General features: G+C 41.4%; 6 protein-coding genes across 11 annotated transcripts in view; 5 read left to right on the top strand and 1 right to left on the bottom strand.

The window, feature by feature from the left end:
* The window catches only part of rnf38 (ring finger protein 38), a 24,181-nt gene extending 10,573 nt beyond the window's left edge, over window positions 1-13,608 (bottom strand). For 2 of the 3 annotated variants that reach the window (XM_019889248.1, XM_019889250.1), the window contains exons 1-3: window positions 13,482-13,608; window positions 12,032-12,662; window positions 16-74 (exon numbers count right to left, since the gene is read on the bottom strand). In XM_019889248.1, the coding sequence (XP_019744807.1) occupies window positions 16-74; window positions 12,032-12,602 (630 nt within the window). In that variant the 5' untranslated portion in view covers window positions 12,603-12,662; window positions 13,482-13,608. Of the gene's footprint in view, window positions 1-15; window positions 75-12,031; window positions 12,663-12,950; window positions 13,327-13,481 lie in introns of those variants that run through there. The other variant, XM_019889249.1, reaches the window with a different exon arrangement.
* A 7,478-nt stretch (window positions 13,609-21,086) lies between these two features.
* LOC109527405 (cysteine-rich protein 2) lies at window positions 21,087-23,214 on the top strand. Of its 2 annotated transcripts, none has more exons than XM_019889327.1 (4): window positions 21,087-21,256; window positions 22,658-22,752; window positions 22,837-22,891; window positions 22,971-23,214. In XM_019889327.1, exons 1-4 carry the CDS (start codon window positions 21,214-21,216, stop codon window positions 23,006-23,008), a joined length of 231 nt encoding a protein of 76 aa, XP_019744886.1. In that variant the 5' UTR covers window positions 21,087-21,213; the 3' UTR covers window positions 23,009-23,214. The 2 variants fall into 2 exon arrangements, with proteins under 2 accessions (XP_019744886.1, XP_019744887.1); XM_019889328.1 differs by having other exon boundaries at window positions 21,089-21,256; window positions 23,005-23,214.
* Window positions 23,215-24,622: 1,408 nt separating this feature from the next.
* Window positions 24,623-34,015, top strand: pi4k2b (phosphatidylinositol 4-kinase type 2 beta). The gene is made up of 11 exons (XM_019889285.1): window positions 24,623-25,163; window positions 27,583-27,734; window positions 28,115-28,195; window positions 28,294-28,413; window positions 28,519-28,650; window positions 29,406-29,559; window positions 30,398-30,459; window positions 31,334-31,436; window positions 31,727-31,860; window positions 31,997-32,056; window positions 32,929-34,015. Exons 1-11 carry the CDS (start codon window positions 24,818-24,820, stop codon window positions 33,100-33,102), a joined length of 1,518 nt encoding a protein of 505 aa, XP_019744844.1. The 5' UTR covers window positions 24,623-24,817; the 3' UTR covers window positions 33,103-34,015.
* A 242-nt stretch (window positions 34,016-34,257) lies between these two features.
* Window positions 34,258-44,074, top strand: htra3a (HtrA serine peptidase 3a). Of its 2 annotated transcripts, none has more exons than XM_019889298.1 (8): window positions 34,258-35,571; window positions 36,936-37,026; window positions 37,982-38,204; window positions 38,965-39,159; window positions 39,266-39,298; window positions 40,447-40,591; window positions 40,679-40,729; window positions 43,618-44,074. In XM_019889298.1, the coding sequence occupies exons 1-8, from the start codon at window positions 35,073-35,075 to the stop codon at window positions 43,680-43,682; spliced, it is 1,302 nt and encodes a 433-aa protein (XP_019744857.1). In that variant the 5' UTR covers window positions 34,258-35,072; the 3' UTR covers window positions 43,683-44,074. The 2 variants fall into 2 exon arrangements, with proteins under 2 accessions (XP_019744857.1, XP_019744858.1); XM_019889299.1 differs by lacking the exon at window positions 43,618-44,074 and adding an exon at window positions 40,800-41,805.
* A 379-nt stretch (window positions 44,075-44,453) lies between these two features.
* Window positions 44,454-52,568, top strand: gpr78a (G protein-coupled receptor 78a). Its single transcript, XM_019889309.1, has 3 exons — window positions 44,454-49,995; window positions 50,145-50,258; window positions 51,687-52,568. Exons 1-3 carry the CDS (start codon window positions 49,178-49,180, stop codon window positions 51,925-51,927), a joined length of 1,173 nt encoding a protein of 390 aa, XP_019744868.1. The 5' UTR covers window positions 44,454-49,177; the 3' UTR covers window positions 51,928-52,568.
* Window positions 52,569-53,825: 1,257 nt separating this feature from the next.
* Window positions 53,826-63,082, top strand: cpz (carboxypeptidase Z). 2 transcript variants are annotated; one of them, XM_019889256.1, is made up of 13 exons: window positions 53,826-54,149; window positions 54,523-54,555; window positions 55,252-55,303; window positions 56,670-56,992; window positions 57,068-57,283; window positions 58,464-58,660; window positions 60,848-61,009; window positions 61,200-61,358; window positions 61,439-61,574; window positions 61,839-61,978; window positions 62,171-62,270; window positions 62,378-62,523; window positions 62,608-63,082. In XM_019889256.1, the coding sequence occupies exons 1-13, from the start codon at window positions 54,056-54,058 to the stop codon at window positions 62,809-62,811; spliced, it is 1,962 nt and encodes a 653-aa protein (XP_019744815.1). In that variant the 5' UTR covers window positions 53,826-54,055; the 3' UTR covers window positions 62,812-63,082. The 2 variants fall into 2 exon arrangements, with proteins under 2 accessions (XP_019744815.1, XP_019744814.1); XM_019889255.1 differs by having other exon boundaries at window positions 58,464-58,699.
* Window positions 63,083-70,541: the final 7,459 nt, after the last annotated feature.

Here is a 70,541-nt window from a genome sequence, read left to right as displayed (position 1 = left end):
AAAATAACAGCTTACCTTGTCACTCTCCCCATATGCATTCGCTTGGTGGCAATGGTAAGACCCATCTGAGGCTCCTACACAAAGGAAAAATAATTCAACACATTGGAAGATGAAGCTACAGTACGTCTGTAAATATCTGGTGCTTACTAAATTGTGTTCACACATTCATGTGAAAGGCCATCATCGTTCAATAAAGAGGACCAGTCGTTATTCAGAAGATGCATTGGGAAGAAAAAAAAAAAACATGTTGACGCCATTTCTGGAAAAGAATAATACAGTATAATCACAACCCATCACTCACTCTGTTCTTTATCTCCAGCTACAGTTGTTTTTTGTTGTTTTTCTCGGGCATGGGAGAATCAAACATCACAGGAAAAAAAAAAAACTTGTTTGTGCCACACAAAAGTGACCAAAACACATATGGTACAGTCTTGTCTCGGATTAGAGACAGTACAGATGCGCACACGCATGCAGACACATGCAAAATCAACAGAGTAATCCTAGATTAGAGGAGCTTTCAGATGATACCGCCAGTTGCATCGCGGCTAAGACTTTTACTCGTTTGTTTTTCCACGATCCTTTCATCTTTTTATCGTCTTGTCTATTTATTCAGTCTGGCTTTTGTTTTTGCCTTTGTATTGAGCGCGTCTTTAGCTGGGAACGTCCTCACCACAGATGGTGGCATTAGTATACAGTCCAAGGGTAAGCACTCCCAAGGGCACGCCACGCAAGGCTCCCTTTACTATTGAGATTGAGAATATTAAACCAAAAGGGAGAACATACAAAAACAGATTTTAAAATGCTAAATGGCAGTTTGTTTGCAGAGGTCTTCCTGCTCTAGCACTCCCCTTTGAAAAAAAAAAAAATCCATGATTGACAAGAAAGAGGCAGGCAGACAGGTTTGAACCACTGAATTCTTCAGTCCTGAAGAGAGCCTTTCCATTCCAACTCCACTAACCGGGGCAAAAAAAGGTAAACGAATGAAAAAGGTTGAGGTAAGTAAAGCTAACATTAGTGAAGAGGAAACCAGTTAAAAGGGTATTCACATTTGGATGATCTGGGCCAGATGACTGGTGAAGTAGTCATGGGATTCAGTGGCTGCATGTGCAGAACACTCATTCACCACTCACAATGGGCAAAAAACCTGCTCTCTCCCTGAATAGGCGCTCACTTGCACATTGTCAGAGTCCAGTAAATTGAGTCAGAGGCCAGCCATTCAGTCACAGTCACCCTTGGGAGCACGACACAGAAGTTCGAGAACAGGTTTCAAATGTTTAGATGACATCATGTCCCCTGTTGGATGAACAGAGACTGTATACACCACACACTTCAGTTTCTCTGCAAAGGGGAGCATAGAATAGGAGGAATCTACTAAGAATTGGACAGTGGACGTTTACCCCCTCCCCCGCAAAACAAAATAATTAACGAAATGACATTGTAGATTGAACATGAAATGTTACATTTCCATTACGTATCTAGGGTCTTGATGCTGTTTTTACACTGCAAACTTGTCTCCAGTATTCTCGAGCATGAATCTCCAGGTGAGAAACAAATAGCAATGCGCTCCAATTGAGAAACACAGACATCGTTCTGGCAGATCCCAGCACAAACTCAGTTTAGCCAGTGTTGAGCATGTGTGTGAAACAAAGTGCACACTGGCAAGAGAATTTGTTGAGCTATCTACGGAGTGGAGCTATTTACAATTGAAGAACAAGCAATGTTTTCAAAAAGACTGTCTAATCACACGACATCCCTGGAAGTTGATATGCACAATCTATTTTGTGCTCCAAGTGTAAAGGGACACATCTGAATTTTCAAATGTTAATTTTTACAGGTTATGGGAATGACACTCGTGAGAGCCTTGTACAGTGGAAGGGAAGAAGAAGGTTGAAAATGCACGTGAAAATGTGATGTATGGGGAGGAAAAGTCAGAAGAGGGGGAGATCAAGTTGAGGGAGTTAAAAAACAAAACAAAACAGGACGGAGTGAGGTGAGAGAAGAGAGCAGGGGCACCGGATGGGGGCTGTGGCTTCCCCTCTTTACTGCTATTGATTTTCTGTATGCCTCAGAGTGCATCAGCTATTTCTATCCATTTCCTTCACCTCTCCTCCCTTTTTCACTCTCCCTCTGCTCTTCCCTCAGACACCCTCATCACTTCATCACCCCCCCTCTTTCTGCCATCCTGTCTCTCTCTCCCATGCACCCCTGCTGCTTCATCTCACAGCATCCACATTTCTATGCTTAGCACTACCACATCATCTGTGTCCACCTCTCTTAGTTTTTCCCCCATCTATCTGCCCCTTTCTTTAAGGTCAGTGACAACCAGCAGATATTTGGTGGTCAAATGCACTCAACATCCACATCATTAGGTACACAGGCACAATCAAATGTAAGAGATGCATCAAAACGTTCACTTTTGAAAAGATAACTGGGATGGCTTTTAGTACAGTGCAGACCTCAGCCAAGGCTGAACAATTCCAGTGTTCATGCTCCCCACATCGTAATGGTGAGTTGAAATACGGTTTGGCGAGGTGAATGTTTCCCATGCCCACCACGCTGGCGAAAGCTAATTTGGTTGATCAAAATCACCCCGTGTTGAAAGCCCTGACGTCAAAGCAGAAGTGTCCGTGTGTAAGTGTATGCAAATCAAATAATGGTACAATTCTCCATGCGGGCAGTGACGCATACGGATTTGTTACAGTACAATCACAACATTGCTCAGGCGCGCCGCATCCTGGGATTTCATGTCCTGTCAGAATCTAGCTTAATGGTGATAACGCAAATAAAATCAAATAAACATACTGCACAGTCACAATAAAATAACAATCTGCTTCACAAAAATGTGTATTTTGTATGATTTTTTTTTTTGCTTTGTTTTAATAGATTCATTCATTGATAATTTCGTATTAACATACTGTGTGCCTAATGGTCCGTAATTTGGTTTTTGTCCCCCATATATATTGATTAAAATGACTGATTATTGGTTTGGTCCCTACAATCAGAAAATTGGAACATTGTTGCTCATAGTTTTTCAAAGTAAAAACAAATTTAGAAAATGTCTTATTTTGTTCAAATACAATCAATCTGTTTTCATGGACTACAAAAATCTGAGAATATTTACTCTTTAAAGGCTAAAATTTGAGGATGTGGAATATTTTAAGTTAAACAATGACCCTAAAAAATTCCAGACAGACACACAAATCTTTTTTTCCCTCCCCCATTTCCCTCTACACCCCTCCCGATTGACTTGGTAACCAGTCCGCGAGATACTGGTTGATCGTGATCGACATATTGGGCATCCCTGGTTTAGCCATATTGGGCAAGATGTTTCACAACCCAGAGCCAACTCTGAATTTAAATTGGGATCACCAGTACCTAACCAAGATGGACTCAAATTTTGTCATTTTCATATTCACTGAAATAAAAGAAAGGGAAAATGAAAAAACAGTAGACCCCTCTCGTGGTATCAGATTTTTTAAAAAAGGGATATTTGACAAACATCACTCTCAGTGGTTATCATTGGATTGCGTACCTAAGGTGTACATAATGAAGTGTCTTGTAAGCATTGCTCATTATCTGAGTCATTATAACTTGGACAAAAAGTCCCATGCCATATTTAAATACTGGTATCTAATCTATGGAAAGTGAAGAGGTGATTGAGTGAAAATATGAGAAGCACAAGTGCATACCCACACACATCACACTCCCTCCTGAACACATGTCAAGGCACACTTCACACCTTGGCACAAGAGAGAATCGAGTAACAAGTTGGTGTCCACGCTCAAAATAGGCAGCTAAGTAACATCTGCCCAGCCTTACCTGCCGTGAACCTCGCCTTCTGCTGCTCTCCTGCTTCATTGCCCACTATTTGTTCATCTTCCCTCCATTTTTTGTGTTTTGTCTTACAACCTCAATTTAGTAGAGAATTACGAAACCTGCTATGCATCCCAGACTATGAGCTAAACACAGAAATACTCTTTTTTGCAATCGTTTACGCTTGTGTAAAAGGCATTAGGCTGTCGAATGTCGCCACCCAACCCACTTCCTGGATGAAGCAGCAATAGCCTGCTTGTTGTTTATTACTGCAAAACTTGATGCTTATGAAGAAATGTCACCTAATTGAAAAGCCCATATGACTACAGCTACCAGTCTGAGTATACTGCGAGTCCCGCTATCTAAAAATTCTATTAGTTGATTTAATTTTTTGACTGACGTGTCCCTTTGGTATGTCATCCATCATCGTTCTCTTACTTCACCTTCCATCAAGTTGTTGACTAACGTGCACAGACAGAACATTTTCTGCAGTTATATAATTTCATACGCAAGTGTGTTTCTGGGGGCAGAATTCAACCACGCAATAGGCAAATGGTGGAATGAACACAATCACACAGAAAGTAAAGGCCTACCAAGAGAACACATTCATAAGCAACTCATTAGTTCCGTCTTAAACTGAACGTAACTCTTAATTGATACAGTATAAATAAAACCCACTGATGATTACCTACTAATAGCTTTACTCATACAATTGCAGGGCTGATAGCGACATAGACATGTTGCTCTCAGCACAAAATTATTGTACCGTATTTGAACAGCAGGAAAAAGATATCATACCTTTAGCCACCAACGCTTAAGTGAAGTGGATCTAAAATATCTATACACCTGTGAAAAACACCTGAAAAAAATGCCCCATGATTAAGAAAATTTTGCCACACAAGCTTCAGGCAGCTTGTTGAAGATGAAGAGCAATTTGATGGTACAGCATGACAATTAAAGAATAGTTCTGTAATTACCACAAGGGCAGATTTAAATCCAACTGAACATGTTGAGAGTGACATAAAGAGTGATGCATATAGTTCACTTTTATCCCATCACTGTTACAATGAAATGAAAACATAACAATTACACTAATTTACAGGTCACACTATACCTATTTATTTGAATACTATGTGAAAATCAGACACTGTACGGTTGGTAAATTTGGTACACTGAATTGGAATTTTCCCAATTGCTCTAACGTGGGGCAGCGTGGAGGTCAACTGGTTAGCATCTCCGCCTCAAAGTACAGAGATCCAGGGTTCTATTCCGTGCTCCGGCCTTCCTGTGTGGAGTTGTGCATGTTCTCCTCAAGCCTGCGTGGGTTTTCTCTAGGCACTCCGGGGTCCTTCCACATTCCAAAGACATGCATGGCAAGTTAATGGAACACTCCAAATTGTCCCTAGGTGTGAGTGTGAGTGTGTGTTTGAATGGTTGTTCGTCTATGTGTGCCCTGCGATTGGCACGCAACCAGTTCAAGGTGTACCCTGCCTACACACCGATGACAGCAGGGATAGGTTCCAGCACGCCCGCGACCCTCGTGAGTATGAACGGTTCAGATAATGGATGGATGTTGTAATATGAGGAAATCACAACTCATATTTTCACACACTCAACATTTGTCTATGCCTTTCATTACAATGACCAACTTCCTGTTTCTGGTCTCTATCCATCAGTGGTATTCCTCCTTGTATATTTGCTTCAAGCCAATTATTTTCAACTCTCTCCAACCACAGCATCTGAACGGCTTCGAGCGACATCCTCCACTATTCTCAAGGAGAGACCCTCCTCTCTTCTTGGTGATGGTTATTGGCTGCAATAATGCAATTTTGTGTGCACATTTAACCTATGTCTATGTCTCCTTTTCATTCTTATCTTTGGCACATCTGTCACAGCCGCCTTTCCTGAACCCATGGACTGCTCCTGCAGTTCCCCCCCCCCCCGCCATTCTTTGACCTCTTTCTATCTCCCCCTTTGCTTAAGGCTTTTTGGCATTTCCTCTGCCAGTCTGTCTAACAGTGTTATTTTCCCAAACCAGATCAGAGTCCATACCTTGGACCGGGGGCTAATTTGAGGTCATTCGCATCATCTCCCATGATGCTCTTTTTAGTGACCAACGCGATTGCTTTGTTGTTTATTTGGAGTGATGACGGGAACTCCAGCTACTTGGTCAACCAAAGCAAAAGAGATTTTCTTTTTCAAACCAGAGTGGGTTGCCTGGGTGACAAGACAAAGGAAAGTACAAAACAGAGTACATGTTTCCACTTCTGTAACAGACAGAAGGATGGAGAGGACAGACAACGAGTGGTGGAATAAAGGTAGAGAGTGGCACAAGGGTCGGTCCCTATGCTGCTGCAGGCAGTCCATTAAAACGATCTATCCATTAGGCAAATGTGCACGAGGAGGCCAGCAAAAATAGACCACAGGGGCACAGAAAGGGTTGCTTGATCCAAAGGCAACTAAGACATGAATGTGACAGTAAAAAGAAATGCTGGGTGAGAATCAGACCAGTGGCCAGCTTGGAAAAATTACAGTATGTTCTTATGCAGTTGGACCAATCAAGCAGCCTCTGTTCCACTTCATATCTAATCTTTCCAACACAGAGGCATAGCCAACTTTATTAGGACCCAGGTATGCATTTACCAGTTTTTATTCAAAAGTAATAATTTCTCCATAAAAGAAAGCTTTAAGCGGCTGCTCTTCATGCTCACTATATTTTCCACTTTTGAAAATATGCATTCACATGGCCCTGAAGATGCTGTATTTGCAAGCCACTTCCCGCAAACCTTGTTTGGCGGGATAAAATCAAAACCATCCAAAACTTTTTGAACGCAACTGAATAAGGAAATGAGATGAGATCATTATTTCACTATTCATTCAATGTTATTATTTTTAATTGGTGGTTGGCTGTGAGATTTTTCGTATGTAAAATAGGTACTGTGGCTCCACAAAGGTTGGAAAATACTGATATAAGTATTCTTCTCCAACATAATTGTTTTTTTTAAATCTTTGGTACGAAGATTATTATGTAAATTCTAATGGAGTTTTTTTTTTGTTGCTATTTTTGTGATACAAAATTTTATTATTGATCATGCTGTACTGTATCGTATGATTTGTTTTGTGATTGCCTGGGACCCAGGAAGAATAGTCGACTGTGGTGTAGACTAATGGGGATCCTTAATAAACTAAACTTTTGGGACAAAAAATTGTGTCTGAAAACAAGAAATCCCGATCTATCAAGTAAATATGCGAATAATGCGCTCCATCTTCGAGTGTGGGTACTAGCAAATCCGGCGGCCATATAATATATGAGTGCAGAGGGGGGAAAAATGCTTTTGAAGGGTGATTGTTGAGGTGCCTGGAATATTTGATTATTATCCACGAGAAATTACAGGATGTTTATGTTTGGTTTACTTTCACAACTTACCAATGAAGCGGAGCAGAAAAGGGTGACTTATTTGCTGTTGTCACACATATTTCCCCCATGTTTGAACAAGTAAATATGCTCACAGCTGATCACTGTAATCAACCTGAAATATACTGTTACCCACTAATTATGAACACATAAAAACCTCAGCCTACGCTTAATCCATTCATTCAGTTTCTACGCTACTTATCCTGTTGAGGACGGTGCGGTGCTGCTGTCTATCCCAGCCGAATTCAGCCCAACAGCCAGGCTACACCCGGAACTGGTTGCCAGTCAGTCACAGGGCACATACAGAGACAGAAAACCATTCTGACTCACATTCACACCGTCACTGAGGGGGAACTGAAATGACGCTGCCCGCACAGGCAAATACAGTATACTCCTACTCCATCTTTGACTGAACTGTTAATAGGACAGCATATCAACAATGATAAAGAAAACATACTTTCACGTTATATGAAAATACATTTTAGCCTAAGAAAGTCACTAAGAAGTCACTGAAGAAGAGAGGGACAAACTGAGAGTATTGTACAGGACAGCATTAGGTTTCATGCCTCATGCAGGTGACTAGCACTTGAAGAATGGACTTGAAATGTCAACTTCCTTTCCCACCTTCCACACAAGCATGGCTCATTCTGGGAGTGGGGAGAGACTGGAATAAAAAGTGACAACCAGCCCACTGCCACAATGCTACAAGAGAGTATTCTATACACTAAAATATCCTCCAAAAAGAAACACTTTTTTTAAGAACGTGTGCCGTGAAAGTGATTTATGTTTTGCAAGCCTTTAAATATTGGCTAACAGCATAATGGCTAATGACAAGCATACAAATGAAGAAGCGTATTTACATGTTGAAAATGTTCTCATATTAATAAGAAAACCTCACATTCAAAATCATAGTTATTTCTTACAAACAACAATAAACAACTTTGTGCCATACGGAACCGTGTTTGGCCACTGTCCATGTTTCCCGTCTGTACGTTTGTTATAGACTACCACGTGTGGTGTATTAATTTTGCAAATAGCACTGTGTCTTAGTGCAGCTCACAATGTGGTACTTTTTCAGTAACCTAGCACTGAATAATCTAAACTCTCATCACAGTACATCGCATCACTACTTTACTGGAGCCTTTCCTCTTCGAGTAAATCATCATACCCGGTTTAACTTGTTGTTGCCCAAGTTGCCAGGTAACTTAGCTTAGCATAGCTCGCGCCCTGCAGACAAAGCGAGTCTCTTATCAACAGTCCCTAAGCATTCATGGCGTGTGACTGTAAATTAATGTGAGAATTGTGTGAAATGTGTACGAAAAACAGATAAAGAGCAGGAGAGCATGACAGCCAAGACTGGATCATTTTTGAATCCTTGTCCTCCTCACGACCAATGCCAGTGGGCCATTGGAACAGCCGTTAAAGCCTCTATCTCACTGAACGGCGAAGAATTGCTAGTATTTGCAAGGGCAGCGAATATTGCGTTCTCATCAGGGTTTGTTCACAGTCACAAACGGTCACCATACTTTCACCTGTACTTTTCTTGTCGCAAAGGAATTTTGAATGTTCAAAATCTACTTGTGACAAGAAAAAAAAAGACTGCAACGACTGGCAAATGTTCAAAATCTACTTGCGACAAGAAAAAAAAAAAAAAGACTGCAACTACTGGCAAACGTCTGCCGACCTTAAACGAACCCTGACAAACTCTTGATGTGAACGCAAAATTCGCTGCCTTCGAAAAACACTTGCAGTTTTTTGCCGCTCAGTGGGTTCGGGGCTTAAAGGCTGTGAGGGGGTCTTGAGCTGACAAGAGACCACAGCACCATACCCTGGCTTATATTAAAATCTTTACTTTCAAGTGAGTTCAATCTTAATATATATCAACTTTAGCGAAATTAAGTGCTATTAAGAGCTGTGTTTTATCAATATCAGACATTTTCCCAAAAGGGGGGGAAAAAATTGCGAATATTCGATGGAATAGTCGATAGATGTTTTCCAAAAAGATTTGTTACTGACAGCCATAATATGAATGTATAAAGTAAAATATATCTTTCATTGCTTGGATGAAATGGAAATCCAACTTCTTTTGCAGAGGTAAAAGTTGACACGGAATAGTCGTTTTTAAAATACAATTTCAGATGAGATTGCTGCCGTTTGCTGAAATAGAAAGCATTGAAACAATTACTGGAACCGATCAGCAAGTTCACAAAATGGAGTAACATGTCGATCAAAATAACTCATTTATTTTACTATAAATGCTTGTGTTCAGTTTACTGAGCATCAACAGAAGTATTCTGAAGCATTTTTGCCAATGTTTAGGAGTGGTTCTCAGAAACATGGTCCAGGAGAGGCCAAAAAGTTAACTTGTTCAAAACCAAGGAGTGTGATTCACAAACAAATGGGCACAACACAATTACACTATAAAAATTCATTATGTATTCTGAGTTACTGTATTTGCAATATCACATCAAAAGAGGAGTTATGGGTGTCGATGAGCAGACTCACACTTGCATCACACAAAGAGCTAAGCAACTTCTCTGTGCAGCAAAAGGAAGTTAATACATTACAGACTGACAGGTAGTGCCAAAATCTTTAACTAGCTGCCAAAATTAATTTGTGGTGGCATACCGCGTGTAAATGTTTACGTGAGAAACAAGTGGCTGCAAAGTTTTACTTCACGGAGCTGGTCAAATTTATGGCTGATCAGAAAAAGTGCATGAAATATAAATATAATAAATATAATATAATAGTGGCTGATCCGATCAGAGGTGAAAAGTCGAAAGACGTGGTTTCATTTTTCAGAGATGTACATTTGTCTACATTGTGGTGTCCAAAAGTAAAAAATTTAAACAGCCCTAGTCTCAACTTTAATTTAAATACAACCATCAAATATATTTCCCACCCCATAGGTTTAAGATAAACTTAGCTAAGTCAAGCATTATCCAAAATCTCGAGAAACCTTCCCTCTGTTTCCCTGAATGTGAATCTCTGACAGTACAGCATGTAGCCTACTCTAAATCTTACACCAAGGACTGCACACTTGATAGGTTTTTCATAGCAGTCTCGTCCAAAATCGACCAAAGTACAAATATCTAATAACTGCAGTATCATCCACAGTATGACCATCCAAGACAGCATGGTTGGTGTTGTTCATAAAAATCCACGACCAATTGATGGAATGCAACAGGACATCATATTTTGTGAATTAGGTCATATAAAAAATAATAATAATAATAATCATAAAAAATAAATAAGTTGAGTACTTGCTGTCTGATTTGTAGTTCTTTTTTTTTTAAAAAGGACTGAATGTTGAATTGTACATAATGTAAATTTTGGTACTTTTCATTGCCAGGACTGACAGTTTAGTCTTTCACAAGGTGTCACAGTGGGTTTAAAATTGTTCAATAAAATCCCATTTTAACAGGGCATGTTACCTAGTTTTTGTACCACTGACTCCAAACGACATTTCCTAGATACATGGATGGATAGATGGATAGATGCATAGATGGATAGATAGATGGGGTGCTTTCACTGATTTTCATGATTATTTATTTCACTTAAATGTCTGCTATAACTCCATTATAACAGATATCAGCACATTTTGAGCTACAGTAAGTACTGGTCTACAACTCTCAACTGCTACAGCATTCAGAATGAGTAAAATTGTTTAAAGAGATTTCTGTTGAACATTTCGGACAGTTTATTTCATCTAGTTTCTCCATGAAACATATCAGATAAGGTTGATGTGTTGTATGCAAAGATTTCCATTTCAGTCTACTACAACAGTCGGAATGAAAAAAAAAATCCTTGATTTGATATATGGTGATTTGTGGGACTTATGTCACCCTGGAATATGTAATTTGTGGATGTCCTTAACAGAGACGATAAGAGAAATACAGCTGTTCTCGCCGTAATTGCATATACACTTGAAGTGACAAATATGGAGCAATGATCTTTTGACAGATAGTTTCCAAAGTGATCCTTATTAAAAATGTGATTCAGTCGCACATGTCATGCTGATGTGGAGTAAAAATCGACCGTTAAGCTAATAATGAACATCCAGCAAACTTTTACCAGCTTGCGTCAAGTAATGTACGTTAATGAGGCGTTATGTCTAACCAATCTTAACTTGCTTCATCATGGTACAATGTCTGTTTGTTCAACTCGGCGAGGGTTTCAGCTTTACTTATCTTTTGTTTAGTGTTAGTCTTGTTTGTGAGGTCATTATAATCTTTCATATAGTTTGTGGTTGAACTGAAGAGTTAGCGAATTGGTTTTACGGCGACCATTTATCAGAACATCTTACAATTTTTTGCCTTTTTTTTTTGATTGACGTTAGTCTTGTCAACTCCGAATTACTTTACTTGCAGACTTATGGGTAACTCCTCCATTTCCACAATTTGAAACAAGGTCATCTTGCGCCCGACTGGCCCCATTGAGTCACATGACTGAAGTCTGCCCACTGATTCCCAGAATTAAGACTTATCACTTCCTCCTCCTTTGCCGTTTATGCATGCTGATTCGCCAAATGAGGACTTTCATCACTTCCATCTACTTTGCAACCATTCAATGGACCCGTTCGGGTTTTCTTTTGAGACAGTATTAATACTCGATAATGTAATATTGCCCATCGTGAAAGGAACAGTGAGAATAAAATCAATGACAATCTACTGTATGTCATCCACCCCCAATTTTTCACCCCTGCACTGTAAGTACACCCATACTTAAGTGAACGGAATAATGTCATTTTATGTATAAGGTAATGTACGTTTATATCTTCGTAAGCACATAATAACAACGTACCTTCGGTTCGGATGCGGAGAGCTCCAGGAACAGGGAGAAGCCTCTGGATGCCTGGGGAGGCATTACTTCCCAGGGTTCGATGCTGGTTCTCTGCTTGGCTGCTGTGAGCCCCTGAGGGTGAGCAACCACCGGCACTGTGCTGCTGCTGCTGCAACAACTGGGGATTCTGCTGGTTAGTTCCTATTATTCCGCTGCCAGTAATTCCATTCCCACCAGTATACTGCTGGTAATATCCAGACCGGGAACGCGATCGAGTCCTGGGGGGCTCCATTGCCATTTGGTGGCCGTGGAAGGGGTGGAATAGGAAAGAGGAGGACGCGGCTGGGGACTGCGGCGGAGAGCTGTTCGTGGATGCTGGCTGTAAGCTCTGACTGCCTCTGTGGCTGTAACTATAGCCCCCAAAGCCTCTGGCCCCCTCCGCGCCCCCGTACTCTGTTCGCTCTGCCGACTCCGCCGCCCCCGCCTCTTCGAATAAATCAGCCCCTTTAGGGACCGGTTCTGGGGTGGAAGGCAGCCGGGGGCACACTCTGGGCTCTTGAGTTGTTGGCTGGCCAGTGGCTGCGATTGGCATTTCCTTTTGGGGGATTTCCTCGGTTTCCTCTTTTCGACTGGTTTGCAGTCACATAGGAATCTTGTCGGAGTTGAGGCACAGTTTGAAAAACAACAACAAAAAGTCGCACAGTTAACATCACAGCGCTATAACACACTGTCAAAAGACCATTTACTACTTTACCAAAGGCGTTAGGATACGGTTGGTGTGAATAACTAAACACATTTGCTCACTAGCACGGTTGTACAGTATCTATCATTAATCAAAGTTTACTGTGGGTTGAGGTCGACTAAAACTATCACCCAGCGCCCCACAAACGTGAAAATACACGCTGAACAACTCTAAGCAAATAAACATGAGATAGAGTACCGCTCGCTAGCTCCTATAAGGCTGTGATGTTGTTGGAGGTAGGCTAACGTTCAGTGCGCGTAACGTACTGCGTTCTAAATACATTCCATACTATTACGCAGTTGCTTTTCTCAACCTGGCTGATCCCCGAACTGACTTTCTGACAACTTTGACCACTTTAGCAACATATTAAACTTGTTCAGAGTGCCTGCGTAGTGCCGCTCGTTAGCTTGGAAAAGATAACGCAACCCCCTCCTCCTACAGCGACCAACACCGAGGAAAAAATTCAGTTGCTTGCCACCCACGCCTAGAACACCCTTAAACTGCGTGGTTATAAGCGAAAAGCAAAAATAAGGATAAAAAAAACTTTTGAGTCTGCCGAACCAGCCACAATCGCCGGCCATGTTACTTAACGAAACAGAGGCAAAGCTATAAAAGATGGAAATCAAAAACTTACCAACCAGAAACAACAAAGAAATAACGAACGCTATTTACAGGCTGGCATTATCATATAATTTTCGCCAATCTGTGCGCGTTTTCCTGATGACCAACCTGCAAAGTGATCTCGCGGACTCGTACTCTTGCCTCCAATCTGTCGATATTACGGCGTGTGTCTGAGCTCTGAGTGTTCGCTTGGTGTCAGCGTGAAATGTGACAGACAGTCAACGCTCAAGTCGGATTGTACCAGACCAAAGTAATAGATTGCCGCTTCATCCATCCCCTATACTGGATTACATTTCCTGATACATTCTCCCCCGTTGTGAAGGAACATGGAAATACTACTTCAGCGTGCACAATAGGGTGACATATTGCATTCAAAATAACGAACGTACGAGACCAAATGACTGGGCACTTAGGTCAATGTTCGATTAACAGTGTCTGTGAAATCAGAAACTGGATGGCAAAGAGGCAGGCTAAAAGGGGATTTAAATTATTTATTTACAAATACCAAGCCTGCGGATTGCAGCTGTTTCACCCAGTGCTGAAAGTTTGCCGTGGATGTTCGCTATACTCGCAAAAGTTTCGTGCAATTTCTTGTTTCTGGATAATAACACGAAGATACTTAAAACGAAACACGTAAGAATAGATCACGTGTAGTTTTTGCCACGTTTTACCTGAATACAATAGTTTGACATACATGTGGAATCTGAGTGTAAATATTTTCCCAATCAAAACATTTTATGTCAAATGTCAACTACGTACTGTAGCTTGTAGTTTAGTACATCGGCTACGTGCGCCTCCGTGTGTGTAATTTTGTGTACGTACACTTAACCCCGAGCAGTCCATTTTAACTCTCAACATTATTCTCTTGGTTTAGCTCCCTAATTTCACACTCATCAGCGCCACTCCTAATACACACATCCAAAGACATTCTCTCCTCATTACGCTCCCTTTTCCGACTTTGATGATATGCAAATAACCCTCCACCCTGTCGCCTTCCTCCTCCTCCTGTTCCCTCCTTCCTCCTCCCTCCTATTTCTCTGCCTCAAGCAATAACACACACATGCACACACTCACACATCACGCACAGGCTAATGCGCTGTGGCAGTGGCCACAGACAGGCGGGGAGGATCAATTTCTTACCCAGTGTGCTACCGATATTCACAAGATAAGGCCATGGAGAGGGAGGTGGAGGAAGGAGGGGGATGCTGCAGAGATGGGAGTAAGGAAAATGGCGAGTGGGTATAATGGAGGGGAGGGAGCTGGAAGAAAGTGTGTCCAGGAAAAAGGAATGAGTAGGAAGAAAAGGGAATTGTGAGTTTACACGGGTGAGAAAGTGGTGGATGTGGAGGAAATCTCGCGGGTGCGCGGATGGGTGGGTGCAGGATGAGTAAGTGGGTTAGGGTAGTCGGGAAGGGGGATGGGGTGTAGAGAGGACTCTGGGGGATGGGGTAGGGAATGGATGGGGTGGTAAGGGAAAACGAGAGATATGTGTGTGCGTATGGGGGGGGGCATTTTGCTGACGTACTTTCGTATTGGCTTGTTCAAAAGCTTGGGGAGGGGCAGCCACAAAGCATACTCTCCCCAGCTGTATAGGAAGTGCTGAGGAACAAAGAGTGTGTGTGTGTGTGTGTGTGTGTGTGTGTGTGTGTGTGTGTGTGTGTGTGTGTGTGGTGGGGGGGTTAATGTTGATATTCTGGTCTAATTAAATTCTGTAATGAATTGTGCTTATCAGATACAAGTCGTGTAGAGACAAAGGCTCATGCTTTTGTTTGAGTGGGAGAATTCTGCACACACATGAGTTCTTGATCTATTTTTCACATGTATTTGAGAGACAGAAAGGCACAAATTGCCAACACTGTTTCATAATTTGTAATCTGCTGCAACATTAGGTGCACTTGGAAAATGTCATGAGCTTCAATACAAGATCTGTACACAAATATGCCTTTATAAATAGAGATCTTTATTCAGTGGTGGCAAATTTATATGAGGGCCCATTTGTAGTTATGTTTCCTTCGGAGGGCCGCTATGACTATTATCCCAAATAAATATCTGATCGCCTCATATTACACCGGCTGTAGACAAGAAATTGATGAATAACTAGTTTTGATAGTGATAGTTTGTTCCAATATTTTTTAAGGCAGATTGGTGACAAAAAATGCTTGCAATATCTCAATGTTCGTAGTTTTGTTATTTTAGAAAGAAATATGTTAAGTCATGCACGTATTTTGTTTCCGTGGGCCACATAAAAAGATGTGGCAGGCCTGATCTGGCCCCCGGGTTTTGAGTTTGATGCCTGTGTGTTAATTGAACAACATATGTCAATTGTTATGGTTGTAGTGTGCAGTACTATTAAACTGCACTGCATCACTCTCACAAGTGACCCTCTAATGTGGCTTCATCAGGTAACCAAAATCCCGCATGTGATTCCACTCTGTACTAGTGACCGACAACACCGCTAATAATAAACATGGTCTTAAATATGATCTTTTCATAGTGCATTTCATTTGATCGTGCAGGTTTACCACTCAAACCACTATTGATGACCTATACAGTAGACAGCAGGAATCGATCCTATCGTAGCTGCCTGAAAGTCTGCTATATGCACCACCACACTACAAGTGACCTTACGTATGTCTCCCAACATGTTGAATAAAATTCTTTTTGGAATTTTGAAATGTAAAAATATTCAGTACAGTGTCTCAGATGTCTGCATCAACATACAGTACCACCTTATGACAACGTATTTAGCCATATGAATATAATGTAATTAAATGTAAACACACTTCTCGAAGTGTACTAAAAAGATAAATACCATTTCCACACACAGCAGAAGGCAGATTGGAAGCTATGTGTTTGTGGAGGTCAGCTGAACTCTGCCGGCTAAACCAGTCTGTTGACTCTGAATGAGTGACAGGCATGGAAAATAGACATAGTGTAGCATGTGTGTTCATTGCTGAAGAGAAAGAGAGCAAATTGATTAAAAAAATTAAGACACTGGAGTACATTAAGCAATGCATTAAAAAATATACTGATAGACATACATACAGACACAAGCAATAGAACAGATGCCATCATACAAGAGAAGAATCCGGGCTCTCCGTGGCTTAGCTAGAATAAAGTAGAGGGACATGGTAAGATGTGGAACCTTGGCTTCCCTATTAAAGCAGGTGGAAGAGGAAAAAAAAACCCAAAACAGATCACATACAAAAAAAAGGAGGGGGGAGGGGGCAAATAGCTGGCAAGAATGCACAGGCATAAAGCAACATATTACTCACCTTCTGCCTCTGTTTGTTGGTTTGAGCAACTCTGCATACTGCATTGCAAATTTGATTTGGTGTAATCACACTCATTTAAATCATTATTCATTCATTTTAAGTATGATGAATAGTTGTAAAGCCTTGATTCAAACCCACAACCTCTGCACTGTGAATAATATAGTTTTAATGTTGAGCACTAACCCCATCCTTAAAGGCCAGGGGTGTCAAACTAATTTTTGTTGCCGACCGCATTGTAATTATGGTTTCTGTCAGAAGCCCATTAATGACATACAACTGAGCAAAAATATGAACTCACACTCCCATTTTTTGGGAGCTGGATTCAAAGAACAAAAACCTTTTCTACATACTCAAAAGGCCCAGTAATTCAATCACCATAATTTTTCAGAAAAAACATTACCTGGATGAAACCTTTTTTCACCAATGGAATACAGTGTGTTGTTGTCATCGGTGTCAATTGCCTGATCAGGGATGTACCATGGGTGTCCTGCAAGATTCCATTGTAGGACTAGTTCTTTTTTCTCTTAACATTAATTACTTTCCAAACGCATGCAAAAACATCTACATACAAATGTATGCAGACGATGCAGTAATATCCTTACAACTGAATTGGCCCAGGTTCAAGATTGCCTCACAAAATCATGTTTACAAAGCAACACCTTTTAAATTTTAAAATGACTGCTGCCTGCATGATGTTTTCCAATTACACAACCCCCCCCCCCCTGCAAATTCCAAAGTATTTACCGGAGGCAAGGAACTCAAACTGGCACAAAACTTCAAGTACCTTCGACTGTTCCTGGATTCCGCTCTCACTTTCAAAAGTCCATCCATCCATCCATTACTGCATGCTGGAGCTTACCTCAACTGTCTTTGGGCAATAGGTGGAGTACACTCTGAACTGGTTGCCAGCCACCGTGTCATAAAAACATTCTGTAACAATCAAACTCACCCTTCTCAATTTCAAATATATTCAATCATCTTTGACACTTATGGCAGTGAGGAAGTTTTTGCATGCTATGGTGTTTTCATGTATTGAGTATTGTTTTACAAAATGGTCTCTCAAACATGAAACCACATTCAAACAAATAGAACCATTATATAAACGAGCAATAAAAATATTGGCCAGAAAACTAATTTTGTACTGTGACTGTAATATTCTGGAGATGTACAGTCTTCTGAGTTTTGATAATTTTAGATATTTTAAATTGGCTTGTAATATATATAAAATACACCATTGACAGGCACCACAACTACTAAGGGAATTTGCAAAGCTGAAAACTACCAACGGCAGCGCCACTAGGCCTGTGGTCAGAGGAGACTGTGATGTCCCCTACAGACGATCAATTTTTGGACAGCCTCTGTAACATCCGGAACACTGTTTCGACTTTGTCGGTTTCGCGTTTTCAAAATAAACGTCTGCATTTTGGGGATCCAGAACATTATTCGGTCCTTTCTCGACCCTGATATGGATAAATTTCAAGCCCAAAATGTTCACTGGATGCTATCTTAAGTCTATCAATGGAGCAATGGATTTTCACTTAATTAACAAATATAATTTGATTGTTTAAAATGAGTTAGTATTAGTTTTATGTAATCTGCATATTACAAACAATACTCAAACACATTTGCATTAGGTTTCTTATTCAAATTGACTACAGAAGGGAAAGATGTAGTGGGGGAGATGTTGATTTACACTCATTTGCTGCATGTACAGTATTTTGATGCCATTTTTACTTGTTTTTTGTATTTAATGTAACTGATGTAAGATGACCAACGCTTCATAAAACAATTCTGCACAAATTAAAGTCTCTTTCAGATCAAAAAATCCATACACACAGTTGGAGTATTGTGATTTGGCAAACAGATTCTGTAATACAATCAAATTGACCTATCTACTCACATATACAATCATGGTCTCAGTTCCAAAATAACCATTCACTCTATAGAGGAATCAAGGGATTTATAGGCGTTGCCAGATTAAAACAGAAAAACAAGGATTTATTTTCCCAACTTTTCCATCCACTGACAGCCACATTAGAGGCTTATAGTCTTTAGACTGTCACAGAGGGGGATATGGTGAAAAACACCCCATTTTGTTGTGGATGCTACTTGTATAATACAATGAACTAGTATGGTCGAGCATCAGTGTATTTGTAATAGTAAATGCTCCGTTTTTCAAAACAGAAAGCCTTATTAAATCTGACAAATTGTTACATATTCATGAACAGAAAAAAATGTATTAAATTGATATACAGCGCTGTAAACTAAACAGAAGTGATTTACAGTGTAGTGTTTTATTGTTTTATTAGCTGATTATATTTTAAATGTGTTTTTAACTTGTTTTCTGTGTGTTTTCATACACATGCAAGAGTGGTTAAAAGCAAGCAACAGAGAGGCAAAGCCATGCCATATACTGAGATCAGAACAGTGACAAGGGTTCGAAAACCTAAAACCTGCTGATGAATGGGTGTGACCGGCTGAAAGAGGAGGCTTTCCAAGGTTTTAGTATGGGTGAATGTACTTCGATGGTGTACGCACACTAAAAGTGCATTTATGTGTGGGCAGGAGGAATTGCCCAACCCCCATTCTCAAAGCCAGCACTGGTGGGTTCGGCATTGGCAAGTTTCAAGTCAACAGAGGAGATGAACCGGAGCGCCATTTTCTCCCTTTTTCTACAAGGCCTTTCTAGTGGCTAACGGCATTCATTCAATGTTACGACAAATCCTGCTCACACACAGAATATTCCGACATCCCTCCATCCAGTGTGCTGGTGTACCTCATATGACTTGGCAGAAGTGAACCTCACATTCGTGTGTGCCAGAGCAGGAATGTGTTTGTCAAGAGTTTTGGCAGTTTTTTCAAGGCAGCCTGACCAAAATATCCACTGGGAAATGTGGTTTTAACGCCCCCTCGCATACCTCCTCCTGTGTCCTTTCATTTGGTGCTTTCACAATTAGATTGCTTCCGTTTCTGTGTGCCATGCTATCTCTTTCTTTGTAAATTCTCAGCCAGCGGGAATCCTCACTGATTTGTTCCTTTGGATCAAATAACACCAGTTCCCCGTTTTGTTTTGACTGCATATTCACTCTCTGTTTCCTGTATTGAAATCCTGATAATTCCATTTATATCAAAACACGTGGACGATGAGATATTGCCGCACACACGAATGCTAATGGAGAAACATGATAGTGGGTATCTTGTGGGGTCAGATGAGATACAGAAGCTACTTGGTATTCCAACATCTCCAAATCATGACACACGGGAGAGGGCGCTTGGAAAATACAGTATGCAAATGATGACATACCTCATATTTAATGATCTTCTGAAATTCATTAGCTGTTGAAATGATGAACAGACTGTGATGTGTCAGACAAAGGACAGCATATTGTAAATGGACAGTCTTGTCCATGTAAATCAATATTTGGGATCTACATTTGTTGACCAAAAGCAAGAAATACAAAGGCCCTCCACAAAGTACTTTTCCCTCAATGAGGAATAGTCTACCTCAGTAAAATTAGTTGGAGTCCATCCATTACTCACTCATCCCCCCTCACAAATGTCCTTCCTGAGGTCCACTTCCAACAGCTATCTTGAGGAAATAACCGCCTCCACACTGACTCAAGAGTCTGCTGCTCTCTGTGTGACTCTTTTTCGTTCTCCCAACTTGGTCTCACACTGCCTCTCCTCCTGCTTTTTGGCTGCGACCTCTTGTGATGTCACTGAAGGAAAATGGTCCGTGCATGAGTGAAGTTGTGAGTGCTCGCTTGGTGCATGCGCATGAGTGTCGATTGAGTGAGAACAAGAGACCCGGAGGAAAAGAAAGGCACAAGTATCTGATTTCCCTTCTAAATTCAGTGCCTTGCCTCCTTCTTTTTAGTCTGAAGAAAATGTGTGCAGGAGTAAAAAAAAGACGGCTGTGTTTAAGTTCCTGGGAGTCTTTTTTATCAAGATGTGAGTCAACTGTAGACTTTATGTTTCAATTTAAGGGGTTCTACAAAATAGGGCGTGCTGTATAGCCTATACCACTGGACTTATAGCCATTTTGTGCTGACTGTTTGAATAAGAAAGTATGGACTTTTGATTTATCTCTCCATTCATCCATTTATCAGGTTCAAGGTTGTTGATGTGCTTGAGCCGAAACCAGCTGACCTAGGGTGAGAGGTGGGGCACATTGGACTGGTCATCAGACAAACTACAGCCAAGGCGTAAATGAGATTTTCACAATATCAAGACTGAAGGCAGGAACATGCACAAACAAGCAGCAACTAAAGGAGCCCCCCTGCCACCCCAAAAAATTACCCTTGTCCAAATGCTTCTGCTTTGGATATAAAATTTACCTTAATAATGTTGACTGCTTGCTCTTTGCTTTTCTTTGCTTTTCTTCATGAAACTCACAGTTCTCTTTTCCTGTGATGTTTCACAAACCACATCCTGGCTGCGGCTTCAAACGGTATACTGGCTAACGGTGTGAAAACACACACACACATATCGCCCTTTGATAGAGCATATTCTTTCATTCTCATTACAACAGTCACATACGCTAGCCATTCAATAATTACACAGTCATGGTAAGCTACTGTCCAATCTGTGGGAAGCCTGTCTATTTTGGTGAGTATATGACCTTTTACCTTTCTATGCCAGATGAGTGTCTTTCTGACATTTTCTCTCTCACCAGCTCTTTTAGTTTTGTGGTTTAACAGAAGGAAAACATTTTGAAGAAGTCATACAGTGCTGCATAATTTTGATACTGTATATTTTAACATATAAGACAAGTATAAAAGTGTCATTCTTATAATGGATGTTTTTACAGGGAAAGGTTAAACTTCAAAGTACAGTATAGGCCTATTAATACAAATGGGCTACATTCTATTCTGCTTGATTGATCTTGTTGGCTCAACCCATGAAGAACAATGCGTTTTGCTCTTTTCAAATAATAGCTTGAAGTACATGTCTTAAAAGATAGCTTCGGTAGACATTTTATATGTGCTGAAAAGGTTTGCAGAGACTAATTTGTGGCATTCACATCTCCCTGTTCTTTGCTATCTTGCGATAGAAAAAAGATATTTCATATTCTTCTCTTATAAGCAAGCACTCTCTCATTTCCATAATGACAACAGGATGTGGGTGTAGTGTAGTCAAACAAGTTTGCATAACAGTCAGTTTTCTTATTTCTCTAACTTCTCACGAGTAAATTACTTTTAACCAGTCAATTATACAATGAAGAAAACAGAACAATATTTGGTTGGGAAAAAAAAAACTAGTAGTAAGTAATTGGAGTGTCTTTTTGTAATAAACAAATACTATGCAAAAACTTTCCTTGTAAAATTTACATTAAAAAACTTTACTGTAGGGATATTAGAGTATATACTGTATGGATATATGTCACTCCAATTATTTCAGTGTGTTCAGTATGTTTGTCTCTTAAGCATAAAGCAATTAAGTTAAAATTGTCTGACACAATCACCCTAGGGTGGCCCAGTGATCCAGTGGTTAGCGCATCGACCTCACAGTGCAGAGGTCGTGGGTTCGATCCGGCTCCTGTGTGGAGTTTGCATGTTCTCCTGCGTGGGTTTTCTCGGGGTACTCCAGTTTCCTCCCACATTCCATAAACATGCATGTCAGGCTGATTGAACACTCTAAATTGTCCCTAAGTGTGAGTGTGAGCGTGGTTGGTTGATTGTCTCTGTGTGCCCTGCAATTGTCTGGCAACCGGTTCAGGGTGTCCCCCGCCTACCGCCTGAAGACAGCTGGGATAGGCTACAACATCCCCCGCGACCCTTGTGAGGATAAAGCGGATCGGAAAATGGATGGATGGATGGACAATCACCCTACTTTCTGCCTTAGCAATCATCGAAGTAGAATCACAAATACAAATACAAGAAACATATTTTAAAAGAAACACTGCATTTTGACTGCATGAACTACAGTATTATGTTCATTTAACATTCATTACAGTGGACAACACATCCTCCTCTTTCTCAGCAAAACCATTCCTCTTTGTTGGTTCAGGTGAGAAGAAGAGGTCTTTAGGAAGAGATTACCATCCACTATGTCTGAAATGTCAAAGGTGTAAAAGACAGCTCACACCTGGACAACATGCTGAGGTAACTAAATTGGGAATTTGTAACACATAAAGCAAATAGGTGGACGATGAAGAAAAAAAAATCCTCTTGTTGATTGTGTTTCAGTATGATGAGAAGCCATATTGTTCATACTGCTACATGAAGATGTTTGGTCCAAGAGGTAGTTTCTAACCACTCACATTCAAACTTAAACGCAAGGTTATATATCCAGTTGCTGGATTTAATCACCTCCTCCCCAGACCTCCACCCCACAATATCGCTTTCTCTCAACAGGTAACAGGTGATCCACAGGGAGTCTCAAACCAACTGGGATGACTGAACTGATCTACCATCATTGACTGACAAGGAGAGGAGAGCACATAAGAATGATGGACTAGATATTATCAGTGTTCCTGTATTTGATTTAAGAAATGAAAGAATGTGTGTGACTTGGTCATTCAGACACTAATAATAAATGCATTTTAACATTTCCTAACACCAAAACTGATTTTAAGCTTTGATTAAAAACAAACCAGGTGGGGTTACGTTAATCTTATTTACAAAGCAACAGCTTCCTCTAGAAATGAGTTGAACTGTGGATTAATAGGTACTCCATTAATCTTCAAAGGCAAGGATGGGCAAGATAACTACTGGTAGATCTTGTACCAAAATAGTCTGAAGTGCACCAAAATTAATGCATGTGGTGTGTCATCTGATGGTTTTAGTTGACACATAAATAGAGTGATATGATGAGCTTCTCTGCAGTATCATGTGTTCCACAATTTAGACTTACCTGGCTTGTACAAATACAAAAGTCAACACATCTCAGCAAGTAAGGAGAAATCTAATGGACAAAGCAAAAGTGGAGATGCACACACTCACACATCACGCACAGGCTAAAATGTAATGGACAAAGCAAAAGTGGAGTCAATTGAATGATGCTTTGTGTGTATAATGCCTTTGAATGTGACTGTCTCCCTCTCATCCACCAAGATACCTCATTCATCCTCCCTTTGCTCAACCCCAAGCACTCCATCCCCGCTCGTTCCCTCCCCAACCCGGCTCCTTCACCCTCTAACCTCCTACCTTGATAAATCACATTACTGCTGTGAAACCAGCTGGTTGACTGCTCATTTGCATGTTCCAAATACAGTGCTTTATTAGAGAGAGAGGTGGTGGTGAAGGGACAGGGGGATATATGTGGAGAGGAGCCAGGGGTTAGCAAGAAGCTGTGGTGAGTGTAGGCTCATTATTGAAGCCTCATGACAGGTGATTTCAAAGCCAGGAAGAGGCCCTCTGACTGTTACATGGAATCAACAGGAGCACGGAAAAAGAAAAATACAGCAATGGAAAATATGGTTGAATTTTGAGAGCTACTTGTATGCCTGATATATTCATGATTTCATATCCAAGGACAAAGTGAAGTGTGTGGAAACAAAAGCATTTGAACACGTTTCTAGTTTTGCCAAGACTCATCACTTGGCCTTGTCTTTTTGTGTGTAGCAGTATTGACATCTAGTGGTGACTTCAGTTACAAAAATGGATTCGATGAATCCATTGCGACTATAAAATCACAGCTGCGGTATAAGTGTCTGCATTTTATATATTATAAATAGTTTATCCATGTATTTTCTTGTTTTGTGATGTCATACCGTGACTGACTGAAAATAATCCGATCCATTTGGCCCCTAGCTGATTGTTTTTAATTCTGAGCGATATTAATTATCGTTCACTTCTCTGGTATTACTACGTTTACGTTTATCAAACCTAGATGGCAAAACTATCACCACAACAAAACGTGTCTAGTCGTCGTTTCGACTGATCACAGTTATGAAAGGTAACTGTTCGGAAACGTTCTCGATTTACGAACAGTAAGCGAAGGCAAATTTGAGTACGCATGCGTACTGAATGAACCAGGAAGTGAGACAGTCGGCGTATGCTGTCATGTACAGTGTGAGCGAAATCGGCTCTCACGGAACAAGTGTTTGGCGTTGATGTTCGCTCAATGGGACATCAATTGAGAATGGATTCTTGACAACTCCAACACAGTGTGGTATTCTATTGGTGTACATTCAAGAAGTAAGAATTAAGAACTGAGTGCTCGACAATGATGTCAGAATGCGACCCGACAGGGACCTCGGAGCCTGCGTTGGACACCGAGACAACCGCGGTTTCGCTACCGGAGTCCAATTCCCTCAACGTACATCCTTCAAGGGTGTTATTTGACAAGAGCACGCCGGGCTCGGGGCTCCAATCTAACCCCGGCTTTGCCGTTCGAATTTCGGACTCGTACGAGAGCGTCTTGACTGAGCTCGAGGCAGAAGGCTCCGGCGAAGACGCGTTGCTGTTGCCGTGCGTTGCTGGAAGCTCGTCCCCACCTAAAAGTGCCCGAGACAAGAGCAGGCTGAGCAGACTCAGCTCGTCGTCGGATAGAGACACGTTAGCCTCGCCAGGTAATAATTGACCAGAACAAGTGCTGCTGGATATTTACAAAAATAGCTCTGGTTTGTGTATTTATAGAAGCTGTGTCCGACTGAGAGAAGAGTGTTTGAGATCCTGGCGTACCCTATAACTTACCCGCCATTTAATAATAGCCACGTAATTGCTACCCGGATCTCACAGCAATGATCTAGGTATAGCGACGTTGTGCATTATCCCTCTAGAGACAATTAGTTGGTTCACGGTGTTGTGTAGCATTCCGTTTGAACGCTTATTCGCTGTCATTGATGTCTACACGGTATAGTTTCAGGTCCATCTCCTCGCTATAGCTAGTACACTGTCCTTAAAACATTTATGCACACGACTAGGACGCACTAGTCCAATAGCTACTGTATTCATTAATGCTGAGGCAGAAGTGTGGATTTTTTTGGATCGGATCTAAAATAACTAGTGGCGTGCATCTTTCCACAAAAGACGATTCAATACGGTTTTCGATTCGTCAGGTGTGAATCAGGGACGGTTCGATTTGAAAGTGTAATGATTCGATTCGGTTCGATACAAAACACATGACATGTTTTCCCACATTACAGAATGCCACACTTTGAAATATGTGCAGGAATCTTGCAGCTAACATTGAGTATTCATCGCGTCTTCGCCTGCGTACCGAACCTTATTTTCAGTAACGCCGTGATTGGCTGTTGCACACAATACTGGCCATTAATCAAACAAAATGACATCACTGTTTCTTTATATTATTTCATGTCTCACTGCCAAGCAACTCAACGTTAGTATTTCACAACACAAAAATAGCTACTATGACAACATCAAAAAAATTAATAACAATAATAAAAACTTTACTTTTAGAAATCCGTGCCTCAAAGGAGGGGGGGGATAAGCATCTTGGTGGGCGAGCACTGAGGCATACAACACAGCCAGCTGTCTTAACTGGCTGGATTGAATTGTTTACCACTTTTAAGGGTCAACCAAGATAGTATTTAGCTGCCAACACAACCACCTTCTGTCCTTAAAAACAAAACAAAACACAACAAAACAAAAAAACTTCTCGTCCTCCATCCTCTGTCAGTCCCAGGGACGGTATGTCCATCACTGTGATTAAAGACAGTTCACTCAGCCAAAGAGAATGTCAAATGTACTTTAATGTACTCAGTTTGACTTTATGACATAAAATGCATTTATTCTTATTTGAGACCTGTGCACGATTTGATCATTTTAGGTTCAGACCATTAGATGAAGATTTTTTTATTTAAGTGATAAAACACCACTACATAAAAGGGTGTCCACACTACCATTAATTAAACATTCATGACCTTTCATATTTTTGTTTATTCTTGCAGTTTGTTTCCAAAATAATTGTATTCTATTGTACCATATGTTTATTTGATTGATTCAGCGCTATTATGCTTGGTTCAAACCAGGTCTTGTGTGCTTCTGTTCACCATGGAACTACAAGCGGGTTGTTTTGAGTGGAGAGGAAGAGGGGCTATACTGACAGTCAAAAAAAAGTTTAAACAATGCTTGTCAACCTGGTGGTGGTGGTTGTGTTATTACCTTGGCTGTGGAATGCTACTTTGGTTGACAGCTGGAAACAAGTTGTTGCACTCGCCGGATATGCTAACTTCCTGGTAAACAATTTTTTCCCTGAAAATGTATGTTACATATGCAATATGTTAGAAAATAAGTGTTGAAAACATACAACATACAATTTAGTACTAAATTGCTGAGATACAGTGCAGAACTCTCACCCTCTGAGTTGTGCGAATATTTGGCGGAGGGGCTATAATGGGGCCGGGCTGATGCAATGAAGGAACAGAATGAGTCGCTCCACCCTGAGCATATCAGTACACTGTGACCTCAATTCAGCTGTGGCACTGCACATTTTCCACTTCGCAATTGATAATAGCTTGGGCCATTTCTACCATTATGACGTGCAGTTAGCCATCAAGCTAAGCCTACAACCTGGGAAAAAAAACATATTCCCTGAAGTGCTATTTGTTATTTGAGCTATGTCTCTGCAGTGACGACTCTGGCTAAGCATGTTCTAGGGTTTGGCCACACAAATATGATGATGAGGCTAACTAGGCTTAAGTGTGGCAATGAGATTTAAAATAAGATAATAAAACATTTATTTGTCTCACAATGGAGAAATTCCCAATTTACAGCAACAAAATTATGAAAGTGGGAAAGTAGAAGACAAAAAGTATCTAAATATATAAATATTTGTGTCCTGTTTAGCCTCATTGACTAAGAGATTTCAGCACTCTAAAGTGTAATCATTGTGATTGTATACATTTATTGCCATATATATGTTCCTTGGTGGAATGTTGTTTGCATCATCATTCTACCTTCATAGAAAATTCAACAAGATAAAATTCTGATATAAAAGTGAATACCACTCTCCATTGGTCTTTTTAGGCATCAACAATGGGGACATCAACCACTTCCCAGATGATCCTGAGTTTGCGGATATTATCCAAAGGGCTGAACAAGCCATTGAGGGTGGTGTCTTTCCAGAGAGGATTTCGCAGGGCTCCAGTGGGAGTTACTTTGTTAAAGACCCAAAAGGGGTAAGGAAGGCATTCATTTGTGACATTCAATAATGACACGAAAACAGTATCGATATATTTTTAAGTGCTCTTTTAAATGCAGACCATGTCTCCACCCTTCCCAAAAAGAGAAATTGTGAAATATTATTTTTGGAAAATTCATGGAGAAAAAGATTGTTGTATCAAAAAGAGAGAGCCATCTTGCAGCATGTTCACGACAGAGAGATTGTATGGATCCCACTCTTATTTGCAGCGTCTATGGCACTCAATAGTCACCGCTGCTGGTATAACTTCACTTGAATCTTTTGTTCTTTTCTCAACTTTCTATCTATCTGTGGTGTTTGGGTTTTTTTTTGTATTTTGCCAATGGAAGTCAACATCACTCATTCTGTCTTCAACAGAAAGTCATCGGTGTTTTCAAACCAAAGTCAGAGGAACCCTATGGTCATCTGAATCCCAAATGGACCAAATATTTTCACAAGGTAGTCATGTTAGAGTACATGGTTCATCGTTCTGTAGCTCTTCAGTCATACAGTACATAAGCAGATAAAGTGCATCTCCATTGTGTGTCTTTCTTTAGCTCTGCTGTCCATGTTGTTTTGGGCGGGGCTGCTTGTTGCCAAACCAGGGTTACCTCTCAGAGGCTGCTGCTTCGCTAGTTGACAGCAAACTGGGCCTTGGTGTGGTGCCAAAAACCAAGGTTAGACTCTCTCATGTGTATCTGCATACAATAAATCGTGTTTTTTTTTTTCTTTACGAGCTATAGTTTTAGCAAGTGAACTGAGTGGTTGTTTTCTTCTGTCAGGTGGTGTATTTGGCCAGTGAGACCTTTCATTACAGTGCCATAGACAGAGCCAAATCCAGAGGGAAGAAGTACGCTTTAGAGAAGGTGCCCAAAGTCGGACGACGCTTCCACAGAGTGGGCCTGCCACCAAAGGTAATACTACCTCCTCCTTATATCAGTGCTTCCCAAACTTTGTGCACCCCCCCTTTTTTTGGGGGGGGGGCGATCTGAAGTAAAGCTTCAAAAGTATGTGATCAGAATTTCATATTGTATGTCTGTGCTCCCTAGCAAGTGCTAGAGCAGTGTTGCCCAACCCTTATTGAGTCAAGGTACATTTTTCACACTGGAACATATTTCATGGCACCACTTAGCAAAATGACTCACAAAAAGTGGATATACATTATTATTAATTATCCATGATTGAAGGTACATTATTAACCAATTATGCACCTTCAATAATCTAATAGAAGACCATTTTAATTTTTTGCCTGCTACTATATGTGATCGGCATAGATTAAAAAAAAAAAATATATATATATAGGTATAAATAGTGTTTTTACAGAAAATCATTGAAAATTCATTGTCTTTTTTCTCCTCTTTTAATCCTTTTTTATTTAATATTGCTTTTGAGAAGCGTACTGAGACATTAGTTCCCCTCATTTTTCAATGGTAGTTAACCAAAATCTGAGTATACAAGACCTTTCAGTGTTACAGTCTTTTGTATAGGTAATGTTTTGTATAGAGCACTTAGACTGTATTATATTTGCTTGTGAAAACGATGCTCTCAGGAAGTAAAATGAGGAAGTTGGCTGACATATCTTCCATTTGATGTCATAATTACACACAGTTAAAATGCAAATGCTGAGGGACAATGATGCAATCCTGGGTATTTTTATATCTTGGTTTAGGTGGGCTCATTTCAACTGTTTGTGGAAGGTTATCGTGAGGCCGACCATTGGCTGAGGCACTTTGAAGCAGAACCCCTGCCAGAGAACATCAGAAAACAGCTACAGTCACAGTTTGAGCGGCTGGTGGTGCTGGATTATGTAATCCGAAACACAGGTGTTTGTCCATGCAAGAGTGTTCACTGAACTACAATGCAAAATGACATTGCTTTAGTTCATTGTCATATTATTTTCTTATTGCTCTCTCTCTCTCTCTCTCTCTCTCTCTCTCTCTCTCTCTCTCTCTCTCTCTCTTTCGCTCTCTCTCTCGCTCTCTTTCGCTCTCTCTGTTCCTCCCTCTCTCTCTGTTGCTCTATGTTCCTCTCTCACTGATTCTCTCTGTCTCGCTCTTGCTTACCTAACAGGTTCAGTGTGGGAACTTTTCAAACGTCTGTGCTAGGGATACAACAAGAACGGCGATAGCACATTGCCACGGTGCCGCCGTTGTCATGTTACATAAAACAAAAAAAACGTTACTTTTCGCCCGCTGCCAAACACAGCATTGTGAACTACATAGAGCATGTTTATTCTGTTGCACCAATAAGAACACATGACGTTACAATGACTGTTCCAGCCTACATCTTTGTCATTGCTGTTATTATGTACAAAAACATAATATTGTGCGTTTTGGTTTTTAAATATAATTACTGTACTTTTTTTTGTAAACAATATAGTGGGTTTTTATACAGTATTGGGAGCTATATTTTTAAACTCCCCAGAATATCGTGATAATTATCGTATCGTGAGGTTCATATCGTGATGATATCATTTTGTGACATTTGGATATTGTTATATCCCTAATCTACTGTACTGAAAAATCTCACAATACAAATTTGTGTAATTTTTTCCCATTAATTGTCTGCAACCCACTTTTGGGTCCCAACCCACAAGTTGAGAATCGCTGCTTTATTCTATCTTCACATAAACATGCCTTAATGAAATCAATTCCTTGTCAGATCGAGGAAACGACAACTGGTTGATCAAGTATGAGAAACCAGGCGAGTGCGACGGACCAAAGGTGAGTCTAATCGTCGAGCTAATGTCCCTTTCATCTTGTGCATGCTGGCACTTTAATGGCATTTGAATTAAATGTCTCTGGAACCCTCTACAAAATGTGCATTTTTACTTTTATCTATTTATTGATTACATTTTGTTCTATTGGCAGTAAACAAGTTGGGTCTGATGTAGTTCCTCCCTCTGCTGGTTATTCAGAAGTATTTTAATGCCATTTGCTGCTGATGACAAAAAAGCTCTTTTGATAGGCCTGAACTACTGTATTTAGAAAAATAAAGTTCTTGAGATTTTTTTTACCTCAGTGTTGCAATTACAATTTAATATCCAATTATTTTTTCAAGGTCCTCTGTTCATGTAACACATTAATCTGTATTGCAGTAAGTAATCGTAGATTTATTAAATAATTGTTTTGGTTTTGAAGGTTACATGTACACTAAAATAATGGCAAATGAACCACGGATTCATAAGAAATACAGATTATCTACTTCCATTAGAGTTTTTAATTTACAAAACATTTTGACTAGACGTCTTAAGCATTCACTGTGACTTCACAAAGGTACCAAACAAGAGTGACGTCAACATAAGTCATCAAGTCATAAATCAGATTACGACAATAATTCACACAAATCAATGGCTTTATCACTTCCAACTTTTCCTGTTTCATGAAATAATGAAATCTATACATGTTGACTGCACTGCACCAGATTCCAGTGGGTGCCAGAATGATGTGACTACTTACCATCAGTCATTATTATCCACATATCGATTAACAAGCACTAGGCTGTTCATCTGTCTGGCCAGTTAATCAGGCCTTTGGACAGCAACCAATAACTGATGGTGGCGTCAGTCATTAATAATTGAGTCTCTTCTCACTCCAGGATTCAGAATGGCAGGAGAACAGTTCCCAGCCTTGCATCAAGATCGCAGCCATTGACAATGGCCTGGCCTTTCCCTTCAAACACCCTGATGAATGGAGAGCCTGTGAGTTGGACCTTTTTTATGGATCCCTTCTTGATGATGTTTTGCATCAGTGATCTTTCCTGAGGAAGTCATTATGCAAAGTTACAATCATGATTATCATTAACCCCCTATTAGTTGGCACTGGGTCATTATGGTCTTTTTTTTATTTTAAATTAATAGACACAGTGTGCATGATGCTATTTTTGTTTGGTGGTCTTTTAGGTGTTTTATCTCAATCTTAAAACTTAAACACTTGAATAAAACTATTTATTGAGACCAAATATTGTGAGTTTATGCTTTTCTCTTTTCAGACCCCTTTCACTGGGCGTGGCTCCCCCAGGCCAAAGTGGCTTTCTCCCAGCAGACCAGAGAGCTGGTGCTGTCCCGCCTCTCGGACATGAACTTTGTGCAGGACCTCAGTGAGGATCTCTATGAGATGTTTATGGTACAGAGCAATAGTTTATCTTTTACAAATTCAATTTTTATTGTCAATGTTACCAGATATAGACCAGCAGAGAGATGCTACAATCTGTTAACACTAGTAGGGAATCAGCTAACATTAGTCAATCTCTTCTTGTCAGAGCGACAAAGGTTTTGACAAGACCATGTTTGAGAAACAGATGTCCGTCATGAGAGGCCAGGTGAGTTTCCTGTTGTCTCTCTTCAGCCTTTAGGCTCTCGTTTCCTCCCCTCTCTATCCGGTGTTTATCTGCTGTGCTTTATTTTTGGGAATGTCTCATCTCGGGCTGGAGAAAAAAAAATCAACCAATTAAACTACAAAAATGGTCCATAGAATTTTTTTTGCCCAGAGGCATTGCCAATACCATTTTAGGCCATCCACACACACGTTTCCTGACCACATAAATCCAATGTTTCTATACATAGAGACTGAATGCTCTATGTACGGTGTACAAAGATTGTTTCTCCTGAAATTGTCAAAATCCTTGGAATTTTGCCGTCTCAATTCTGGATTTCGGCCTGGTGTCCAGTGGCTAGCGCGGCAACCTCACAGTGCAGAGGCACCGGGTTCGATTCCAGCTCCGGCCTTCCTGTGTGGAGTTTGCATGTTCTCCCTATGCCTGCATGGGTTTTCTCCGGGTGCTCTGTGGGCCACTGTTAAGCCCTGCCATTTTTGCTTTATTTTGCGTTCCCCTAGGCCGGAAACAGCCACAAAAAATAATGTAGCTATCCGGGTCTGGCCATGGGCATTGAGTTCGTTACATGGTTTAAAAATCGCTTTTGTATTTCTGAATGCATTCTAGTATGCAGCACTTTAATGAGCATCAGTTAAGGCATGTTTTCTGCTAGCTGTCAAATGTAATTTTGTTGTGTCCCACACACCCCACCTTCTAGCAGTATGGTTGTTAATTACAATAACAGTGGGGGGGTTAATTTATTAAAAATGTAATGCAGCCAACTTGGCAATAACTGAAATTCTGTTACCATTAAGTGTTGCCTTTTGACAATTGAAATTGTTTGTGAATGTAATCTATTTGAATGCTGTGTGTACCAGGTATTGAATCTCACCCAGGCTCTTAAGGATGGCAAGAGCCCTCTACAGCTGGTGCAGATGCCTCGCGTAGTAGTGGAGCGGAGCCGGTCAGGTGGCCAGGGCCGAGTGGTAACCTTGGGCAACGCCTTCACTCAGACCTTCCACTGCAAGCGACCATTTTTCTCCTCTTGGTAGAGAGGGAACATCAGCCACTGGTGTTTTAGGTTCCATCAGGGAATGTTTTGAAGAAGTAGGATGAAGAATGTTTTTTCATAACGCTGGTTGTGATGGAAATGTGTGATCAGCATATGACCGCTTGAGAGGATGACATTCCATTGTTTCCGAGAGAGACTGGGCCTATATGGGGTTGTCAGGGTTACTTGATTGGATAATCAGCGTGAATGGGCTTTGTTTTTTGCGTCAATCACAATTATCCTATTCACAGATTTTACAAGTGGGTCAAAGGACTAAAAAGAACAGTGTACAACACCTCTGTGGTCCGCAGATGTTTGACATTCTAAGTAAAATAATGGGCATTTCTAGAAAAAAAAACATCAAAAAATCGTCTCTTTGCCTTGTATGGAGACTTACTGAGATTTGAGAATTACCGGTACAGTATATGATAGTGTCACCAAAATTGATTAACCCAACGTTCCTTTCCCAAATTTATTGAACATACACAAAGCCAGTGTCACCAACCATTACAGTACTACTGCCAAACCCTTGTCTTCAAAAGGACTCTTGAAAAGCCTCAAGAAAAAAAAATACTCTTATTGAAACTTGAATTTAAGCCTGGGCGGAAGAGGAAGACGACTTGGAATAACCATATTGCTTGAATGTAATGTTTACTCTTTGTACTCTTGTTCTAATACATTTCACAGGGAGTGAATGCTGTCAAAAACAATCTCACAACACTGAATGTATTTGTTCTTTGACATGTATTTATTTACCTCACAGCATGGAGAGCCGCACCACTGTCACCCCTCTGCGACTTATTGTTTAAAGAAAGTCAAAGCTGTGTATGTATGCTTCTTGACATTTTTATTCCAACATGATTGTATGAGCAGAGTTGTATATTTAACAAAATTAATAAGATCTGGGAGCATTTCATCTGCGTTTGGTGGGGTTTTGTAGCTTTTCTGATCGTTGTCTCATCCTGGTCAAGAAGAAAAACATGAAAACTCCTTTACTGTGCGACATGGGGAATTACATTTACATTTTTTAGGTGAGAAATTAAATACTAAACCATCTCTGATGATGAAGCTTTTGTTCCTTTTTAGCAGTATGACTGTAATGTGCCCGTACAGTGTGGCACTCACCATATTAAAAATGGTACTGTATAGGAAACGGGTCGTCTTATATTGTGGCCTCAGTAAGCAGCAGTCGCCATCTTGTGGCTATACCTTTGATGACCGAAATATACTTGTGCCTTTTCACTCTTAATGTGCCTTTCTGAGCTCAGTATATCATGCATTTTTATTTTTTAATTCAGGGTTTTGCCCATACTTTTAAGTGAATATAAAATTACTGACGCTTATAAATCAGCATGAAAGCCCTTGTCAAATTTTTTCAGACTTGCAAATTCTGTTTTAACAGTTTTCCATTGTTTGCTTGATTCATGATGTGTAATATAATAGTATATTTATATCTTTAAAGATCTATCCATTCTATACTGCTTATAGAATTAGTGTCTGAAGGTGAGAGGTGAGGTGAGCCTCGACTGATCGTCAGCCAGTCGCAGGCACCTACAAACAAACATTCATTTATGCTTATATTCACATCTACGCACAATTTAGAATTACAATTAACACAAAAAACATATTTTTGCAATTGTGGAGGAGGCCAGAGTACATACAACGCGCAAATGATAATTAATCCAGTCACTTATGACCTTTAATTTCAACACGTACTTGTGCAGAGGTAACACTTAAGCGATGTAATCTTTCATATACTAAACTAATATTTCAACGATCACATACAATGTTACAGCTTGTAACATTGTAATCGCTGACCATTCCTTACCGTGAGTATGTGGTGGCCAGTTGGATTCTGACTGCAACGACGAGACTAGGCATGCAGGATACCACCCCACCACTCAAACCGACCCCATTGCCCACCTATCAGCTACACCCATGATTCCAGGTTCTTGTTTCTATCTATAAGTGATGTTGAGTCTGCAGACCTTTTTTTCAGGGCTTGACAACTTGACAAGAGTTTGTATTTCACTGAAATTAACGTCACCGTCTTCCCGCAACTTCAGCATGATTACCCAGCAACTTTTATTCACAGCAGCCTTTCTCTGTGCTTTTAACCTCACCGGAGCCGTATACCGTCCCAGCTGCCTCACCCGGTGCGACCCGAACTCCTGTCCAAGCCCCATTTCTACAGCTGGATACGTCCTTGACCGATGCAACTGCTGCAAGGTATGCGCACCTGGAGAGGGCGAGGACGACCCCTGCAGCCGCAATCCTTGTAAGGACGGCATGGTGTGCGTGCGACAGGGCTCCAAGGGGATCTGCCGCTGTAAGGTGGGATATATGGTGTGTGGGAGCGACGGGAAAACGTATGGAAATGTTTACAAGATGAGAACAGCCAACCGCAAGAGGAAAGGGAAACCCGCAGTCCACCAAGTGCACAAAGGAAATTGTGCTCTTTCAAGTGCAGGTACTAGCAAGCCGTTCGAGTATTTATTCGATATTCCTTACGCTGAATTGTCCACGTACGAGTACACAAGTTGACTTAATGACGTTGTGTTGCTGGAAACGGTTTTTTTCCGACTACATATTCCTACAAACAGAAAGGGCGCATATAGAACCACATCCAGAAGTGTACACAGTACAGTAGTACCAAATTCAGGACCCTCATAGGTAAATCTTCTGAAGGACCCTCACTGCACCCTTAAGCCAACCTTGCCCCCCCCCAACGCCGCTGCAATCTGTCGCTAAAGTCTTTGTCCATCGTGAAGTTTTTTTTGTTTGGTTTGTTTTTACTGTGGTTTGTGAATTAGGTAGTTTTATGCTTGAGTTTATTGAGGAATTAATAACCCCCAAAGAAGACTAGAATAAACGCAACTATTAGATATATTTTTTTCCCCCACAGATTACTCCAAACAGTTGTCAAGGCTACGGTACAATGAATTTGTTCGGCATAAGTACTCTAGTAGCTAGAACATTTATACCACTAACCCAATGTTTTACTTATCAATATAATCAACAAATAATAGCCGTGTTTTTAAAATGAGTAGGTTGATAGTTACAAATAGTTGCCGACAGTCATTTCGCCTTCACCTTAGAGGACTCTTGATTGTCTGGAGTACGCTCAAAATTGTGTACTGTATTACAACTGGATGTCTTGAGTCAGCACTGGCATGATTGTGAGAGGCATCAATGGTCTCTTTGTACAAAATAGCAAAATGTCATGGCTGTGGCGAGCTTCAGTACCACAGCTCATATGCATAGTCTTGAGTAAACTGAGGACAAGCCTGAAGTATTAATTATTATTATTATTATTTTTTTAAAGCAAGACAAGCAAATGTTATGAGCATTGTTTGTTTTGTATTGTCCACATTGGCATCCAATTTCAGCTGTGTTTTAATTAACCACCGATTTCTCAGCGATGTTAAACTCACTCGTGATTACATGAACAGTGAACAGCCACTGCACCCAGTCCCTCTGCTACTGCGGGCGATAGGGACCGGGCCGCCCAGCGAAGAGCGAAAACCCACGTAGAGGCCTACGTTCGCATTGCGGGATGTGATGCCCAATTCAGAGTTCTTGTTAAATCAGCAGTTTGAAATGCTGCAATAACTCGGGGCAACTTCAGCCCGCATATTCATTCAGAAGATGTAGTCTGGTCCTAAATTCATTTATTGTGTACGAGTTGGAAATTAATCAGTAACAGTAATGAAACTCATCATTCATATCCTATCATAATGTAATTTGGGGAATAAATAGTGTGTATGTATGTATTGGACTGTGTGTTTATGCATGTAAATACTGACATTTAGACTGAAATATATGTCAATATAGGTACCAGCAGCCCCCGCTACAAATTCAACTTCATCGCTGATGTTGTGGAGCAAATAGCACCAGCCGTTGTCCATATTGAATTGCTCCTAAGGTATGTGCATTTATGCAGTATGTTGTGAGTATGTAGCAGACATCACTTCTATCAGTCATGCATCTTCCATACATTACACGAGCAGGGCACATACAGCGAGAGATTGCAATTTAGTCACTAAGTGGGAACTGAACCACTCAATGAACTTCACTGGGATTTCCTCTCAGGAAATCAAGCGATTGAACTACTTCACAATTACTGCCTCCTTAACAAATATACATCCATGCTCTGTACAGGTTAATCTCACCAGAGTCATGGGTATGCTGGAGGCTAATCTCAGATGATTTTGGACATTAAGTGGTGCAAACGGCAAACTGGTTGCCAGCCCATTGCAGGCCATAAATAGACAAACATTCACCGTCACATTCACACCTACGGACAATTTAGAGTTTTCAGTTAACCTACCATGCATGTTTTCGACACATGGGAGGAAACTGGAGTACTTATAGAAAACCCACAAAGGCACAGGGAGAACAGGCAAACTCCAAACAGGAAAAGGCGCACCTGATCAATAATAGCTTACATCTCCACTCAATTGCGCTAAGTGTTGTGAAAACATTTGCTTTGAAGCACTAGCTATTGTTACTGTATGTGCTTGTCTGTTCCTCAAGTTTGCAGTTCATTGAGGGTAATGCCAAACATTAATGATTACACATTGAGAGTCTATGAGGCACTGTTTTACAGACCCTTAATTTTTACTAAACAATACAAACTATTGTTAATTGTTTTTTAAGTATTTCTTCATTCTAACACCATACCTTTTGTCTTACAATGATTTTTAAGTCAATTGTCAATTGATGGATTTTGTCTAAATGGCGAAGTTTTTTTGAAAATATATTTTTTAAACTACATGTGAGAATCCACACGTGCCAAACTGCAAGTATGTAGGGGTCCACTGTGTACAGATTGTATACATTGTACCGCATTATTTTTCCTCTCTCTATTCTTTCCTCAGACATCCTCTCTTTGGCCACCACATGCATCTTTCCAGTGGCTCGGGTTTCATTGTGACCCACTCTGGCTTGATAATAACCAATGCTCATGTGATAACTACCAGTGCCGTGGTGATGGGTCAACTCCAGTTGCATGTTCAGCTCCATGATGGCAGCGTGTATGAGGCTGTGGTCAGAGACGTAGACAGGAAGGCTGACATTGCCACCATCAAGGTCAACCCTCAGGTAAAAAAAAGAAAAAGAAAAAAAGAAAAAGGAACAAAGCACTATTAATGCAAGTGAGTATTGTTTGAACTTGCAGTACACTGTAGTGTACCAACCCGTCTATAGCAACTGCTCCCATCCTTTTTTATGTCGCAGACCACTTTCAATAGAATAATATTTTTGATGAAATGGCACGAAAACAATTAAGAACAAATGCTTAAAAATACAACTTATCCTCATGCTAAATTTACCGTAGTTGTTGTAATTAAGCCGTGTTCAGACTGCAGGCACGTGGATCTGATTGACATCAGATTCCTCCTCAAATCTGTGTTTTCATGGCTGACTGTCCACACTGATTTTAGCAAGTGTCCAAATTTGATCCGGCCGACATGCTTTACACTGGTGGATTTACCTGATTTTCAAAATAAAACCTTCTTTGAACTCTGATAAATAGCTTCAGTTCAGTCTCTCTATATGGTCCTGTATTAAATAGCCCACACCAGTAGCGTTCCATGGCCCAGTTGTTGGAGACCATTGGGCTGGTGTATCACACTTCACACTGCCAGGTTCTGAAAGTGGTTTGCAAGACCTTCAGAAGGCTAACAGCACTATGTCCATAAACAGCAGGACTGTGACGCTGACGTGTGTATTATCACACCCATACCTGACATACTTCATCTTTGGAAGCTTCCTTCCCACCAATTCTCTGACATTTATTCTGTGTCATTTTTGCTCTTTGCCTTTCAACGTTTGCTCAAAGTGTGTCTTGATGTGTGAGCAGAAGAAGCTCCCTGCGCTGCCTCTGGGTCGGTCAGCTGATCTCAGACCAGGTGAGTTTGTGGTGGCCATAGGCAGCCCCTTTGCCCTGCAGAACACAGTCACCACTGGCATCGTCAGCACAGCACAGAGAGATGGCAAGGAACTGGGCATCCACGACTCTGACATCGACTACATCCAGACAGACGCCATCATTAATGTTAGTGTCTGCCCGCACACGCTCATTCATAACATTCTGATTGTTTGCGCAAATGCCGAAATAAAAATTGGCATTGTTTCTCCCTTTTATCGACTTATGTGACAAGTATGGAAATTCTGGAGGACCCCTTGTTAACTTGGTGAGTATTATACGGGCCATTTCAAAAACCTCATCTGTACTGTAGATACTTACTTACTTAGATTATTACTCATTCAAAACTACAGGCAATTTAGAATCTTCAGTTAACCTGCCAAGTATGTTCATGAAATGTGGTAGGAAACTGTAATACCCAGAGAAAACACACAGGTATTGGGGGAACATGCACAACTCCACACCGGCGCATGGAATTCAACCCACAACCACAGAACCGTCAGGCAGATGTACTCACCATTTGGGCATTGTGCCGCTGCAAATTAATCTTGTTATTCAGTATTTACCTTTTTAACCCAGCCGCTGGGGGGCAGTGCCCTCCCCTGGGGGTGCACTGTTCCCCAGTGCCGGTCCCAAGCCCGGAGAAATGGGGAGGGTTGCGTCAGGAATGGCATCCGGCGTAAAACTTTTGCCAAGACGACCATGCGAGTTGGTAGGACGGTTTAGAGGGGCGGATGGAAATTACTGACTCGCTGTGGCGACCCCTGAATAGGGACGTGCCGAAAGGAGAAGAAGAAGAAGATTCAGTATTTACCTTTTTGTGAAAAAAGTACAAAAACAAAGAAAATTATCTACAATTAAGATTTTACAGTATACAATTGTAGTTTAGTTGTAGTTTGAAAAAAAAAATCCATCCACATTTCCTTCCCTTTATTATACAAAAACAGGACATTATTTCAAATTGATAGTGCAGAAAATGCAGAAACTATCATGATTCAGGTACTGGGTTGGTCCGATCATGATTATTGGCCGATCGATCACAGCACCACTGGCAATTGTTTGTCTTTTGTAACTTGTGATTGGCTGGCAACCAGTTCAGCATGTACCCTGCCTCTTGCCCAACGTAAGCTGTGATAGGCTTCAGCTAATTTGTGATCCTGATGAGGACAAGTGCAATAGAAATTGGGGGGGTGGGGAGAATGAGGCCATAATTACTGATGTTAATATCAAGTCAAATGAAGTGAAATGGCCTTGAATTTTCCTCAAGTGTGGACGAGTGGGTGTAACTTGGAACTTTCTGTACAAAATACCACATTAAATACAGTCACAAGTGATCAATGTGTCTGCAGCAAATCATGATGGAAATGCCGATTCTCTCACGGGGCGTTATGAAGTGCATGTTTCAATTTGTTTCAGGATGGCGAGGTGATAGGCATCAACACTTTAAAAGTGACAGCGGGCATCTCCTTTGCCATACCCTCGGACCGAATCAGGCGTTTTCTTGCGGAGTCAGAGATTAAATATTCCAATGAATTTGGGTCAAATTCTGAGGAGAGTCAAGGTAAGAAATGCGTTTCCTGTGAAGAGTTAAACCCGTTTCTAATAATGGAGTCAGTACATTGTATCAGTGTTATCTCCTTTGTGACAGATCCCACTACACCTTCAAATGGCTTGACAGAGATGGCAGCGTCAGAAGCAGGTGAGCTCCACAAGCCTGAAACTTCTATTTAGTCTTAAAGCATTTGCTAATTACTGTACTGTATTCTCAGGAGTACTTGGAGGGAAGAGACGTTTATTGGGCATTACAGTGCTTACAATTACCTAAGTGTGAAGATACCGATACTGTATACGGTGATGCCATACGTGTATTGGACTATATGCTGTTTTTTTTACTTTGACATTTCCTGGAAACACAACAAAAAGAACAGGATGTTATATATTTTTTGTACTAGTGGACTTTGTAGCATTAGTGCTGCGTGTTTGCTTGCTTCAGTCTCGCAGTAGCACGGCAATATCACAAGTTGGATTTTCCTGACGTCAGCAGAGGTGTTATGGTCCAACAAGTCATTATGCAATCAGAAAAGTTTGTTCACACTCACATGCACATATCAAAGAAAAGACACACACAAGTTGGAATTCACCTTGCTGAGCAGCATTTCAAATGTAGCTTCACCTACTTTAGGGATGTCACATTGTTAGGTGCCATAATGGTGGTATGATGTATAATCGCGAGCGAATAAGTTCAAATTCCGGTTCAGGCTTTCCTGTGTGGAATTTGCTTATTCCCATTATGCTTTGCGGATTTTCTCCATGTACTTCCTCCCACATTCCAACATGCATCTTAGGTTCATTCAAGATTCAAAATTGCTCATTGGTGTCAGGGTTAATGGTTGTTTGTCTACTGTATACTACTGCCGACTAGTCCAGTTTGTTCCTTACTTCTTTGCCCCAAATCAACCCTCAACCCAAATGAGGACAAGCGCTATTGAAAATGGATGGATAGATATTGAAAGTGTACGAACTCAGATGTATGTGTAAACAAAAAGGGGAAAGGTTTTTAATTGTGAAGTTGAATGGTCAAGCACTACAAAACAAGGAGGACATCTATGAGTGCCTTTGTATGATGCCAAGGTTAAATAATATTTATAACGATGCATGGTTAAAAAATGATGAGTATTTTTTTTTTTGTTTGCAATGCATGCTTTGTTTTTTAATAAATACATCTTCCAAAGGACAATGTTTACTGTCCGTGGAAATGAAACCACAGCTGCACATCACCTGTAAAAGTAACAAATTTGGCTTTTTTGTTTTGATCATCCCACATTTTTTTCTTTGTCCTCATCATTTTATTTTCACCTCCCTTTGTTTTTTTTTCAACAACATTCTTGCCTTGCCTCCTTGCTAAATTTGCAAATTGCTGAAGACATAAATGTCAGCTATCAGATCTCAGAAAAAAAGGATAAACACAAAAGGCGGGCGGGGTGATGGCTCAGGGCTTGTTACTCTGCTGCTTCGTTGGTCTCACAACAACAAGCAACTGTCCATCAAAGCATGAACACAACTTGCACCCTGCAGACTTACTGTTTTGTTGTTTCTGAACACTGTACTCAGGCCGAGCGCACTCGGCCAGCTGTGTGCTCGTCAGGCCCTTGGCGTGTGCATGCTCGTGCGCTTGGGCATGCAAGGCTGCCTTATAAATCAGCCTGTACCTATCTGTTAAACAGTAATATGCAATAATGTTGTGTTAAAAGATCGCTGTGTATTGGAAATTATGTCGGAATTAGGGCCTATGAAATTTCCCAAATGCCATCCCGCCCCTGGTTAAGTCCCACGCTGGACAAATTGGTTCCACATTGCCCAGGTAGGTGTTTCCATGTGCGACGTCTCCCTTGAGGCAGTGCTGCAATGCGTGTGTGCTTTGAAGTCCTTTGTGTGAGTGGGTGCTTGCGGTATTTTTAGTCTGGCGAAAGACATATGTATATTCAAATCATAGTGGAGCGCCAGAGCAAATACAGGAGACATGTTTGTCATTCAAGAAAAAAATTCCATATTATTGAGATCCACAATGATTTTTTCCCCCCACATAACTTGACAAACGAGATGTAAATCCTTTAACTAGCGACAGCATATGCACACTTGCACAATCTAATGACATGCAGCCAAAAGTTTTATGTAAAAAATAAGTCATACAAAATTATTTGTTTTGATTACCACACTCAGAGATTTATTGTTGTGGTACTAGTTTGTAGTGGTGTAGGACTGACGTGTATCACACTGCACGGTATTTCGAGCATTTTGATTGATTAGGTTTCCCCCTACACACAAAACCCACTCCCTCGCCACCATCACCCAAACAAGCGTAAAGTCAGGTTTCTGTATCTTAACTCTGTGGCAAAGTTTGCCTCTGAGCTATGACTACATGGCCATCTCGAGACCAAAATGTGTACTGTAAACTACTGCACGGCTCATCATTCCCAAAGTAGCCAATAGATGGTGTCGTGGATGTGCAGACCGCTTTCTGACATGGCTATAAATCAGGAAGTGAAATTATACTTTTTTTTGTTTTTTTTAACTCCATAAATCTGCTTCCAGGAAAGTATGACGTGCACAAGCAGCGTGTCTGTATAAAGCTGTCCAATCCCTGCAGAGAAATATGTTTTTATGATGTATTTTAATAAGCCCTCCTTGAGCTGTCAACGCACATTGTGGTGGAAAGGTGTATGTGTCCCAATGATCCTGGGACTGGGGTCACGGACAAAGCATCCAGTCTACCCAGTCTCACTGACTCTCACTTCCACTCACATTACAGACACGTGCATGATAGGTTAATTGAAGACTGTCAATTGTTCATAGGTGTGAATGTGACTGGCGACCATTCCAGGGTGTATCCCGTCTCTTTCCCAAAGTCAGTGGGTCCACCAACCTAATGTTGACAAGCCACCGAGAAAATGGATGGATGGTTTGGTTTGTTATTATGGACATTGGAAAGAAAAACATCCATTTATAGCAGCGTTGACATGATTCGTCTGGCCAGCAGCAGCAGCAGCTTAATTAATGCTCGTAAATATCATCTCTGTGCTCCTATAGAAGTCACCTGGCACTCAACGGTGACCAAAAGCAAGGAAACACATTATTCAACGAGACAATTATAGTATGTAACATCTTGGGGAAAGAGTCTACACACTGAGCTATCTGACATTACAGAATGACAGTATTAAAATAGAACTACAGAAGTAAAATAGGCCCTAACTACTTCCATCTGCCTCGATTGGGTGAGTCATGCACACGCGCACACAAACACACACACACAATTGTCTATCGCACACAGTGTAACGCAGACAAAGTAACGCACCATCTCTTGAAAAAATGTGGCTCCATGACTGCTCAATTAGTCTTGGAAAATACTAAGTGAGCCCATATGTTGAGTGCTCTCTAATCTACACTGCATAATCACAGTGAAGAATCTATAGTGTTTATAGCAGGGAGGGACAATTTAAATGTTCGGAGGGGCCACAATTTTTTCAAATTTTTTATTAGTGCTACTGGGGGACCACAAAGGACCACACACTTCCTAATCAGATGTATGACAAAGATGCTGTTTTTTAAAAATATGGACAAAATGTGTGGGTTTTCTCTGGGTACTCCGATTTCCTCCCACATTCCAAAAACATGCATGGCAGGCTGATTGAACACTCAAAATTGTCCCTAGGTGTGAGTGTGAGTGTGGATGGTTGTTTGTCTCTGTGTGCCCTGCGATTGGCTGGCAACCGGTTCAGGGTGTCCCCCGCCTACTGCCCAGAGATGGCTGAGATATTTTTGGCTTTTCCTATCCGTTTTCTCTCGTGATTATCCTCATTAAAGTTTCGGGTGAGCTGGAGCCGAGCCCAAAGTACTTTGGGTGAAGCACCCTAGCCTGGTCGCCAGCCAATATCAAGGCACATACGGTATAGAAAAACAGCCATTCACACTCACGTTTCAAACCTAAAAAATGTGAGTCAGACGTGCAGTCCACTGCTGCCCTGGAAATGGAATACAGTATAAAAATTATAATGACCTGCTCCAAATTCTCAGTGTGCTCGCAGACCTACTCTAGTAAAGTTGATGTAAAATTATTTATTTTGCTTTGAGCCAAACCATCTTCACAGCGAGACAAGCCAATGCTTTGCTTTGGTTTTGAACAAATTCCTCAAAACTGGATGGCCTCAAAATGACACCCACACACACAAATGCGTGGACATGCACACAGAGTAAACTGAGGCCAGAAATTCTTTTGTCAGAACTCCGAGATGACTAAATCCTGGGAGGCCTTCCTCTCTTTCTCAACTCCTCCTTTCTGGCAGACTGCTGAGTCACACTTTCGATGTCTCTATCTCGTTTTCCTTCTCTTCATCCTGCAATGTCTCACTTTCAAAACCCAATCAGTTCTCTCTTAAATTCCTCCTGCTTCAAATATTTCGTAGGATTTTAAATCATTCCGTGACTTTTTTTTAATCATGTGACCTCTGTGTGGGCTGTACGCATGCATTTGCATAAGCAATATAGTTGTAAGAGCTGGTTAAGTTCATTAGATGTGTGTGTGGGTTTTGGTAAAAAGGGTTCATCTTATGCCTGCTGCCTGTGTATACACGATAATAGTCGTTTTCTGCATGCAGGGCTCCAATTAGTGTTCTTGTTTTTCTATTTTTTTTGGGTCTCATCTTTTTTTGCTGCCCTTTCTTCCAGAGACCAAGAACCTATTACGGGATGTTTTTTGCCTAGCTGTAATTTTTGTTTTAGTATTACCACTTCTTGGTAGACCCCCAAGACACATTCCCAGAAGGCTCAAGACAAGAAACAGACGCAGAGATGATTGCAGAAAATATTTGGCAGACTGACCCGACAAAAAAAGAAAAAAAAAAAAAAAGAAAAGAAAATCTTAACCCAAGGGGCGGGGGGCAGGGGGGTGAAGAAACAAAAACACACCTAACTAAACTGCAATGACAACAGGGGTTCGGATAGCAAAATATGACCACTGCTTTCTTGGAAGAATGAAACTATCAACTTTAATGTCATATCAGTGGTCTGTGGCACTGTTTGAGAATTTTGGCATGTGTTATTCCACTTGCTTTGCACTTGTCTTTGTATGAAAATAGTTTAAAGCACTCTCGGTAAAAGAATAAATTACCATGAGGTTTATTTCTTAACTTCATGTAATTGTTGACCGACTTATCTGTGTGGTGAAGCCATATTATGCCACAATACTGTCGGCTCTGCGGGCCTCACTTTATCATTGAAGACCTTTGGGAGTGGATTGGTTATTCTACCTCATACTTAAATACTTGTGCAATGGAATATTTTGATCATCACAAGTTTATTATTGTTAAAATTTCATTCACAGTGTTTGTTGTTGATATTACTTGTTGTTCTTAAGTTGCTCGTCCGTCCATCCAGCCATCCACCACTGTTGACGCTGGAGTCTATCCCAACTGACTTTGGGCCAGAGGCAGTTTACACAACGGACTGGGTCGCCATCTAATCACTGGATTGTCGAGGGGTAGGAGGAGACACACATTTAAGTTTACATTTTGGTGAAAGTCCAGATGAAGGAAGAGATTGCAAAATTAATATTTTGCTTTTCACTGTTATGGTCCTCTTTGGTTCCCACCCTCACTTATGGTCACAGGCTGTTAGTTGTGGCCGAAAGAACTAGATCTTGGTTACAAGCGGTCAAAATTTGTGTCTGGGCTCTCCTTTAGCGATAGAGTGACAAACTCGTCATCTCAGAGTAGAGCCACTGCTCCTTCACATTGAGAGAAGTCAGATGAGGTGGCTCGGGCATCTGCTCAGGGTGCCTCTTGGACATTACCTTGGTAAGATGTTCTGGGCACGTCCCACAGGGATGGGGGCCAGGGGATGACCCAGGTCATGCTGGGATGTCTGTCTCGCAGCTGGCCTGGGAAGACCTTGCGATTCCCCTGGAAGAGCTGGATGAAGTGGTTGGGGAGAGAGAAGTCCCTGCTAAAACTGCTGCCCCTGCCACCTGACCCCAGATAAGTGGAAGGAAATGTGTGGATGGATGGATAAAAAATGCTAAATCTGTCGTATAGATACAGTAATAAGAAAAATTTATTAGAATTCTTCAAGATTTTTGGCATGGCCTGAACCCTTTATCCCACTTAAATAGATCCTCCCCTGCACAGAGACTAAAAGAGATGTCTGTTTCTATTTTAATTGTTTTATTCTCATCTTTGTATATCAAAAAGAAGTTCTGTGTAAAACCACTGTATTATTAGCTGTAGTAGTAGCAGTTGTCAGGGGGGTCACACGCACAGATTCCAACACCCACACTGTCACACTGCCCCCATCCCATTTTTGTTTCAATTTAAAGTAGCCATTTCAAATATTATTTAATTTTTGGTATTTGTGGCCTGCTAAAAAAAAACGAGCCGTAAATGGCCCATGCACCGTACTTTGGACACCCCTGCTCTAGATGGATACTGCAAACAGATAGCTAGACAGTATAAGAGCCAATTTCTCAATATTGGCGGCAAACATAGAGCATTGTACGTGTTATTGTTATTTTCGTCTTAAATTAGCATCATACAGCTACTCCACAACCAGACTCCTCCACTATCAGCACGTGACTGGGAGGGATGTAGCAAGGGAGAGCGAGGCAGGGCGGGCGAGCGAGAGTGACAGCAAGCGTGGCTGAAAACGAGTGCATCTGTGTATGTCTGCACATGTGAGTCTCTGCGTGAGTTGGGGTTCATGCACAGAGCACCCAACATCCATCTAATGCTATTGCTGTGGATCAAGTCAACCCCAGTCCCATGCACACATACATGCCAATCACATCTTTACAACACCTCACTCTTGGCTCTGATTCGACCTTGAACACACCCATCAGGGTGATCCTGTCAAAAAGCGTGACTCTTAAATGTCAAGCATACACCTGTGAGTGACGGCTGCTTGAGCTGAGGATGAACATTACCTGCAGGTGGGGTAAGATTGATTTGCGTGCAGGGCAGGTGGGCAGTGCAAAAGCCTTCCATATTGTGGTGCCGACCGTGGGAATTGCAGTGTTATGTAATGGCCCAACATACTCAGCATATGCATCGAGTCATACAGCCACGGGCAGTTTGTTGGGTGGACTCCTCGCCGTTCTAACAGCACTTCTTCAGTGCTTGTGCCATTAGCATTGTGTTGCTTGCATAACCGCATCCTCGGCTCTGAGAACCCAGAGGAAGCATGTGACCACAGAGAGGGTTCCTTAACACTGAGGGGAGGGGGAGACTATTTCTTGTCACTCCCTCATTTTTCCCTATATTTTTCTTCTTAGCAGCAAAGGGACTTTTTTCCTATCATTATTAAGTTGACATGGACAAGGACAACTGCTCCACTGAGGATAGTGACTGTCAAAAATAAAAGGGCAAGAATAAATCTGCTAGCAGTCTGTTAATTATTGTATATAAATGGCCCCTATGGGGGGACCACAGGGAGAAAAACAACATCTGGGCAGGTGCTTGGAAAAGAACTTCATGCCCACTAACAATCATAAACCATGTGTGCTACATACTGTACTGTAAGGAATAACCTGCCCAAACAGTCACATGCTCAAGCACGCTCACACTTGCATGCTTGAGGTGATGCACATGAGCTCAGCCATAGACAACGCACGTCTTTGCTAAACCGAACAGTCCCTTGAAAGCCAAAAGCACGAGTTCCCATATACTGTACGTGTGTTGTAGATATTCGGGGTATATGAGCAAATGCTGGCAAGTGGTTTGCTCAGCACAAATCAGGACGAAAAGGGATGAAATTCAAAGAGTTGTGAGCCCACCAGAGATTTTGCGTTGCCACGGAGACGAGCGAGTTACCACATTTCACTTGCTGTTTCCTGAACTCCATCTGTCATCATGGTCACGCTTAAGTTGTGGCCATGTTATCATGTTTTGTTTAATTGAAGCTTGTTAAGATTAGCTGTCAATGACACACAGCATACACATACAGTCATCAGGCACGACATTTGGTCCCCCTGCATGGGTAAATACGAACCAAGACGATAATATTGCTCACTTTCTTGACACCATTAGAGGTATTCATTTTTCAATATGTGCTTTACTCTATTTGGCGGTTCCATTGCACGGTATCATATTTGCTATTATTTTGGCTCTCACATGTTAATTGACATGCTTAATATGATGCCAGGGCATGTCTAGCCGCTGTAAGTAATAAACAATTTCGGAAATGAATATCCCATGAACAATTTTAGTCATAGTTGAAGATCATTATCTTTGCAAAGGCTGATCAGATGTTTTTCATGCAGCTCTATATGCATACCTTGTGTGTCTATAAATTGCCAAGCTTGTTGTTGCACTCCCGGGGAAGAAAAGAGCCCAAATGAGGGTGCAAACACCCCGACAAGCCCATATTAAGCGCTGCTTGCATGAATATTGTTCAAGCGTCACATGAGCCAGCAAGCGGCTGCACGTGCAGAGCGCACGGCATCTCCAGCGTGAGAGGAGGCGCCGGCTAGTGCGCATGTTTGAGAGCCACGAGATAGAAAGAGAGAGAGAGAGCAAGCCACCGTCCACACACTTTTCCTCTGGTGTTTGCTGCAGTTGGTTCACAATAGGTGAAAACGGATTCGGAGTCGCTGAGGCAGCTCATGCCAGAAGGGATCAGGTTTGGTGTTTCAGCACTGGACAGCTCTCCACTTGAGTACTTGATGTGGCAATCTGGCTCAGCTGATGGGAAGCTCAGACATGTAGGACTTTGTTCCACAAGTGCTGCCAAATTGGAGCCTCGAATGATGACCATCCCCGAGTTCCTCCTGGAAGTGTCCATCGTTGTGATGGCTGTTGTTTCCGTGGTGACCAACATGTCAGTGCTGCTGTGTTTCACCCAGAGCTCAGAGTTGAGGTCCCATGTCCCAGGAGTATTTGTCCTGAATTTGTCTTTTTCCAACATCCTCCTCGCTTTCATCAACATGCCCTCCACCTTTTTCGGTGTGGCCAAAAGCGGAGAGCCCTTTGGGAACTTGTTCTGCCAACTGGTCGGCTTTGCCGAGACTTTCCTCACCACCAACAGCATGCTGAGCATGGCGGCTCTCAGCCTGGACAGATGGATCGCCGTCATGTTTCCTCTGAGCTATTCCAGCAAGATGCGCTACCGGGATGCCATCCTGATGGTGCTCTACTCCTGGCTGCAGTCCCTCACATTCTCTCTCACTCAGCTGCTCATGGACTGGGGAGGCTACAACCCTACATACGCCTCGTGCACCGTTCACCTGACCACAGAGGGAAGGTCGCAGCTGGCCGCCTATGCCACCTTCACCGTGCTACTTCACTGCAGCAGCTTCACTTTCAGCCTGGCCGTGCTGTGCTTCTCCTACCTCAAAGTTTTGAGAGTGGCCAAGTCCCACTGCAAGAGGATCGACGTCATCACAGTGCAGACTCTGCTCCTGTTGGTTGACATTCACCCCAGGTACGGCACAAGCGTACATTTTGGGGCACGTTGAAATCTAATTGCTTGTCCGTTGTTGTGCCGAGAACATTCAGGCGATAGGATCAGATAAATATTTAATAGGTTCAAACATCACATGTGCATGAATCTTTCTTTCTTTGTCTTGTTAGTGTGAAAGAAAGGTGTTTGGCAGAACAGAAGAAGAGGAGGCAGCGGGCCACGAAGAAAATCTGCATTTTCATCGGTTCCTTCGTCTTCTGCTATTCACCGTATGTTATAACAAGGTAATGACCGGCTTTGTTTTAGTTTACCCACCTATTACCAACAACCCTAATGAGGAAAAGCTGAGTAGAACATGGATGGGGGATATACAGTATTGTGCAAAAGTTTTTGGCCACCACTATTTTCCTTCTTTTAGTGATGTTTTATAGCAAAAGTCATTTAGACACATTGGAACAGAAAACCTGTGAAAATACAAATGATGTTGAATTGCGGTCATTCCAGTTTGCATTTATATATCTTATGCAATTTGTACATTTCTTGCTGTGATTTGAGTTTCCTCAATTCTGCGTATTATGTAATAGTTATAACATGTAGCTTTAGAAATGATTCTGGGGTACATTTCACTCCATACTCCGCAAGTGAATCGATCTATGAAACCTCCCAATTTTTTATTTTTTGGGGGTTAGGCAATGAATAGTTTATCTTCAATAATAGCGCTCGTTGTTGTTCATCAACCAATGTTCTGAGTGTGCGCAGGGATATTTGCCCTATCAGGTGTAGCTTTTTTTTTTTTTTTGCACCAAGCATGCACATACAGAGCAGGAGACAATGTAAATAAAGTTAGTCCTTGTTGTATATTCAGTTACTCTATGTATTGCACCCCTTTTTGTTTTCTGTAATGTTAAGGATACCATTTTATGGAGAAGTGTACTTAAAATGATTTTTATATATATTATATGATTTGTAGTCATGTCAAATATTTTCCTCTTCCCAGGGGGACGTAAGAGAAAATAATTGAGAAGCATTGGGCAAATGAAACTTGATTATATTCATGTTATGTATTTTAAACTACATTTCATTGTGTATATAAATTACCCAGCCACACATTAGGTACACTTTTTTTTTTTTTTTGCACCAAGCATGCACATACAGAGCAGGAGACAATGTAAATAAAGTTAGTCCTTGTTGTATATTCAGTTACTCTATGTATTGCACCCCTTTTTGTTTTCTGTAATGTTAAGGATACCATTTTATGGAGAAGTGTACTTAAAATGATTTTTATATATATTATATGATTTGTAGTCATGTCAAATATTTTCCTCTTCCCAGGGGGACGTAAGAGAAAATAATTGAGAAGCATTGGGCAAATGAAACTTGATTATATTCATGTTATGTATTTTAAACTACATTTCATTGTGTATATAAATTACCCAGCCACACATTAGGTACACTTGCACATCCTAATGAGATCCAGTACAAGAGCTGTATCTGAAATAATAGAAACAAAACAATGCAGTCAGAGAGGTTTTCATTTAACAATACCATATCTACTGTATGGTCTATCACCGTACTGAAAAGTCTCATTGTGAAAAGTCTTTGTAATATTTTGTTTATTTTATTTAGTTACATGCGATAAGCAAAATGTTCAAAATAAGTGCTACACCAGCGCAAATTACAAAACAATCCAAAGCTCTTCTTTTCTCCTGCAGGTTAGTGGAGTTGTTGCCCTCTGTGCACATCCCGCAGTACTGGGGCATCACCACAAAATGTTTGTGCTACGCGAAGGCTTCAAGTGATCCCTTTGTCTACTGTCTCCTGCGACATCAGTACAGAAAGGTCCTGATACGTATCATCGCCTGCTTTTTGAGAAAGGATCATTACTTGCTGTCTGCCAGCAGCTGGAGCAGCACATTTGATACCACAGAGGACAATTGCGCCAGAACAACTTGAATTCAGTGTGCAGCTCCTTCTAATGAGGCGGCAACTTGCACCCCTTCTGCTCAATGTTTGTCTGGAAGTAGCTCCAGAGCAGATGGAAGGGAACCCGTACGTTGCTCAAGGACACTTTCACTGAGGGCTTGGTCATGTGCTTCGTGAAGACAAAGTGTGACCATTTTATTTATTTATTTTTTGGTGTCAAGGACATGGAACAATATATGCTGAATGCAGGCACGCACTGTTGTGATGTGCGCCAACCATCCTTTGAAACACTACAGACTGTTGATTTCCATAGGGCTGATCAGTTTGCCTGCAGAGGCACTTCCAAGGACTTCTTCATACAAGCAAATGTACACATTATACAGTATGCATTTACATCATAAATGTTATTGTACTGCACACTACTAACTATGTTGAATTTGTAAAGAAATGTTATTTCATTGCATAATATCATATTGCATAGACAACAATGAAATTGACATGAAATATTGTGTCCTGTGCCATGCGTTTGAAATTGTGTGATTCTACCATATGACAACATAAATACCTGTTTAAAGAATAAACTGGCACTTAATCAAGTAAAAACATGCCGGTCTGTGTATAAATACGTTGAGAAATGCTCTTGTTTACCCCACAAAAATTGAGAATACTATTTTCATAAACGCACCTTTGTGCAACGTATTTAACTTGAGGGGCACTCAGTCGTGTTTTGACCTTGCATGAGATTGGAGTAGTTCCACAAGAAATCATTGAAATACATAACTAAATAAAAAAACACAACAATACATATTGCGCTGCACTAAATTTGTGTTTGTGTCCAACCACATTGTGGTGAGTTTCTGCCATCAGCAAAGTTCACTCTGCCAAAAATGAGACAGTGGATGATGCAACCATCTAGTCATTCAAACACAATGTCACGCAATACAAACAACTTGTCTGCCTCAATAACCCCAAATACATTGTGTGATACATGGAGAATAAAAGAAAATAACAGGAACACCACACAGTAAAGAATAAAAAGTTGAGTGACCTCACAATGCCAAGACAACCAACTTTGACAAAAATGCAATTCAACAAAATATTTTAAGTTTTGCTGTTGTGAAAATTGGTGTTCCTGCATTTCACAACAAAGAAATAAGAGTTTACACAACTAATTATCCCTTGTAATGTTTCCCAGCTTATAGGTGCCAGTAAAAACTACTCAGAAAACTGCTTACTTTGTTGCGCTAATTTACATGGTTGCCATAAATGTCAATAGTTTACATTTTCAATTTCTTCCAACTTAAATTACAGTTCTAGCCCACCCCCACTCCCCGAATACAAGTTGTGCTTTTTATAGTGCACATTTTTGCATGTTTGTAATGAGTTGCCAAGACAACCAACTTTGATAAAAAAAATGCTACCTCCTGGTTCACAAAGACTGATCTAAGATTTTAGAATTGGGGGGATGAAATGCTACTATTGGCAATCTGTGGCAAGGGGAGAATAAATGGCAAAAATAAATAAATATGGAAATAAATTCCTCGATTTGCATTTTCAATCAGATTTATATATACAATGTAATTTAAAGGGTTACTGCTGAGCTCCTATTTCACCTCTTCAGAAAGAACCTCATACAAATAGCTGATGTGTTTTTGTGTAAATAAGATAAGGCCGAGTAGACACGAGGAATTTTCAAATCTCAAAAGATTTTTAGAAAATCAGGCATTCAACAATTTCGATCACGTATTGCTCCCGGAGCCATGCCTGTTCTGGGCCCTTATCATAATCGGAAATCCATTTTCCCGATTATGTCGGCTTTGAGACGATGTTCTTTGCGTTCCTGTTTTTAACTACGTTTTCTCTCTCTCTCTCTCTCTCTCTCTCTCTCTCTCTCTCTCTCTCTCTCTCTCTCTCTCTCTCTCTCTACACCCCCAACACACACATCGTGCGAGCGGTGCAGTGAAATATGATCAGTGCAGCAGTAAAGCCACGCTTGGCTCAACTCTGCTCAGCTCTTCAGGGTCAGGGATGCGCCGCACAAACAAAGACAGGAAGTTTCCGTGCAGCGGCTTGTAACTACTATCCCCGCTTTTGTATCTCGCCGCTCGCAGCTGCCACATCACACAGTGTTGTCAAGCTGTCTCCTGCGTAAAGAAACATGCTTTTAAGACTTTTGGGGTTGTTTCTGGCTTTGTCGGGAAGTTGTTGGTGCGCACCACAGCAGACCTGCCATCCAGGAGACGAACTTTTGGGTGAGTAAATTGATTACGTGTTTTTTTTTTCATACACTTCAGCAACAAAGGGTGCATGCACCTTTAGAAGGATGTCCGCATGCGTCTATGATGGCCTCTCTTGAATGCAGCATGGTTACACTTTAACGAGAGAATGGTGGAAACAAAAAACGTATTGTTTGTTTCCACCATTCTCTCGTTTATGAACCCTCGATATTACTATGGATTTAAATGAAAATAATCCTCTCGTAAAGCGTTGAGATTTCACTTCAAAACACATCAGCAAAAGTTCTGCTTTGTGTTCACAAATAGCGCCTCCTAGCGTTTATAAGTAGATCTTACGTCCCTTCATTCCATCCATCTTCATGTGTGGCATTTTCCCCCTCCCGCACAGGAAGATGCAGTAACGGTGTGACCGAAGCAACACGTAAGTGACTCAGCATTATTCGTCGGAGAAGAGTTTTTAATCTTCATTTATTAATAACTGTAATCAAGCAATTCTAATGGCTGCATCACAGGTGTCACATCTAAGCTTGATGGGTTTTTTTATTGGCTGACTAAAGCAAGTCTACTTCTTGCCAAATTAGTTAGTTCTTTTCAATTTTGGCAGAAAATCTGTACCGATCCCTCATTCCCCTCATTATAAACACGTAATTGTTCAGCAAATCTCTTCTTTACATGAATTGAAGAACTGCATACTTAAATATTTGCATGTCACAAAATTCCATGACTTCTCACTTCAAATTCAGTTTGTTGTTAGCTATCTATATATACACACACTTGCCTCACAGTTTTAAAGTTCAAGATTTAAATCTTGGGTATGGAATGGGTAGCCCATTCCAAAAAAACCATGGAGCTTCATTTAATGAATGAAACCAGCCTAGAGTCAAGGTATACAACACACTTTATTAATCGCAGCCTGCCATTCAGCTACAAAGAATGAGGAGACCCTTAGTTTTTCGGACCTGACCTTCAGTGCCCAAAATGTTTAAATGTTTCTCTGCTGCGACATTCCACATGCCTCTCCTGTAAAAGGAATGGCAGATTAGTCCCGTTTGGTTTTCCGCTTTTGTGCACACCCAATGAATTTTGTGTGATAACATATGTTTCTGTTTCCCCACAGCGACCTGCACAGAGATGCATCTGAGCTACTGTAATGATGTAGGATACACTAGGTGGGTTCCAGAGGTTGGTATAACTTCACTAAAGAAAACAGTCCCACTGAGCGATGCTGTATCAAACATGCTTGGTTATTCTACTCAGTGGCAATATACAGGGCTTCCCGGTTAACGAAGGGGTTCTGTTTTTCTTTGGCTGCAAGTATGTATGGAGGTTGGTCAGCCCTTTAGTCTATTACGAACAGACGGTAATCCAGTTGTAAAATCAGAATGACAATGACAAACATTTATAGTCCATGAATATAAATTCTTGCTTCTCGCAACAGAACCGAGGACCCCCGTATCCACTGCCAAAGAAAAGGGAACATTTGAATCGGACATATGATTAACTACTCCGGTTAAAAAATCTTTACTGATTTCACTGTCATTTGTTCAGACCGTAAAAGAAGAACGAGCCGTGGAAACCCCCATCAAACCCATTGATGACGAGATTCACAATCACACTCACAATCAAAGTCCATTGGCGATTCCAACACCTGCGAATTTCCTCTAGACAATTCAAAATGTGGCTCAGTGCGCTGCCTCCACTTGTCTATCTGCGCTCTCTGCATCTGAAATGCTGAAGGAAATCAAGTCCCACGACAACCAATATTACTTGCAGTGAATCGTTGGCATGGGCGTGGTGGACATCGGGAATTTCTGGAATTTCCAGAAATTGGCGCGCATGTTGATCTGCCCTTAAAGACGAATATTCCCGGGCCGAATTTCGGTCCTCATAGGTCTCTGATCGTAGGGTCTTATTCTGCTACCCGACACCAGTCAGTTTACGTCCGGCTACCTTGTGGAGGTCCCCGTGGTCCGTGATGAAATTCTACCTTCATTTTTTTTTTTTAAGTGGTGTACATCCTTGTAGAACATTTTGTGGAGGTTATTGTATCCAGATGGTGATAACACAGTGCCTGTTTACATAAAAGTGAGTAAACATGGAATACTTTGAAAAAGTTGCTGCATTTTGTCTGTCTCAGGGCAGTGACTGATTGTATGTGAGTTTTTAAAATTGTGTCGGCAAGAACTGAGCATGTGTGGCTGGAATGAAAACCAGAACACAGAGCCTCTGCCAAGGCTATTCCTATTCTTGGGAAATTATGGGTTGAGAAAATAAATATTTCTATCTGTATGTTTTTGCAAATACGGTATGCACCGAAATGTGATGGTTTTGTTCTCAGCGCATGCCACCCCTCCGCAAAGTTTCATGAAAATCGTTTTTGTGGTTTTTGCATGAGTTAACAAACTAGCTTCCACACTTGGTGGAGGTAGTAACCTACAGATCGAATACAGTAAAGATGTGCTGTTTCTTTTGAATCACTATACATGTCGTGCCCAATTTAGGATGTCAATATAAAATCTTCCATTGCTGCTCCAGAACAATGTTTCCCAACATCCTCGGCCACCGGACACGTATGGATGCCGAATCGGGGGCAGAGTACCTTCTCCTGAGCGTCATCCATGGCCTGCTTAATGGAGAATGTTCCCCTGACATCCGTCTCGTGGGCTGCTCGGTACTGGCGTCGCCCTGCCGTGACAACAAGATGATCAAGCCCTGTCGCAGCACGTGTGAGGCCCTGAGGAAGGACTGTGCTCACACCTTTGAGGCCATACGCATGGCCTGGCCATACTTCCTGGACTGTGACCGCTTCTTTGCAAGTGACCGAGAAGGCTGCTTTGACCCACTGGCTGCCCTAAGAGGTAAAAAAACTGTTTCATCCCTTGAACAGAATTCCAAACTTAGTCCTCCCACGCCCGTCCCCAAATCCTTTTCAGCCAGACAGGTGCAAGAAAGGTCCAGCCTCTCGCCAGATGAGCCCAGCACCATCATCCAGTTCACCCACACCACCAACAGTCAGATGTACAGCTTACTGAAGAGAACGGCAGCCAAGTGTTCCCACATCTCTCGTGTCTACAGCATCGGCCGCAGCACTGAGGGCCGAGATTTACTGGTCATCGAATTCAGCAACAATCCTGGACAGCATGACCTATGTAAGTAAAATGTATTTATTGAATGGTAGCGACGGGCCATTGACTACATTTCCTTGATCAAAATATCAAGAAATGGTGGAATCTCTTTGTGTTGAGTGCTTGTTTCAATCGAAATGTCGTCTTGAGTAGAGGTGTCCAGTCCAGGGCCAGAAAGTAAAAACACTGCTGCAGTTTGGCTTTAGCCGCAGGAGCTTCTACTCACCCGGCAGGTAAACTGAGCTCGGTTACCTGCCGGTTGAGAAGAAGCAGGATGTTTTACTTTCTGGACCTAGATTTTGACACCTCTGGAATTGAGCAATATCGTGGATGTAGCTGAACTTTACATTGCTCATGTAAATGTGTTATTTTCTAGACGACTAATTAGTTGAGATTGAGTACCAGTGTCTCTGCTGGCTGCAGCCAAGTAATGTCATCCGTTTAGCCTCAATGGCTTCAAGATGAAATTGTTCTACAGTCACTTAACACTCAAGCGTTCAAGTCACTGATTATCATGTGCATCTGGGGCCTTATTTTCATAGACAGGCACCCATACACTCTGTGTAAAAGCAGGAGCATCTTCATTTTCATGCTGGGAAAGTCCAGTTTACCTTTTTAGGGAATTCTAGCAGGGCGTTCCGGCTGACGGCGCCGGCACGCCCCCGACAGAACGTATTTTGCTGGAGCAAGTCTAGGTTAGAGTGTGTATGAATTTTGTAGACCGCGCTACACCCCAATTGGCGATCCGGCGTATTGTGTTGCACGACGCCGTGCAATAGAAAAAAATTTGTTCATACCGTCATCATGTGTAGCGTCACATGAGACATCCGAAAATCTTGTGAGACTCCAAATCAGTCAGTGTAATTTCCAAACCAGAAGAGGGTCTGACTGCTCAGCTCAATATGAGCAGTACTAATCACGAAATATTAATCACATTAACAAGCAGATGCATATAGATACAGTACACAAAATAACTCTGGCAATACTGTACCATTCAAACACCAATAGATTATAAAATATTGCATCAAGTCATTCCCAGAGGGGTGGAAGCTGTTATGTCTTCAAAGTGGAAACTGTTACACTACAGTGGACGCAGTAGATGCTCGGATAGGGACCAAGCGCAATGCTTACCGTACATTATTTCCACAACTTCTGAAGATCTTGCCTGTTTTCTCCAAATTTGCCTTTTGTCTTCATACTCAAGTGGAGCCAGAGGTCAAGCTCATTGGCAACATGCATGGCAATGAGGTACTCGGCCGGGAGCTGCTCATCTACCTGGCTCAGTACTTGTGCTCCGAGTATACCTTGGGAAACCCGCGGGTACAAACCATCATCAACACCACCCGCGTTCACATCTTGGCCTCCATGAACCCCGACGGCTACGAGCTTGCCGCTGCAGAGGTAGAGGATAGCAATGACCCGGAGCTCATCAACCAGGAAGTAAATATTGTTAACAGTACAAGAAAAGACAAATTGCCATTATCCGTTGTCAGTCCACTCTGCTTTGTCTTTCTGGAGGAGGGGTGGAGGCAATAAGTGCTGATCTGATGATCTGATTTGTTGGCAAATTGACGTGAGGATCTTGCGGTGAGGCATGAGGCAATGTTAAGTTAGAACTGTTATCGTTTGATGATCAGTCTGTTTTATACATAAGTCGGATAATATTTATCATTTTCATATCATCAAGGATTCGGACAATTCTAATTACAAAAAAGGGATCTAAACGCTCAATAGATCATCAAAAGTAATTATCAAGTCATTTGACAATCGATTAGTTATTGATTAATCAATTAACCGTTGCACCCTTGGATTACTGTTCTCGAAACAAAAACACATCAAACGGTTGCCTGAGCGAAGGGCAGAGGCCCAAAGTCAGATCGCGTCAACCAATTTGAATTACAGCATTCAAAAAGTGGTTGCTGCTATTTGTTTATCCAAAGATATTATTAGCTAGACACGTTGTTTCAGTGGACTGTTTGAGTATTCTTACTTCTCTTACCGTGAGAATAATGGATGTCATGATTTAACGATTTGATCCATTGATCCAGTGACTTGATCCCCTCGTTGTAATTGTTATCGTAATCCATCATTATTTCAACTTGTTCGGCTTGAGCGAGTATTTTTTCATGGCCTTAAAGTATCCAGGGCAGCACAAAATTATTGTAAATAAATCTAACAAAGCTTGAAACTTCTTTAAAGCGAATTCAAATTTTTTTTAGACCTACCTCATAGGGGCCGGCAAGACAACGGCATACACTACACTCGCGTAGTGACGAGGTCAGAGCTGAGTGACTCGAATAATGTGAGAATGATGACAAGTAGAAATCATTGACTCACGGCAGGACTCATGCCTTCCACCCTCCACTCTCTTTTTTTGTCTGTACCTACCCAGGTCCTCCCACACCCAGATCGAGTCATCACTTATTTTAGATTTATGAGCTTTAACGCAAGCAGAATTGACAAATTATATCGCACGCTACCTGGCAGTGGGAGAACTCTGCTTTCAACTAACCAGTAATCAACGTATTTCTTACTCATCATCATCATTATGCAAAATTCTGTATCCTGTGACACATTTGTAACCCTTCACAGCAAACGCATTTTCTGTCAGAAATCTTAACATTATGAAAGAGCGACTTCTCTCAAATACGTTAACACTGTCGTGATCTGTGTTTTTGTTGACTTTTCATCTTATGTCATGTTTTCCTGCGTCCCTTTTTTCATATCTCGTCCACTTGTTAGATGCTTGCTCCATCAGTTCTCGTCAGCCCATTTCCTTGTGTCCGCCAATTACCTTCCTCGAGCTACTCGTGTCTTATCCAGGTGTGTCTCGTGTCTTGCCAATTTGTTTGTATTCTCCCCCGCCGCACAAAAAGCGGAAAGGAATTTATTTCCATGAGACAAAGAAGACACCTGGAAAAATCTCAATACTAGAATGGCAAAGCCTACCCCATCCCAAATAAACAACAAATAAAATAATAATAATCATCAAAGTAACAATGAACCCAAACAGAACACTTACATGTCAAGAAACTTGACAAAACTATGGAAAAGGTGACTCGCAACAGCAACAATGAACCAATAGACTGAAAGAAAGTCGGGAACTAAATGCAAACAAATCGCTGAGCCAATGGACACACCGCGAGCGATTGAAAGGGAGCTGATTGACTGACACAAGAAAAAGGGCTGATGAGAATAGTTGGAGACGAAAACGTTAACGCGTTGACAGTACGGTACATGAAAAAAAGGGGCACAAGAAAACAACATGAGTTAAAACTAAACAAAACTTTTTTAAAAAAAAAGGGGCTTCTTACGCCGTGTTTCCTTTCTGCATGCATATACTGTATGCACTGGACTGATCACATGACTTCTCTTGTCGGATACATGGTCTCTCTTGTCTACGTGTTAACAATGGACTTGACAAAGATAGTCTAACACTTTCTTAGTAGTTTTGTCACCACATGCTTCCCTTGATGCCTGCTCCCTTTAACATCGTCTTCCTCGTCACGATCAATGGGACGTGTACATTGAGGTCACTCTTTTTCACATGGTTTAACTCTCCCAGTTGTTTGAATATAAATGTTTCAGGGTCACTTGCTGAACGGTTGGACTCATGGCCGCACAAACGCCCAGAACATTGACCTGAACCGCAACTTTCCTGACCTCACATCGGTCTTCTACCGGAACCGTCGCAGCAGGCACTACCGAACCGATCACATCCCAATTCCTGATGGCTATTGGTTTGACAAGGTACAATGAAATTAGGTCGCGTTTATTTATAATTACAATCATTCTTGCTATTTTCTCCAAGTGTCGATGTTGCAAATAAACCAATGACTCAGACCATAACATATAAAACTTTATGTCCTCTTGTCAATGAACTGATAGTACTAATTCAAACCACTGATATAGTTAGTTCAATACATGTTATGCACTGTAGGTGGCACCAGAGACCTTTGCGGTGATGAAGTGGATCAGGTCAATTCCCTTTGTCCAGTCAGCCAGCCTCCATGGAGGTGAGCTGGTGGTCTCTTATCCCTTTGACTACTCCAGACACCCTCACGAGGAGAAGATGTTCTCACCCACTCAAGATGAACGGGTAATGGATGAATGAAATGGGAAAGCTGATGTGGATGATAGTTGTTGACATAACTCTCCCAATAACCATGCCACCTGCAGGTGTTTAAGCAACTGGCGCGTACGTACGCAGACGCCCATGCCACTATGTCAGACAATGACACAGACAGGTGTGGAGCAATTTTCTACCGAACGAAGGGCATCATCAACGGGGCACTGTGGTACAGTTTTCCTGGAGGTGAGAAAGAGAATACTGTGTATTCATTTGTTTCAGCGGACTTCCAAGGCAATGTACTGGCTAGTGTACAAGCACTGTGCAAAGTCAGCCCCTTGTAGTTTTTGGGTTTTTAATGACCATTTCTCCCTGCTGTCATTTCACCAAAGAGTAATTGTGTCAGCAAGTGTGTATTTGTATTCGAACAAAAGTGATGTAAAGAACTGTTCAAAGCACTCTAACGGTGGCCTTTGCACAGTTACCACATGTAGTATGTCTCTTTTGCAGGTATGTCAGACTTTAACTACCTGCACACAAATTGTTTGGAGATCACCGTCGAGCTGGGCTGTGACAAGTTCCCTTCCGAAGTCGAGCTTTACCCCGAATGGAAGCGCAACAAGGAAGCTTTGCTCAGTTTTATAGAGTCGGCAAGTATATCTGAAAGTTTTGTTAACTTGGCAACACTGACTGCATGAGAACTGCTCCCAACATCTATCTGAGGAAGGGCCATTAATAATGGTTCACAGAGCTAACGTTGACAAAGATGCCAAAACTGTTGCCGGTGCATGTGATGGGAATAGAAAATAGAGTTTCACTTTTTCATTGAGCTGCTCATACAGGTCCATCGGGGAATTAAAGGTGTTGTAAAGGATGTTCATGGCAATGGGATCAAAGATGCCACAATCTCTGTCAAGGGGATTCGGAAAGATATCACCACGGGTAAAATTTAGCTGGAATATCACTTTGTTCCTTTTTGTTTTTGTTCTCATTTTCCTGACTACTTGTCTGACGTCACCACTCTTGCTCTGTGCGCCCTCGTCGTTCAGCTGAAGGTGGAGACTACTGGCGTCTGCTGAGTGCTGGTACTCACATCGTGACAGCCACTGCCAAAGGTTACTCAAGGGTCAGCAAACGGGTTCATTTGCCTCACAGCTTGAACAAGGCAGGACGTGTGGACTTTGTCTTGAAGAAGGTCTGTTGACTGTTCTGCAACATATGATGGATAAAATGGGATCTCTGCTCTCTATTGTCACTCTCCTTTACATCTTGTACGCAGGTTCCCCTGAAGCCGGATATTGACGACCACTTCTTCCCCACGACAGACACATGGGATCGATTTGACCCTTACAATCAGTTTGAACGTTACAGCGAGTCATCTGTAGTTGAGGGTGGGACAGAGCGTCAGGAAAAGCCCTGGTGGTGGTCCTACTTCTCCCAGTCTGGCATCTCGCCTCCAAACTGGCTGCTGCGAAATGTCTAAATTCACTTGAGGACAACACAAATCTCATTGTACCACTGTAAAACGCTTTTTGGATGCATTCTTGGAGCATCTGAGATGTATTAACATTGACTTCAACACCGCAAACACAAGTTTAATGCTTTTGAAAGGACGTGACGAAACTGTTTTCTACCAGGAATCACATGTAACTCTAGTGAGCATTTGAAGGTGATGACATCCCCAAAAAATGGAACGCACTCCGCTGATTTTCAGAAAAGTAAAGGCAGCTGCATAAAATATGCTCGTTTTGTTCTTGCAGTCTAATGGTTATTTCTTGTGTTGCAACATGTGTCAACTTATAAATGTAGGATTTAAAAAAAAAAAAACTTTCACCCCGCACGAGTTTTGGTACGCACGGTAACGAGGTGCAACTGAACTCAGCAAACAATATGTTGCAGTTTTACCACCGAGAATTGTTGACATTGTGTACGAATATAGCAGCTGTTGTGCCTTTCAGCCTGTCCCATCAGGGGTCGCCACAGCGAGTCCCTCGCTCCAGGATGCATTCTTTTTCTCTTATGTTAATACAAACTTTGACCGACAGAGGACGCCAGTGCACATGTACGCAAGACTCAAGCTCGACCAAGCCAACGCTTTCTCCCAATAAAAACTACATTACTGAACATGAAGACTACTCAACAACAGTAATTAAGGTATATACAGTAACTGCACATACTTGTGGCGTAAATAATTTACTACTGTTTATTATTATATTCAAATAAGCTAGTTCAGCATTAATCTATAGATGTGCGCACACACACACACACACACACACACACACACACACACACACACACACACACACACACACACACACACACACTCAAGTTAATCAGGCAAGGTTCCAGGATTTTTTTTTTCTCTAAAGCGAGGCTTGATCACAGATAGAGGGCTGAGAAAAGAATTTATAAATATATTTCTGAATATCCAATACAATTCTGGACCAACTTAACTGGGGTTACATTGATTGGCCCTCCTCAGCCTCTGTGTCACGCCATCCCTGGTAATAATAGAAAAATCAAGTTAAATGTTAAAAAAAAAGTAGGCCGATTTTATCCATCCATCCATCCATTTTCTGAACTGCTTTATCCTCACAAGGGTTGTGGGGGGTGCTGGAGCCTATCCCAGCTGTCTTCGGCAGTAGGCGGAGCACACCCTGAAACGGTTGCCAGCCAATCAAAGGGCACACAGAGACGAACAACCAACCACGCTCACACTCACACCGAGAAACAATTTGGAGTGTTCAATCAGCCTGCCATGCATGTTTTTGGAATGTGGGAGCAAACCGAAGTACCCGTAGAAAACCCACGCAGGCCCGGGGAGAACATGCAAACTCCACACAGGAAGGATCGAACCCACCACCTCTGCACTGTGAGGTCAACGCGCTAACCACTGGACCACCGGGCCACCTGTAGGCGTATTTTACTGAACCCCAAAACAAGATGATTTGCGGATATTTACTTTGATGCCTCTCATGTGTTTCGCAGAAGAACATTTCTCGATCCGAGTTATGTGCAGGCAGACGGTCACTTATCCTTGCGCTGGCGGTAATCATCACAATTACGTTTTCAGTGGATAGACCTGCTCCACTAATCAGTGGAGCAAAACAGAACTGAAACCACATTAGCGAAGAATAAAAAAAGCATTTGGTCAGGAAGGGAATGGTTTACAATTAGACAAGGTATTGCAGTTTAGTAGTCAGTAATATCGTGGGTTATCTAACTGTGGTGATTAGCTCACGCCTTCGCAGTGTTTACCAGGTTAGTTTTAGCATGAAGGCATCGGGCTCACAATTTCATGTCACAGGGAAACTGAAAACGTTTTTGTGTAACTAAAGAAAGCTATGTTTGAACTATCCACAATTCACGTACGTTCAAGAAATTCTTCACTTTATCATCACGCATCCATTACACAGTCAATTTTGTATAGTAGATTTTACTCTAATCGAGGAAAATTAAACTCTGAAAAATACTATTTGGTCCCAGTCTAAACTTGGAAGAGAGTATTCAGATATTCAGATAAAATTTTACTCAAAGTCTTGGACTAATTGTACTCCAAACAATAAAAACAAACCTTTACTTGATGAAAACCCAAGTTACTCACCCACATTTTACACCGTTGAGAGAAGGTGGCGGAGCCTCAAATACTAAAGTGAAGAGACTTTGATCCTCAGCAAGCTCTATAGGAGCCTGATAATGATCCTGATCATTTGAATCAGGTGTGGAAAAAAACCCAAAACTGTGACCCTGTAAAAATTACTCTTCCATTTTTTTCTGCGTACTGGCCCTGCGTATTGGGCAATGTCGCCAAGTAGGCTGAAGAACTAAATGACATAAGGTTTCTCACTGTACATATTTTTGAATACATGGACTAATAAAAAAATATTCAGCAAATTGCAAATAATACATTCGGTTATATTCTGTACTGAGTAATATGTTATTAATTGAGAAGGCTTCTCATTTATTTCAAAACCATGGGGGTTACCTGTTTCAGAATTGAGAAATAATTGACCTCCATCCGAGCAAAATTGTTCCTATTATGGTTATTGGCTGGCAGGATGAACACATGTAAAGATTGCCTTGGGAAAGGAATGGTGTTGAAAAGTTCCAATTCTCATTAACATTTGAGCTCTGCAGTGTTGATCAAGTACACAAAATATCCCAGAAAATTACATAACTAACCAGTTGTTCGTAAAGTTTCAACATGATGCATTTACATGATGACTCTCAAATTCTTGAGCACAGCAATGGATTTGTCTGGAATTAGTTTGTTTCTTTTTTTTTTTTTTCTTCTTCTTTTCTTCGGCTTTGATTCTCAGTCTCCCACTGCTGTTAGTGTTTAACCGTAAAGAGAATTGTTGCAAGAAGAAGTCATTGTCGCTGTTTAAAGTTGTTTGTAATGCTTGCGAACTAAACTGTCCAATACATGAGTCCCAAATGCTTTGTTGTAATGAATACCAGGGACAAAAACAACGTGTCAATTGTAATACATCCCACAAGACTGGCTCAAGTTCAATTTTTGCTGCCACTCTTTCATCCTTAACAAAAACCTCGATAAACTCCCTGCATTAACATTACAGTGAATGTCAAACTATGAACAAATCCACGCTACTCTAAACAGCGAGGCTTTGAAAAGTCAGACAGAATGTGTTCATAGTGTTCCAAGAGAACAACTCTTTCTTCTGTCGGTCTATGTCACCCTAACAGAAAGTAGGAACAACCATTTTTTTTTCTGCCCGGTCTCAAATCTTTTCATCTTTTGTAAAGGTGCTCGAAAGTCTTTTTTTCCAAAAAACAGATTCATGGATGAGCCTGATGACCAAACAGCAGAACAAAGTCATGCAAGCACACAATGCGTGGATTGCTATTGCTAACACTTGGCGCATATAGGTGTGAGCAACGTCTATGACACAGCGCACAAGAACGAATTTTGTTCATGTTTTCTCCTAAAATGGAATTCTGCTCTTCTCTACTGCCTCTAATGGAGCGAGTACCACTTTTGAATTGGGCTATAATTATCTTCCTTCCAAGGCAGCGTGTTCCCAGATGTCTCCTCCTTATGCTCTCGGAGTGACTTTCCATCGGGCAGACTCCGACTGACGTTCTCTCTCTTTCCTCGGCCTCCCCAATGCACCATGTAGTCACTTTCAATCTGACTGCATCACTTTCTGTAACTTAACACTTTTTAACACTCAGCATATATAATGCAAATGCTGAACCACTTTGCTCTGAAGTCCGTCCGTCGCTCTCCTTTTCACTTGCTGCTCTCAGTCTTTCAATCCTGTAGCTATCTAGCTGTTATGCCCCAGGAGTAGAGGCCTGCTCAATGTGGCAGAGATGATTTGTTTGCTTTGCAATTATTTTCCGTCAGTGGAGACAAATGGATTCATACTGCATAGAAAAACCCACACAGACGGGGCTGGAGCGGTGAATGCAGTGGAACAGACTAATGTGCACTGCCAACAGATAAAGACAAAGATGAGCCACATAGTGCAACTCGGGTGAGGAGCAGAAAGCTTTGAAACTGGAAAGACAAAATGTATGACAAGGGCCATGTAGCTTTCCTCCATATTTATTGCAATAGTGTGCTATGTGACGGACAAAAGAATTGATTGATCAAAATAGGAAGATATCTGATGTAGCAAAAAAAAAAAAAACATTGCATAAACATCATTGTCGAGAATCTAACAGCCCACCTGGAAGAATCATTACCAACGTGCATTAAATGCCAAAGAGATCGACTGTAAAGGCCCTTTTACTGAATTCTAACCTTGACGGTATGTAAAATTTAAGGTTTCATATGCTCCATGGGCATTTGCGGAAATAAGGCGAATCGTTCATAAGATTCTTAAAAGTCTCTGTTTTGTTTTCTGAAGAATGCACATGTAGCGAGAGTCCACAAAATCACATCATCAGTTCCAATATGAGAGAGAAAAGCAGGGCCAAAGATATCCTTTTAGCGCAGTCGGTTCCTTATCCTCCCGATGGTATGCACCATTTAATGTGAATCAAGGCATAGGCCAAATGAGGTGAGGGTTAGAATGCAGTGGCGAGCTGTGCATTTGGTACCTTGGCCTTCAGTTCAGATTTACCCAATTTCACTTTTAATGCCAATACTATCACTTCCAGTGGTAGAATCCATCAACAGCGCAAAAATAATATGTAGTGCAAGCAGTGCAGCTGACAAAATGAGAACGATAGAAAGTTGGACGGAAATCCATGAATACAGTTTCATGGAACAACCATTCCGATTTAGATTGTAAATCTAGGTCAGTGCATCTGATGTTGTTCAGGCCAACAGAGAAAGTCTTGCTGGTGTTACGGCAACCTTGGTGTAGCATACGGCCGAGTTGGGGGACTACAGCAAGCAAAAGCTTCATCAAGACTTTTGTTTCAGAGCATCCAATTAAGACATTTCGATGTGTGCAGGAACATTAGCCTGACTGGATTTGAAAAATAAGATAAGACAAGAAATCCTTTAATCGTCTTGCAATGGAGAAAATCCCAATTCACAGCAGCAAAGTTATGAAAGGAAGAAGTAGAAGAACAAAATATAGGAGCTGCTGGAAAGGCAGCCACTCTCGCGGCGCCATCTTGAAGTCAAAATAACAAAATCACACAACACAACACATAAGACACAGACAGTCATAGACACAAATAAGGGTCTGAAATTAATGTCGTGTTTTGTCATGACGCTATTCAAAATGCACATCATAATCTGCATTCATTGTGTTGGATTGCACGTACATTTTGTTGCATAATCCCTTGGTGACAGATTTTATTCAATGCTCTGGTGAGTGAGTCTTTCAACTTGAAGAATGTGTGGAGTGAGGACAGACATGAGGTGAAGGTTTCCCCCCCTCCATTGCCCCCAAAGTGTGATGGACACAACTTGAACCAAAGACTTTCGCTGTCTCCACAGTATTGAACTTTCAGACTATCCACACGAAAAGAGATTAACCTTTTCCTCTCATGCTTGTGTCTCCTCAATTTCTCTCTTTCTGCATCCTTCTGTCTCCCCTCTTCCTCTTTTTACAACCCCGTTTCCCCTTTGCGGTGTCTCTGTTGACTATTCCTTTTGCTGTGCTCCCCTCCTCCTCCCGTGTCACCCTTTCCTTTCCTCCTTTTGTACGAAAGGCAGGTTCAGGGGTCACCAATTACCCGAAGAGGGCTGAGAAAGTTGTATGGGCTCTGGCCTCGGAGCTGCCATGTTGCATTACTATCATGTAGATTTCAGGTACGCAACAGCCACTGGCTGCCGGCACAGCAGCATCAACCTCAGTCCTGGTATCATACTGAAGAGACGAGGGTTCAACTCCTCATGCCTCAGTGGAAGGCCACCTCTCTTGCTGACCTATGGGGCAGAACTAATGTGTATGTCTAGACTTCGTGGAAACTCATCTTCGTGGACGTACAGTACAGTAGGCTACTCTGCTGAACGAATGCATTAGACCACCACTCATAGTAATATTTATGGCACAGTTGCTTGAAATTATCAACAAATAATCACCCCCAAAAGCTTGTTTTTTTTTTTGTTTTTGTTCCTGTAGTGGTTAGCAAACCGTGACGTTAAGATAAACTGCTGTATAAACTAATTGTTATTATCTGATTATCTTATTATTATTGATTGATTATGCAAATGTCAAACTGCAGTTATTTTCAGAAAAAGAAAACAATAGCGGTCAAATGTTATGCTTGATATATTTCTGGTCAGTGAGTTATCGCGAACGGTGGCATAAAAAAGGTTTGAAATTATTAATTTCTGTTCAAAATAATAAAACACCCAGAGGTCACTGACAAGGAAAAAAAAAGTAAGGCACTCCATTTCGCTTGGTATTTTTGACATGACAGGCAGTGAGATACATTTGTGAAGCACTGTAAATTCACGCGTGCAGAATGTGTAAATCATGTTTAAGTTTGCATGGTAAGTGGCTTTTTTTTGTTTGTTGTTAGATATGAGGTCAGGAATTTCACTTTCGACCACCACATCATGCACAATCCCAAACATCTGATTCTCTTCAGAGACAGGCAGAATTTTTGACATTGTAAAATATTGACTTTTTGAAAAGTAAAGGCCCTCGCTTGCCCTTTCCTAACACCATCAAGCGGATTTTTTTCAGGCTCCAGACACAGCCCAGCACTGTTCAGGCCGGGGCCAACAGAAGCTGTGCAGCCAGATGGAGTTGAAACGGCTCCTGAATAGCGAATCTCAGAATCCGATTCACTGTGCTCAGCCAAACCCACGGTAATTACAAAAACAGTGCTTGGTTCACTAATAATGGGTGCGTGTCATCTCCAATCCCCAGACCGCCTGTCTGTCCACGCCACAGAGGCAGCAATTACAGGCTTGGACCTTCCACTGGACGTGCACACAGTTAAGTGTGCAGGGGAACAGTGGACTGTGTGCGGGGGCGGCACGTTAAGGAGTGAACAAGTAACTGAAAGAGATGTGTGTGAGAACGCTGGGAAAGCAAAATGTGCTCACGCCGCTTTAGGTTCTTATGAATGTTAGTTAGCAGTTAATGGTAGTAATACTGAACAGGTAAGGCCATCATTTGCTGAAAGGCTCTCAGGCCACAATGATCAGATTCACGCTAACCTTTTGTTCAGTACTTTTTTATTTATTTATTTTTAACGCACTTGATAGAGAAGCACTCATTAAGTGCACTAAAACCTCTTGAATCTTGCTTCTGTCTTTTGTGTCATTTCACAGGAATTCCTTGTTGCAATGCACTGGTCAAACAAGGCGAATTATATGATACACAATTGCAATAGCTTGTAAATATTGACATATTGCTTTAAATTCATGGATGACTGGTTAGCACGTCTACCACACAGTACAGACACCCACGGTTCAAATCCGGACTCTGGCCTTTCTGTTTGGAGTTCGCATGTTCTCCATGTGCCTGTGTGGGTTTTCTCTGGGTATTCCAGTTTACTCCCACGTTCTAAAAACCTGCACGATAGGTTAATGGAACGGTCAAAATTGTCCTCATGTGTGAGTGTGAGCGCTGATGGTTGTTTGTCTTTGAGTGCCCTCCGATTGGCTGGCGACCAGTTCAAAGTGTACCCTGCCAACTGCCCAAAGACGGCTGGGATAGGCTCCAGCACAGCCCGCGACCCTCATGAGGATAAGCGGCTTGGATAATGGATGGATGGATGTTTTAACCTCCTTTACTTCCATGTGGGGATGAGAGCAGCGCGCACGCACAC

This window comes from Hippocampus comes, unplaced genomic scaffold (genome assembly GCF_001891065.2).
Source record: "Hippocampus comes isolate QL1 unplaced genomic scaffold, H_comes_QL1_v1.1 scaffold86, whole genome shotgun sequence".
Lineage (NCBI taxonomy): Eukaryota > Metazoa > Chordata > Actinopteri > Syngnathiformes > Syngnathidae > Hippocampus > Hippocampus comes.
The sequence above is the reverse complement of the archived record's forward strand: the minus strand, read 5'-3'. Positions and strand labels throughout refer to the sequence as shown.

Coding starts and splice junctions, on each gene's coding strand:
- LOC109527405 (XM_019889327.1), top strand. CDS start 21,214: ATGGTAAGCTACTGTCCAATCTGTGGGAAGCCTGTCTATTTTG. Junction 21,257..22,657: donor TGGGAAGCCTGTCTATTTTG/GTGAGTATATGA, acceptor TTGTTGGTTCAG/GTGAGAAGAAGAGGTCTTTA. Junction 22,892..22,970: donor GAAGATGTTTGGTCCAAGAG/GTAGTTTCTAAC, acceptor CCTCCTCCCCAG/ACCTCCACCCCACAATATCG.
- pi4k2b (XM_019889285.1), top strand. CDS start 24,818: ATGATGTCAGAATGCGACCCGACAGGGACCTCGGAGCCTGCGTTGGAC. Junction 25,164..27,582: donor AGACACGTTAGCCTCGCCAG/GTAATAATTGAC, acceptor TGGTCTTTTTAG/GCATCAACAATGGGGACATC. Junction 27,735..28,114: donor TTGTTAAAGACCCAAAAGGG/GTAAGGAAGGCA, acceptor TGTCTTCAACAG/AAAGTCATCGGTGTTTTCAA.
- gpr78a (XM_019889309.1), top strand. CDS start 49,178: ATGCCAGAAGGGATCAGGTTTGGTGTTTCAGCACTGGACAGCTCTCCA. Junction 49,996..50,144: donor TTGGTTGACATTCACCCCAG/GTACGGCACAAG, acceptor TTGTCTTGTTAG/TGTGAAAGAAAGGTGTTTGG. Junction 50,259..51,686: donor TCACCGTATGTTATAACAAG/GTAATGACCGGC, acceptor TTTCTCCTGCAG/GTTAGTGGAGTTGTTGCCCT.
- cpz (XM_019889255.1), top strand. CDS start 54,056: ATGCTTTTAAGACTTTTGGGGTTGTTTCTGGCTTTGTCGGGAAGTTGT. Junction 54,556..55,251: donor CGGTGTGACCGAAGCAACAC/GTAAGTGACTCA, acceptor GTTTCCCCACAG/CGACCTGCACAGAGATGCAT. Junction 61,010..61,199: donor ATGGCTATTGGTTTGACAAG/GTACAATGAAAT, acceptor TATGCACTGTAG/GTGGCACCAGAGACCTTTGC.
- htra3a (XM_019889298.1), top strand. CDS start 35,073: ATGTTGAGTCTGCAGACCTTTTTTTCAGGGCTTGACAACTTGACAAGA. Junction 37,027..37,981: donor CATATTGAATTGCTCCTAAG/GTATGTGCATTT, acceptor TTCTTTCCTCAG/ACATCCTCTCTTTGGCCACC. Junction 38,205..38,964: donor CCATCAAGGTCAACCCTCAG/GTAAAAAAAAGA, acceptor ATGTGTGAGCAG/AAGAAGCTCCCTGCGCTGCC.